The 60,948-nt window shown below is 45.0% G+C and overlaps 5 protein-coding genes across 6 annotated transcripts in view; all 5 read left to right on the top strand.

Annotated features, from left to right (window-relative positions):
* The first annotated feature begins 1,404 nt into the window (after positions 1–1,404).
* LOC310768992 (phospholipase A2 inhibitor and Ly6/PLAUR domain-containing protein-like) lies at positions 1,405–39,643 on the top strand. Of its 2 annotated transcripts, none has more exons than XM_083628005.1 (5): positions 1,405–1,501; positions 33,097–33,198; positions 34,193–34,342; positions 35,960–36,109; positions 37,301–39,643. In XM_083628005.1, the coding sequence occupies exons 1-5, from the start codon at positions 1,414–1,416 to the stop codon at positions 37,513–37,515; spliced, it is 705 nt and encodes a 234-aa protein (XP_083484131.1). In that variant the 5' UTR covers positions 1,405–1,413; the 3' UTR covers positions 37,516–39,643. The 2 variants fall into 2 exon arrangements, with proteins under 2 accessions (XP_083484131.1, XP_083484130.1); XM_083628004.1 differs by lacking the exon at positions 1,405–1,501 and adding an exon at positions 30,881–30,969.
* LOC310769127 (phospholipase A2 inhibitor and Ly6/PLAUR domain-containing protein-like) lies at positions 15,500–23,839 on the top strand. Its single transcript, XM_083628249.1, has 5 exons — positions 15,500–15,620; positions 18,864–18,965; positions 20,141–20,290; positions 21,020–21,157; positions 23,056–23,839. The coding sequence occupies exons 1-5, from the start codon at positions 15,533–15,535 to the stop codon at positions 23,196–23,198; spliced, it is 621 nt and encodes a 206-aa protein (XP_083484375.1). The 5' UTR covers positions 15,500–15,532; the 3' UTR covers positions 23,199–23,839.
* Positions 39,644–45,035: 5,392 nt separating the features above from the next.
* LOC310768105 (phospholipase A2 inhibitor and Ly6/PLAUR domain-containing protein-like) lies at positions 45,036–50,512 on the top strand (the record flags this gene model as incomplete). Its single annotated transcript, XM_083625815.1, has 4 exons — positions 45,036–45,390; positions 47,752–47,853; positions 48,790–48,939; positions 50,355–50,512. Exons 1-4 carry the CDS (start codon positions 45,255–45,257, stop codon positions 50,510–50,512), a joined length of 546 nt encoding a protein of 181 aa, XP_083481941.1. The 5' UTR covers positions 45,036–45,254.
* A 3,530-nt stretch (positions 50,513–54,042) lies between these two features.
* On the top strand, positions 54,043–58,133 carry LOC310769048 (phospholipase A2 inhibitor NAI-like). The gene is made up of 6 exons (XM_083628115.1): positions 54,043–54,156; positions 55,245–55,296; positions 56,429–56,548; positions 56,755–56,904; positions 57,459–57,599; positions 57,792–58,133. The coding sequence occupies exons 2-6, from the start codon at positions 55,248–55,250 to the stop codon at positions 57,935–57,937; spliced, it is 606 nt and encodes a 201-aa protein (XP_083484241.1). The 5' UTR covers positions 54,043–54,156; positions 55,245–55,247; the 3' UTR covers positions 57,938–58,133.
* Positions 58,134–59,339: 1,206 nt separating this feature from the next.
* LOC310769290 (phospholipase A2 inhibitor gamma subunit B-like) overlaps positions 59,340–60,948 on the top strand; it is a 7,225-nt gene continuing 5,616 nt past the window's right edge. Inside the window, exon 1 of the mRNA XM_083628299.1 lies at positions 59,340–59,396. Coding sequence (XP_083484425.1) covers positions 59,348–59,396 — 49 coding nt within the window. The 5' untranslated portion in view covers positions 59,340–59,347. The remainder of the gene's footprint in view (positions 59,397–60,948) is intronic.

Here is a 60,948-nt window from a genome sequence, read left to right as displayed (position 1 = left end):
TCCTGAACCTTCCAGAGAAGAGGAAGACAGTATAGATTTACAACAGTTGTTTGAGGAAGGTTACGGTTCAGAGGCAGACGAGAGGCAAAGTTGGGAAATAATGGAAGAGGAGGAGGGGGAAGTAGAGCCGGAGCAGCTGGCTGACACGTTATCACTAGAAAGCATTCCAAATCCACCTTCTCCCAGAACCCGGCAAGCACTGAAAGTAGGAGAGCAAAAGGCTCAGAGGAAATGGCCCTAAGCGGGCACCGTAAGGTGGTGGTGTTGTTGACGATTGAGGAGAGAAGTGGGGTGGAGATTACTCAGAGCAACACCATTACTCCAAGAGGCTGCATTTCTAAGCCTCTTTCTGTGAACATTGAATAAAAAACATTGGTAAGAACTATCCCTGTCCTATCTATTCCTGGCAGCCTACCATGGGGAGTGGGGGTGGGGATCGGATTCCATGACACCTGACACCACCCCCTGACTCCTCTCGATATCCTGACATCATGCGTGTGTCATCGCCTGCCCCCAATCTTCAGAGCAATTTGGCCCCTCTGACACACACACAAACCAACAACAATCTTCAGGAGCAGAGCTAAGAGCGCCATCACTCTCAAGGGGATGAGACACCTTCTACCATATAGTCCTTCTATACAGTCCCACTATGTTGCTGCTGGATAGGATCCTCACCAGATGAGGCTTGAGAGAGAAGTGTTCCTCAAACTTTTTGAACTTGAGCTGGGGTAGCGAATTTGTCACCCTCCAAGTGTTGCTGGACTGCAGTTCAGTGCCAGCCAGCATGGCTATTGGTTAGGGTTGATGGAAACTGCATCCATATCAACATCCAGAGGGCCACAGGCTCACCATCCTTGAGTTTTGAGGCTCCTCTCTGAACTTTCCCTGTTTTCTGGAGCTGGCTGTACTAATCTCAGAACACAGCAGGCAATAAATGATAATATGGCAGGGTGAGGAAGACCTGGAGCCAGATCTGCACTCATCCATGAAACTCCTTGGGTGATGTACTTTGGGCTACACACTATTTCTCAGCTGAACCTACCTCACAGGGTTGTTGTTAGAATAAAAGAGTGTTCCTCCCTGCCTGCCTGCTTGAGGGTCCATAGAGGAGGGGGGAATAAATGGAATAAGTAATAATATGTAAGGTACATGCCAAACATTCCTAAAGTTAGAAATGCATCAAGTTGGCATCAGTTTTGCCAAATTTGTCGTCAGAATCCACCGTTCATTCCAGGAAGTCCTGGCACAATAAGAGAGGCATCTCCGCCCATTTTCTTTATGGGTATTTACACTACACAACACTCCTTTTACTGTGGTTCATTGGAGCAACTCCCTAAAAGATGTTACAGCAGACCCATCTATAAAATGTCCTTTGCACATACATCTGTGCGCAAGAAGCACTCAAACTCAGCAATGATCTTAGCCCTACCTTTTGACAGCATGGTGCCTCTCCTTGTGCTCTGCCTTCTTTCGCCACTCTTAGTTGCCTCTGTGGATCCACGTAAGTTATTTATCATTGATCACATCCATTTTCCTACTATGCTGTTAGGGACAGAATGGAAGACCAGCACTATGGAATGACATATCAACTGGGCCATCATTTGATGCTAATCTAGGGGGGTTAAAAACTTTGCAGAGAACTTTCTTACCACAGGAGGATCTGCCAGCTTGAGAACGAGGAGGGGACAGAGGGTGAAGAGGGTGAAGAAAGAAAGGGAAACTTTCCCCATCCTTTGGACCCCCTGGGAGACTGCTGTACCTTGAAGTGGGTGTGGAAAGGGAAGCTGAATGGGACACAGCTGTGGGAAGCCTGAGGAAGTACCATTGACCTTGGGCTTGCCCATGAAAAGCAAGTCTATAGTGAGAGACTAGATCAATGGCCGCTGTTCTGATTGTGAGACTTTTGTGGGTGAGCTGAGAGTGTGTTTGGTCCCTGGGTGAGAACCCGGAGGCTGAGAATGAAAGGAATTGCTATCCAACCTTCCATTTCCACCACGTATGATAAAAGGTACCTTCTACTTCTTTACATTTCCAACACATATTTGATCTTGTTCAATAAATCTTTGCTAATTTAACCGGGGTTAGATACCATGATACATCATTTTCATATGGTTTTCTTTCAATGAGGTACATGCCATAAATTTCAGATCTCTCTTCCAGATCATTTCCCAGTCTATCATTTGTATATTGTGTGCCACATCTTTTGCCCATTTTATCATGGCAGATTTGACCTGTTCCTCTTTGGTATTCCATTCCAAGAGCAGATTATACATTTTTGACAGTAATTTGGTATGGTCTTCTATTATCTCTCTCTGAAATCTTGACACTTCATAGCTTAATCCTTTCTTTTTATCATTTTTAAAGGTTTCATTTAACTGAAAATATTGTAACCAATCTGTAACCATTTCTCTGACTTTTACAAACTCCTTTAATTTTAACTGATTATATGTTGACCAATTTGTCCTCAGATTATTTTTTTGGAGAGATATTGCTTCTAGCGTGGAGAGCCACCTTGGTGTTTTGTTTTGTTTTATGTTCTGATAGATCTTTATATTTCTCCCAAACTTAAAAAACTGAATTTCTTCTTATATGATTCCAAAATCTTTTATGTAATTTTGCTTTATGGTACCATATATACGCATCCCAGCCAAATCTATTGTCATGGCCTTCTAAATCTACCAAATCTGTATCTTTTATTTTTATCCAATCCTGGATCCAGCAGATGCAAGATGCTTCATAATATAATCTTAAATCCGGTAGAGAGAAACCTCCTCTATCTTTGATGTCTGTTAGTAGTCTATATTTTATTCTTGGTTTCTTCCCTTTACAGATAAATTTTGAAGTATCTTTTTACCATTCTTTGAAGCAGCTCTCATTCATTGCTTCTCACCGGGATTGATTGGAATAAAAACAACATTTTTGGCAATACATTCATCTCAGTCACTGAAATTCTTCCTAACAATGACAAATTCATTCTTCCCCAAATTTCTAAATTCCTTTTTATTTCTTTTCCAAATTTTCTCATAATTGTCTTTAAATATCTTAATATTCTTGTCTATCAACTATATTGCCAAATATTTAACTTTCGTATGTATATTTATCTCTGTCATCTGCCCCCTTATTTTTTCTGAGGTATTTCACCTCCCCCATTGTCCTACTTGTCCTCTAAAGGGGGGGGGGAGGCTCCTCCAATCACAGAGCCACAGCAGAACTTCTCCCATTATATTTGTTATGTCTTCACTCTGATATAATTTTGTTTAGCCTTTTTTTTTCTTCTTCCAGCCATAAAGTGTCAGCAAGGAACTGAAGGTTCTGAGGTTTCAGACTGTGGCAGTGGTTTGAATGCCTGCGTGGTCATCAAGGACGAGAGCACAATGTTTGGTAAGGAAGATGTTGGCCTTGCCTGGTGGCATTCTCCACTCTGTGCCACAATCTATCCAATGGAGTCTGGTGCCCATTAGGACTGGTATGGAAGAAGGCCAATGATGGGCAGAGCGAAATCATTCTACTTTCGTCCCCATCTCCTGCTCCCAGCTGAGTTCTACAAGGGACAACTCTGAGACTAAGAAGGAGTTGGAAGCTGGTAGCAGACCCTCCAAGTTTCCCTATTTTGCAGGGACAGTCCCGGATTTACAGAAGCTGCTCCGGTTTCTGATTTGATCCTGGAATGTCCTGCATTTCCTTAGGATGCCCCTATTTTCACTGAATAAATGTTGGAGGGTATGGAGTTATCCGACCTCTGAACCAAGGAGATAAGTAACCATGCAACCTTTAGAAGACATCTGAAGACCGCCCTGCATAGGGAAGTTTGTAAATGTTTTATTATGTTTTTATGTATGTTGGAAGCCACCTAGAGTGGCTGGGGCAACCCAGTCAGATGGGTAGGGTATAATAATAATAATAATAATAATAGAAAAGGAAGTATCCCATACCAGGACTTTCTCCTCTACCACTGCCCACCAAGAGTGGGCAAACAATAAATGTAAATTTTAGCTTTATAGGCTAGGTTCCGCTCACAAACACCCATCTCTCTCTCCCTCTTTCATCCAGTCAAGGAAAACAAGAATCATTGTCAGATTTCAAATACATATACCAGCCAGGGAAACACACTCAAGGTGGATGTAAAATGAAGTTGGTAAGGGGTGTGGATTGGGCCGTTTCTGAATGGTCAGAAACAGAAAGAGGTTGCTTTTCATCCACAGAACTGAGGTTCTTCACAATTGATCTGGAACTTCCAAAGCTTAATTCAGCAAGATGGAGGCGCTTGTACTCTAGCAAGCCATATTCCCTTGGGAGAACTTGGAACAGATGGAAAGGCAAGGCAGAGCGGAGACCACAGAGTTCGGCAGAGAATGAAGGATTCTGGGGAATGAGCTCTCCTGACATGTTGTTTGTCTTTTTCCTTTTCTGGTATACAGGGGTCAAGTTTACTACAACATTCTATACATGTGGGAAAAATGATTCTTGTGCCAATGCTTTTACCATCACCATAGGAGACGGGAAACATTTACGCTCCAGCTCCGCTTGCTGTACTGAAGATGGGTGCAACAAAAACTTAGATTGGGGAAGTAAGTCATCACCTGCCCCTCTCTGATATCAGAATTGCAAACCTGGACCTCTCCAGAAGTCCTTTTTATAGTGTGTTCAGGGTGATTTGTGCTCATGGTGCTATTGGGCCAGTCACACACAATTCCATTCTCAATACTGTTTGCGTGTGCAGAGGTATTGGGGTGGTCATACTGCTTCATTTCCAATCAGTGCACAACCCATTTCTTCCTGCTGAAAGCCCATCACCTTTCATGCCACAAATGTCCTGGTTTATTTTCATCCCACTTCTGTTGCTCCACAACCCCTCCAGTCAGTAATAATGCAGTAGGAAACACCACAGGACACATGAAACCAGGAGAAATCCATCACTAATGCAATGTTATAGTTTGAAGAACATGTTGCACAAATGAACTGCAATAAAAGACCCATCTGGAGGGGCCCTTGGTTTCAGAATGATGAAAACATTCACAATTTGCTTTTGAAACTTGGCATGAACAGGGTGGAGTGGAGGAAGTTTTAGTCCCTCCACACCTTTCATCCTAACACAAGGCAAGAAAGGTGTCAAACCTGTGTCTCTAAACCTCATTCTTTCATTCCGACAAAGAATATGCTAACAAAGACCTGGGAGTGGGGAGGACTCAGTGGGTGGTTGTGTGAATGCATCAGGAAGGCTGTGGCTGCTGTGTCTGTGTGAAGCAGGCTTGTCAATGATCCAGCGGGGCTCTTCGGAGATTCTTATGTAAAAACTTTCCATATATGACAATTTGCTTCTTCCTTCTTTGCTTCCTAGTTCTTCCAACTACTTGGACTGAGAATGGGTACACTTGTCCAACTGGATGTTATGCTCAGACGGAGGAGAAATGCAAGGGTGGACAGGTCTCATGCACGGATGGTCAAATGAGTTGCATCAGTGCAACAGGAAGCTCTGGTAACCCTGAAGGGAATTAGGAAGGGAGGAGGAGGGTCAGGCTTGGCCTGGTTGTGAGTCAGAAGGCAGGATGATGGGGGCTGGGTGAGGGCAGACTGAAATGGAAGGGGTCATGCTCCATTTGCTGTACTAGAGCAGCTGCCACTGACATCTGCTGACGATCCCCATATTTACCTGCAGGTGCCAAGAAGTTCGTCCTGCATGGTTGTGGAACAAGCAATATGTGCGGTGTAGAGAACTATGAAGTGACAATTGCAGGAATCCCCTACAAAGTAGATAAAATATCATGTGTCGATGCCGAAAAGCCAGCACCAGCTGCAACTAATTAACCAGCCAGAAGTTTTGCATCAGCAGAAACCAGTCACAACTCCTAAAGCAAGAACAAAATCTAGTGCAAACCATATCTTGGGAAAGAACTCCTTCCTTCTCTTGCTACCCATGATCTCCAGCATTCCCTTTATGAAGTTTCTCTCTTGAGCTCTCTTTCAATGCCAGCCACTTCGAAGGATTCATGCCATGAGCATTTCGGCACTGAAATGGACAGATCTGTCAAATTACAGTGCTATTAAGTTTCTCAATTTTTTAACCCTAAATTCAGTTCTCGACATTTCTATGGCAATTAGCTTCTTTAAAAAACTATTGAAAATCTGCTCACATTTTAGCATGGATTTACCCTAATAAACACAACGTTTACATGCAGTTTGAACAATAGACACAGAATGTTATTATCACTAATATATGCACTTTCCTCACATAAATACTTTTTTGTATACACTGTTTGGCTTATGAACTACATTGCAAAATTATGAGAAACGTGAAATTTTAAGGCTGAGTTTTAGTTTGCATATTGGTCTGGAAAGTGCAAATGAGTTAGTTTCTCATTAATATGCATACAAAATTGAATTTCTTCCTCATCCTGACTTGAGTACCACAATACCTCCCCCACCTCCTCCAAAGTGTGTTTTTGAATTTCCAGGCTGTTTTGTGAATGAAGGATTGCAGGCCCAATAAAGAATATTGAGTCCAAAAATGGTTTTGTTTGTTTCTTCTGGATGGTTATCAGCAATAATTTACTTCAGTGAAGGTCCCAGCCAGAGGCTCCTTGCATGGCTGGGTGGGGTGCTAAAAGAGGTCCTTGTGTTTCTTCATAATATACTTTTAATTGTATTGATTTAAAAAGTGATTCAACCATTCTGGGGCAGAAAAACAAATACAAAATAAAACAACTCATTAGCTATGTCTGAAATTATTGTATACAGTGATACCTCAGGTTAAGAACTTAATTTGTTCTGGAGGTCCGTTCTTAACCTGAAACTGTTCTTAACCTGAAGCACCACTTTAAGTAATGGGGCCTCCTGCCGCCGCCACGGGATTTCTGTTCTCAACCTGAAGCAAAGGTCTTAACCCAAGGTACTATTTCTGGGTTAGCGGAGCCTGTAACCTGAAGCGTCTGCAACCTGAAGTGTCCGTAACCCGAGGTACCACTGTATATAAAAAGAGAGGAATCTCATTTAAAAAGAGTTAGAAAACCTAAACTCAAAATCAGAAGTAGAAAATCTTTAATAAAAAATATTTTTTAAAAGAAGAAGAAGAAGAAATAGAAGAAGAAGAAGAGGAGGAGGAGTAGGAGGAGTAGGAGGAAGTGGGGTGGTTAGAGGGATCAGTGAAGATTTGTATGTTACCTTTTCCAGTTTGCATTGCTCTAAAGTTTTTGCAGTACTAGAAGTCATAGAATCATAGAGTTGGAAGAGACCACAAGGGCCATCGAGTCCAACCCCCTGCCAAGCAGGAAACACCATCAGAGCACTCCTGACATATGGTTGTCAAGCCTCTGCTTAAAGACCTCCAAAGAAGGAGACTCCACCACACTCCTTGGCAGCAAATTCCACTGTCGAACAGCTCTTACTGTCAGGAAGTTCTTCCTAATGTTTAGGTGGAATCTTCTTTCTTGTAGTTTGGATCCATTGCTCCGTGTCCGCTTCTCTGGAGCAGCAGAAAACAACCTTTCTCCCTCCTCTATGTGACATCCTTTTATATATTTGAACATGGCTATCATATCACCCCTTAACCTCCTCTTCTCCAGGCTAAACATGCCCAGCTCTCTTAGCCGTTCCTCATAAGGCATCGTTTCCAGGCCTTTGACCATTTTGGTTGCCCTCCTCTGGACACGTTCCAGTTTGTCAGTGTCTTTCTTGAACTGTGGTGCCCAGAACTGGACACAGTACTCCAGGTGAGGTCTGACCAGAGCAGAATACAGTGGCACTATTACTTCCCTTGATCTAGATGCTATACTCCTATTGATGCAGCCCAGAATGCTTATCAAAAAAAGTTTGAAGAGGGTAAAAAGAAAGAAATATTGGAAGAAGTGATTTAAAAACCTGGAAAAGATTCAGAGGTGTTAGTGAACCAAGAAACTGAATGAAAGATTAAAATGTTAAGGTAGATTTTTTTTAAAAAAAATGCAAACAAATGAGGAAAAGTTTGTGGTCAACCAAGACTCCTAGATCCTTTTCACATGTACTGCTCTCAAGCCAGGTGCCACCCATCTTGTATTTGTGCCTCTCATTTTTTTTGCCCAAGTGCAATACTTTACATTTCTCCCTATTAAAATTCATCTTGTTTGTTTTGGCCCAGTTCTCTAATCTGTCAAGGTTGTTTTGAAGTGTGATCCTGTCCTCTGGGGTGTTAGCCACCCCTCCCAGTTTGGTGTCATCTGCAAATTTGATCAGGATGCCCTTGAGTCCATCATCCAAGTCGTTGATAAAGATGTTGAATAAGACCAGGCCCAAAACAGAACCCTGTGGCACCCCACTAGTCACTCTTCTCCAGGATGAAGAGGAACTATTGATGAGCACCCTTTGGGTTCGGTCAGTCAGCCAGTTACAAATCCACTGAGTGGTAGCATAGTCAAGACCGCATTTTACCAGCTTCTTTACAAGAATATCCTGGGGCACCTTGTCAAATGCCTTGCTGAAATCAAGGTAGGCTACATCCACTGCGTTCCCTTCATCTACCAGGGTTGTAATTCTGTCAGAAATCCATGCTGACTATTGGTGATCACAGCATTCCTTTCTAGGTGCTCACAGACTGTTTGCTTAATGATCTGCTCCAGAATCTTCCCTGGTATTGATGTCAGACTGACTGGGCGGTAATTATTTGGGTCCTCTCTTTTCCCCTTTTTGAAAATAGGGACAACATTTGCCCTCCTCCAGTCTGCCGGGACTTCGCCTGTTCTCCAGAAATTCTCAAAGATGACTGCCAGTGGTTCTGAGATCACATCTGCCAGTTCTTTTAATACTCTTGGATGCAGTTCATCTGGCCCTGGAGACTTGAATACATCTAAACTAGCCAAGTATTCTTGTACTATCTCCTTAGTTATTCTGGGCTGTGTTTCCTCTACTGAATCATTTGCTCCAAATTCTTCAGGTCGGGCAAAGTCTTTCTTGAACTGTTGGAAGAGACAAAGAAGGCATTGAGGAGTTCAGCCCTTTCTGTGTCCCCTGTTTGCATTTCACCATCTTCTCCTCTGAGTGACCCCACTGTTTCTTTGTTCTTCCTTTTGCTACGAACATACCCATAAAAGCCTTTTTTGTTGCTTTTAACCTCTCTAGCAAGCCTGAGTTCATTCTGTGCTTTAGCTTTTCTAAAGTGGGTTAGGCTAGCATAGAAACACACAAACCTCTTTCTTCCTGCTGACACCATTCACCAATCTCATTATCATTCCCTCTACATTAACCCCCCAAGCTTCCTTTCCTTACCCCACAGTTATTAACCTCCAACCCCCATTTCTTCATGCAAAACTAGGATTCTGATGGCACACTGGAAATCTTCTAATGTGATCCTGCAACTATGATCACCTTACGTTTCAGGTTTTTTTTAAAAAATGTAAAAAATGCACTGAGAGACTGGGGGACATGACTTGTTAATAATAATAATAATAATAATAATAATAATAATAATAATAATAGCAGCAGTAGCAACGACTTCTTCTTCTTCTTCTTCTTCTTCTTCTTCTTCTTCTCCTTCTCCTTCTCCTTCTCCTTCTCCTTCTCCTTCTTTCTCCTTCTTCTTCATTTCTACCCTGCCCACTTGGCTGGGTTTCCCTAGCCACTCTGGATGGCTATCAACAAAATATTAAAAACATAGTAAAACAACAAAAATTAAAAACTTCCCTAAACAGGACTCCTTTCAGATGTCTTCCAAAAGTCAGATAGTTCTTTATTTCCTTGACATCTGGTGGAAGGGCATTCCACAAGGCAGGCACCACTACTGAGAAGGCCCTCTGCCTGGTTCCCTGCAAGCTCACTTCTTGCAGTGAGGGAATCACCAGAAGGCCCTCAGCGCTGGACCTCAGTGTCCTGGCTGGATGATGGGGGTGGAGACGCTCCTTCAGGTATACTGGGCCAAAGGTGGTTTAGTGCTTTAAAGGTCAGCACCAACACTTTGAATTGTGCTCAGAAACATACTGGAAGCCAATGTAGGTCTTTCAGGCCCAGTGTTATGTGGTCTCATTGGCCACTCCCAGTCACCAGGCTAGCTGCCACATTCTGGATTAGTTGTAGTTTCCAAGTCACCTTCAAAGGTAGCCCCACGTAGAGCACATTGCAGTAGTACAAGCAGGAGAGAACTAGAGCATGCACCACTCTGGCAATACAGTCTGGGACATGTAGGATCTCAGCCTGCATACCAGATGGAGCTGGTAGACAGCTGCCCTGGACACAGAATTAACCTGCGCCTCCATGGACAGCTGTGAGTCTGAAATGACTCCCAGGCTGCACACATTGTTCTTCAGGGACACAGTTACCCCATTCAGAAGCAGGGAGACCCCCCCCACCAGCCTGCCCCCTATCCCCCAGAAACAGTACTTCTGCCTTGTCAGGATTCAACCTCAATCTGTTATATGCCATCCATCCTCCAACCACCTCCATACATTCACACATGACATTCATCGCCTTCACTTGTTTCGATTTGAAAAAGAGGTAGAGCTGGGTATCATCCGCATACTGATGAACAGTCAGCACAACCCCCCGATGATCTCTCCCAGCAGCTTCATATAGGTATTAAAAAGCATGGAGTAGAGGACAGAACAGAACCCTGAGGCACCCCACAATTGAGAGCCCAGGGGTCTGAACACTCATCCCTCAACACCACTTTCTGGACATGGCCCAGGAGGAAGGAATGGAACCATTGTATAACAATGACCCAGCTCCCAGCACCTTTAAATGGTTCAGAAGGATGTCATGGTTGATGGTATCAAAGGCCGCTGAGAGATCCAGCTGAACTAGGAAACAGCTTTCACCTTTGTCCCTAGCCCGCTAGAGATCATAGACCAGCACAACCAAGGCAGTTTCAGTCTCATGATGGGGCCTGAATCCCAGTTGGAATGGATCCAAATGGTCCGCATCCTCCAGGCATACCTGGAGTTGTTCCGCAACCAAACGCTCACTCCCCTTGCCCAAGAATGGAAGATTTGAGACTGGGCAATAGTTGGCCATATTGGCCGGGACCAAAGATGTTTTTTAAAGAAATGGTTTAATAACCACCTCTTTCAGTGGTTCTGGGAAGGCTCCCTCATAGAGGGAAGCATTCACCACCCCACAGAGCTCATTGCCCAGCCCTTCCCGGCTGACTTTTATGAGCCAGGATGGGTAAGGATCAAGGAGACAGATGGTTGGTTTCACTCGTCCAAGCAACCTGTCCACATCCTTGGAGGTAACAGATTGGAATTGATCCCATGCAACTGACCAGACAGGACTCTGGTACTCTTCTCCCCCGGCCCTGCTCCCATGGTGGAGTCTATCTCTTTCCGAATCTGAGAGACTTTATCTGCAAAAAAGTTGCAAAATCATTGCAGGAGATCTTGGGATCCTTACTAGGCCCCAATAGCAAAAGTGGTTCTGTTAGATTACGAACCACCTGAAAGAGTTTCCTGCTGCTGTCTTCTGCAGATGCAATAGAGGCAGTGAAGAAGGTCCTCTTCACTGTCGCTGTCACCACTTGATAGGCTTGACATTGAGCTCTAACCCATTTCTGGTTCGATTCAGAATGAGTTTTCCGCCACCAGCACTCTAGTCGTCTCAACGAATGTTTCATTGCCCTCAGCTCTGCAGAAAACCACGGGGCTGTCCAGGCTCCATACATTTGGAGAGGGTGCTTCGGAGCCAGACAGTTCATAGCCCTGGTTAACTCTGCATTCCAGTGGGTCACCAGGGAATCAGCTGAAAGGCCATCAACTTGGGAATAATAATAATAATAATAATAATAATAATAATAATAATAATAATAATATTTATACCCCGCTCATCCCCCATCACCACTTTCTGGACACAGCCCAGGAGGAAGGAGTGGAACACTGTATAACAGTGCCCCCAGCTCCTCTAGATAGTCCAGAAGGATGTTATGATTGATGGCATCAAATGCCACCGAGAGATCCAACCCCTGCCACTCCCTGGAAACCATTTGGATCCATTAAGTGATGGGGTGGGGCCAAGCTTGCTATAGCTATGAGAGGAGCAATGAGAGATACTCTTGGGGTGTCATATTCTGCACTTCCTCCACTGAAGGTTTTAGGTGCAAATATGTGTGAATAAACCATATTTCTAAGACGTTGCAGACTCTGCTGTGTCCTGATTTTCTAATGGAAAAACACAAATCTTGGGTGAGTGCCAGGAACCCCCTAGAAACTTGTTACCACACAGCAGAAACTGAAGTACAAGTTGATTGGGATGTCTTCCCTGTCCCTATTCTCAAGCTTCTTAGCTGCTGCACCAGAGGGACTGCAACCCCATCCAGAACAACAATCATCTGACTCTCATGCATAGAGCTAGTCAGGGGACTGCAAGTGGGGTGTGGGCTTCAGTAGGTGCCCAGTGAGGCCAACGTCAGAGGCTGACTTTGCCAAAGGCTACAACCCTGTTTGCATTTGCAACAAAGCCAGGGGACTGTGATATGGTCAACAATGGCAGTTTTATTGCCAGGCAGTAAATCCAGCACTTCTGTTTTGGGAGTCAATCTCTGAACATAGGGGAATGGCCTGAATTCATGCCAGTTGAACAGTAACAGCAAGATCCAAGGACATAGTGCAGCTCAGCTTTCTGCAGCAGAAGTAAGGAGGTCTGCATCAGGGTTGGAAAACAATTGCCCATGAGTTGGGCGATCAACAAATCCTTTGTCAAAGGAGAGACTCTCTCAGACACAGGCCGCTGTCTTCATCCCTTTCTCAATGGTGCCAGTCCAAGCCACTCCTGAACCACTATGATGCCAAACACCCATTGTCTCCCCCAAAGAATTCAGGGGGCTATAGTTTAAGAGGGCAGAGAATTGTTTGGAGACTCCCTTTTCTCGACACAGAGCTACAGTTCTCCACCCCTCTCCTCAGGGAACACAGAAATTGGAGCTCTGGGTTGGGATTTGGTGTCTCCTAACAACTCTCAGCACCTTTAACCACTCCCAGAAATGTTTGGGGGAAGCGTACTGTGTGGACATGGGTTTAGGGCTCATCCACATATCTGCTTGTTCCCTGCCTAGAAAACATGGGTCCAAGTGGTCTGAGCGGTTGTCCCCTTACCTCACTCCTTTTGCATGGAAAACCTGCTCTTTAGTGCTCAATCAGAACAAACATCCATCTGGGGGGAAAAGCCCAATTGCCATTTGCTCCAATTGTGTGCTAAAGAGCTGCTTCCCATCGGGAAAGCTGAGGGACCAGGGGAAGTGTGAATAAGCCCTTAGTTTCATCTAGGGCTTGGTAACACATGTCACACTAAGGGGAAAACAGAGACAGCAGCCCATGAAAGACCCAACGAACTTCCTGGTTTGGCTGCCAAACAGGAAGTGGGTAGATATGTCACGTAACTGAGCAGTTGACCCACAAAATGGCTGGTGGAGATTTTTTTGTTTGCTTATGGCATTTATATTTATGGCCTTTAGCCAAAACAGTGGACTACAGTGGTACCTCGGGTTAAGAACTTAATTTGTTCTGGGGGTCCGTTCTTAACCTGAAACTGTTCTTAACCTGAGGCACCACTTTAGCTAATGGGGCCTCCTGCTGCCGCTGTGCCGCCAGAGCACGATTTCTGTTCTCATCCTGAAGCAAAGTTCTTAACCCGAGGTACTATTTCTGGGTTAGCGGAGTCTGTAACCTGAAGTGTCTGTAACCTGAAGCGTCTGTAACCTGAGGTACCACTGTATAAAAATCTTGACTAAGATGGTTCCTGCATTCAGGCTACACACCCTAAAAAGACATATCACATGTGGAAAAAGCAATGGCAAGGAGGAGTGAAAAGGAAGCCCAAGAACACGTTCTTCAAGTCACAGCCTGTCAGGTGTCAGGGAACCTGATCCACCCACAGTAGGCTGCAAGGAATAGATGAGACAGGGAAAGTTCTTACCAAAACATTTTATTCAATATTCACAGAGGGAGGCTTAGAAATGTAGCTTCTTGGAGTAATGGTGTTGCTCCAAGAAAATCTCCCCCCCCTTCTCTCAACTTCCTCAACTGTCAGCAGCAGCACCCACCTTATGTTGGCCGCGTAGGGGCATTTGTCTCCAAGCCCTTTGCTCCCCTACTTTCAAGGCCTGCCAGGTTCTGGGAGAAGGGGGGTCTGGAATGCTTTCTAGTGACAACTATCTGAAGAAGTGTGCATGCACACAAAAGCTTATACCAAGAACAAACTTAGTTGGTCTCTAAGCTGCTACTGGACAATTTTTTTTATTTTTTATATATATTTTTACTACGTCAAACCAACACGGCTACCTACCTGAATCTAGTGACAACGTGTCAGCCAACTGCTCCGGCTCTGCCTCCTCCTTGTCTCCCATAATTTCCCACTTTGCCTTTCATCTGCCTCACTATTCCTCTGTCCAGTCCCTGACCCAGCCAATGTCACTCATGGTTCTGCCTGTCTTTTGCTTCAGTAAAAAGCAATCCCACCCCAAAACGACTCCACACATACACACAAACACACACACACACCAGGGACCCCAAATCCTAGGGCCCCCACTCTTCTGGGCCCTCCATATTTTTGGGAGGTGACCCCCCATATTCCAAACAATCAGGGGACAGAGGAGAATGAGCATGGAGCCAAGTGTGGGGTGGCAAAACGTGTCACCCTCCAGGTGTTGTTGAACTGGAGTTCCTGTCAGTTCCAGCCAGCATGGCTAATGGTTAGGGATGATGGAAGCTGCATCCATATCAAAATCCAGAGGGCCACAGGCTCGCCATCCTTGAGTTTTGAGGCTCCTCTCTGAACTTCCCCTGTTTTCTGGAGCTGGCTACACTAATTTCAGAACATAGCAGGCAATAAATGATAATATGGCAGGGTGAGGAAGACGTGGGTCCAGATCTCCACTCATCTATGAAACTCCTTGAGTGATGCACTTTGGGCTACCCCAGGGGTTGGCAACCCAAGGCCCATGGGCCACAAGTGGCCCACAGAGGTCATTTAACCGGCCCTTGAGCTGCCTCCAAACCAAGCTGCCCGCTTGGTGAGTCCCTGCGCGCTGCGCTAAACTGGCACAGCGTAGCACAGGGACTCACTTCTGCGGCACTGGAAATCGCATCTGCGCAGATACAGACAGCGAAAATCGTGATCAGGCCCATGGAGGGATCTCCGCTGGAGTGAACTGGCCCATGCGAGGTAAACCATGCCAACCCCTGGGCTACACACTATCTCTCAGCTGAACCTACCTCACAGGGTTGTTGTTAGAATAAAAGAGCACTCCTGCCTTCCTGCCTGCTTGAGGATCCATAGAGGAGTGAGGGAATAAATGGAATAAGTAATAATATGTAAGGTACATGCCAAACATTCCTAAAGCTAGAAATGCATCAGTTGGCATCAGTTTTGCCAAATTTGTTGTCAGAATCCACCGTTCGTTCCAGGAAGTCCTTGCACAATAAGAGAAGCATCTCCACCCATTTTCTTTATGGGTATTTACACTACACAACACTCCTTTTACTGTGGTTCATTGGAGCAACTCCCTAAAAGATGTCACAGCAGACCCATCTATAAAACGTCCTTTGCCCATACATCTGGGCACAAGAAGCACTCAAGCTCAGCAATGATCTTAGCCCTACCTTACGACACCATGGTGCCTCTCCTTGTGCTCTGCCTTCTTTCGCCACTCTTAGTTGCCTCTGCGGATACATGTAAGTTATTTATCATTGATCACATCCATTTTCCTACTATGCTGTTAGGGACAGAATGGAAGACCAGTACTATGGAATGGCATATCAACTGGGCCATCGTTTGAGGGTTAAAAAGTTTGCACAGATTGTTCCTGCCACAGGCTGATCTTTAGCAAAAGGAAGAGCTGAGGTGCATGCAAGAGCTAGTGTCCCCCCCCCCCAATTTGGACTTCCACGCTAGCTTTTGAGTGGATGCCTTTGGTGATGGGGAATCATAGAATCATAGACTGGGAGTAATCTGCTGTACATTCTAAAGGTGTTGGCTGAAATATACAGTATTTAGCTAAGTGCTACTCGGAGTATGTATATTGCAATGGATGAGCCTAAGTCATGTCCACTAACTTCCAAAGGTCTATTCATAGTAGGTAAAAAGGGTAATGGTAAAGGACCTCTGGAAGGTTAAGTCCAGTAGGACTAGCATTGGGAGGCATATTTTGCATGGGATTTATTTGTTTGTTTGTTTGTTTGTTTGTTGCATCGCCCTATACCCTCAGGTGTCAGGGCATTTCACAGGATAAAATCAGAATATAAAGCTACAGAACACACACACACACACACACACACAAATAACCCAGGTAGCTATGTTGCCTGCCATGTAACTAGCAAAATGCTATTGCCTTGGTCGTGTTCTACTGCTGATTGATCTTCTCTTGGCTTTCTTGACAAAATCTCAATGTGCCGTGGGCGGTGGTGGGACTGGGGCCATTGATGGCATGGGGTGGGGTGGGAAGGGGAATGTGCCCCTCTTAATGACACAGAAGATTGGTGTTTGTTAGTACACCATCTCTATACAGCACTCAAATGCCAGTTGTGCACCCCATTGGTGTTTGTTAGTACACCATCTCTATACAGCACTCAAATGCCAGTTGTGCACCCCAGCATGCACAGGATCTGCCATGTAAAGTTTTTTCTTTTTCTTTTTCTTTTTCCAAATATCATTCATCGGATGTGTTTTCCTACTATGTGGTCAGGGACAAAATTGGAATCACATACCTACCATGCCATTGTTTAATGCCAATCTTGGCGGGTTAAAAACTTTGCAGAGAACTTTCTTACCACAGGAGGATCTCTTGGCAAAAAGAAGAGCCGAGCTGTATGGCAGCTTGAGAACAAGGAGGGGACAGAGGGTGAAGAAAGAGCTGTGAGCGCAGGGGGAAACTTCCCCCAGCCTTTGGACCCCCTGGGAGACTTAATACATCTGCTGTACCTTGAAGTGGTTGTGGAAAGGGCAGCTGAATGGGACACAGCTGTGGGAAGCCTGAGGAAGTACCATTGACCTTGGGCTTGCCCATGAAAAGCAAGTCTATAGTGAGAGACTAGATCGATGGCCGCTGTTCTGATTGCGAGACTTTTGTGGGTGAGCTGAGAGTGTGTTTGGACCCTGGGTGAGAACCGAGAGGCTGAGAATGAAAGGAATTGTTGAATTATTTGAAGAGCAACTGTAATCAACAAATTAAGCTAGTAGGTAGGACTACAATAAGTTTTGTAAGGAGAAATATGCGAAGTGTTACAAAGTAGAAAAAGAGATATTGGTTATGAGTTTGAAATGTAATAGGGAAAATAAGAAATGCATACTAAGAGATTAGATTGGAAAATTTTCAGACAGGACTGATGGAAGTCAAAAAAATTGAATAAGATGTAAAAGTATGTTTAATTACTGTTGAAAATGATATGTTAAAAAACTAATAAAATTTATATATATAAAAAAGAGATCGAAAGGAATTGCTACTGATTTATATATATATATTAGTAATGTTATATTAATGTAACGTTTTTATATGTAACGGTGTATTTTTGTAATGTTTTCTTTAAGTTGTCTGTTGTGGCTTCGGCTTTTTATACACCTCATAGCAGGGGGCCACCCAACCTGAATAAAATATTGGGGAGGGGCAGGTAATCCCCGCCCTGCATGATCAATCACATGACATGGTGCGCACACAGCATTTGAATGGCAATGCCCATCTTCTTGGGGGGGGGGCCTCCCCCGACATATTTTATGGGGGGAGGGCAAAGGGACCTTGCCCCCTAGGAATTGGCTCCTTTGCCTTTAGAGATAATTTTAATATATTAAGCAGCATAGAAATTAAGTAATCTATCAATCAATAATCAATTAAGGGCTAGATTCTGTATTTGGTGGGACACGGGTGGCGCTGTGAGAAGGTCGGCAGTTCGAATCCCCGTGATAGGGTGAGCTCCCGTTGCTTGGTTCCTGCTCCTGCCAACCTAGCAGTTCGAAAGCACGAAGTGCAAGTAGATAAATAGGTACCACTCCAGTGGGAAGGTAAACGGCATTTCCGTGCACTGCTCTGGTTTGCCAGAAGTGGCTTAGTCATGCTGGCCACATGACCCCGAAGCTGTATGCCGGCTCCCTCGGCGAATAAAGCGAGATGAGCCCCGCAACCCCAGAGTCGTCTGTGACTGGACCTAACAGTCAGGGGTTCCTTTACCTTTAACTCTGTGTTTGGTAGAAAAACACAGGAATAGCCTGCAGGATCAGGCCAGTAGCCCATATTGTCCACAATCCTGTTCTCAGCCAGATGCCTATGGGAATCCCATAACTAAGACCTGCAACAGCACTCTCTTCACTTGTGATTCCCAGAAACGGGCTTCCAGAGGCATTGCTGCCTTCGCGGTAGACAGAAAGCATAGCTGTCACACTGAGTCACCATTGAGAATCTTCTCCTATCTGAATTTCTTTAATCCTCTTTTAAAGTTGGAGGCCATCGCTGTCTCCTATGGGAGGAAGAAGGAACGGAAATAGACTGTTCAAAGTTGACATAATTCCCTGCTTTCTTCCCCCTATTCACCCAAGATGGCATTTTGATTAGCTAGAAAACACATGTGCATTAAAATTTGTAAATTATGACAACCTTCATGTAAAGCACATGACATTCCCCAAATAATAATGGGAACTGTAGTTGGTTCAGGGTGCTGGGAATTGTTGTTCTGTGAGGGGCAAATTACAGTTCCCGGGATTGGGTGTGTGTGTGTTGTGTGTTTTAAATAAACTTTAAATGTATGGTGTGTACACAGCCAAGTTCTTATCCAGCAGGACACATTTCACACTGTGATGTGCACTCTAGGAAAAACTTTACCCAGAGTCAGCATTACGCACTGAATGGGACACGGGCCTTCTCCATTTTGTCCAATGCACGAGGGTTCTTCAGTCCCATAGTTGAATGATGCCCTTCTCTCTTCTTCCAGCTGTCTTGAAGTGTGTACAAGGAGCAGAAGTTTCTAACGCTTCGGACTGTGCCAGTGGTTTGGATGCCTGCGTGCTCATCAGGGACCAGAGCACAATGCTTGGTAAGGGAGGTGTTGGCCTTGCCTGGTGGCATCCTCCATGCTGTGCCACAATCTATCCAATGGAGGCTGGTGCCCATTAGGACTGGTATGGAAGAAGGCCAATGATGGGCAGAGCCAAATCATTCTACTTTCGTCCCCATCTCCTGCTCCCAGTTGAGTTCTGCAAGGGACAACCCTGAGACTAAGGAGGAGTTGGATGCTGATAGCAGACCCTCCAAATTTCCCTATATTCCAGGGACAGTCCTAGATTTACAGAAGCTACCACGGTTTCTGATTTGATCCTGGAATGTCCTGCATTTCCTTGTGCCGTCCCTATTTTCATCAGATAAATGTTGGAGGGTATGGAGTTATCCGACCCCCAAACCAAGGAGATAAGTAACTATACAGCCTTTAGAAGACATCTGAAGGCAACTCTGTATACGGAAGGTTTTTTTAAAATGTTTATTTATGTTTCTATATATGTTGGAAGCTGCCCAGAGTGGCTGGGGCAACCCAGTCAGATGGGCACGGTATAAATAGTATAATCATCACCATCATCATCATCATTATCATCATCATAGAACAGGAAGTACCCCATTCACTTAATGGACCAGCCCGGACTTTCTCCTCTACCACTAACCACCTCCTGAGATTTCTGGCAGTGTTCCAGAGCAGAATTCCCTTTTAAACTGAGGGCCACATTCTGTTTTGAGGGCCACACACCAGAACTGGGCAGGGTCATTAGCAAAAGTGGGCAAAGTAAGAAATGTAAATTTTAGCTTGATAGGCTAGGTTCTGCCCACAAACACCCATCTCTCTATCTTCCACTCGGTCAAGGAAAACAGAAATCATTATCAGATTTCAATGACATATACCAGCCAGGCAAACACACTCAAGGAGGATGTAAAACAAAGTTGGTAAGGGGTGTGGATTGGGCCAGTTCTGAAGGGTCAGATACAGAAAGAGGTTCCCTTTGGTCCACAGACCTGAGGTTCTTCACCATTGATCTGGAACGTCCAGAGTTTCTTCAGCAAGATGGAGGCTCTACTCCACTGAACCATATTCCTTTGGGAGAACTTGGAAAGGATGGAAGGGCAAGGCAGAGCAGAGACCACAGAGTTTGGCAGAGAATGAAGGATTCTGGGGAATGAGCTCTCCTGACCTGTTGTTTGTCTTTCTCTTCTTCCGGTAAACAGGCACCGAGTTTGACACAACAACCTATTCATGTGGAAAAAGTGATTCTTGTGCCAATGCTTATAACATCACCATAGGAAAAGAGAAACATTTGCGCTCCAGCTCTGCTTGCTGTACTGAAGATGGGTGCAACACAAAGTTAAATTGGACCTGTATGTCATAACCTACCCCTCTATGATATCAGAATTGCAGAAATGAGCCACTCCAGGAGTTCTTTTTATGGTGCATTCAGAATGATTTGTGCCCATGATGCTACTGGGGCAGTCACACACTATTCCATTCTCAATACCGTTTGTATGTGCATGGTCATACTGCTTAATTTCTAATCAGTGCATACCCCATTACTTCTAGCTGAAATCCCATAGTTTTTCATACCACAAATGTCCTGGTTTATTTTCATCCCACAGTAGAATGCAATAGAACTGGAGAAGCATCACAGAAGAAATGAAACCAGGAGAAATCCATCACTAATGCAGTGTTATAGTTTGAAGAACATGGTGCACAAATGAACCCGCAATAAAAGTCTGGAGGGGCCCTTGGTTTCAGAATGATGAAAACATTCTCAATTTGCTTTTGAAACTTGGCAGGAACAGGGTGGAGTGGAGGAAGTTTTGGTACCTTCACACCTTTCATCCTAACACAAGACAGGAAAGGTGTCAAACCTGTGTGTCTAGAACTCATTCTTTCATTCTGACAAAGAATATGCTAACAAACAGCTGAGGGGAGGACTCAGTGGGTGGTTGTGTGAATGCATCAGGAAGGCTGTGGCTGCTGTGTCTGTGTGAAGCAGGCTTGTCGATGATCCAGCGGGGCTCTTTGGAGATTCTTATGTAAAAACGTTCCATATATGATCATTTGCTTCTTTCTTCTTTGCTTCCTAGCTCTTCAAGCTCCTTGGACTGAGAATGGGCTCACTTGCACAAAAGGATGTTATGCTCAGACGGAGGAAGAGTGCACGGATGGACCAGTCTTATGCACAGATGGTCAAAGGAATTGCATCACTGTAGAAGGAAGCTCTGGTAACCCTGAAGGGACTAAGCAAAGGAGGAGGGATTCCGTGGGATGGGGAGAGCAGGTGGGAGGGGAATGCTGCCTCTGGAGGATCTAGAGGTGTACCAACCATCAGGCAAGATGAGATAACTATCTCAGGCGGCTGAGCAAGAGACTTGCAGCCCTGACTCTTGGGGAACAATCTCCCAGGATGTTCTCTGGTGCAAGCATCATTGAAATGAACAAGTACTGTGCCAGAGGATGGTGGGATTGCACCCATGATAAGGTGCTAATGGCATGTGTGCATCATCCTTTGGAGCAGTAAAGTGTCGAGTGTGGGATTGAGTCAGGGCCCATTCACATAAGTCCTTCTCATTTGAGTAGAACTCGGGACCATCCAATCAAGCTAAATGTTGGAACATTTCAGATGGGCAAAAGAAAATACTTTGTCACCCAGTGCATAGTTGAATGATGGGAATTGGTCCTATAAGATGTAGTGATGATGGCCATCACACTGGATGGCCTTCAAAAAGTACTAGATAGATTCAGCATAACGATTAGCCACAAGGGCTTTCTTTTACAACCAGTGTTGAAGAAATATCACTCTGAATACTATTGACTGATATGCAGAGTTAGCTCACAGCTTGGAGGCTTTCAACTTCTGAATTATTGTTAGGAGAGGAGGCTTACCTTGATGCAGTCACACAGAGAGGCACTTGGTATCAGAGAATAAGTAGCTGGTATATTACTGGAAATGCATGCTTGGATAGGAAAGAGGTTTCTTTTTCTCCCTAGCACAGCTGGGACTCCATGGCTGCCATGTTGTGAACATAAAATAAGGTGTTGATGGTTGTGACAACCAAATATGTCACCTTGAGCTGCTAGGAGTAAAGGTGGGATACCTTTTTCAGATGGAGGATTAATTCTTTTTAAAAAACAACAACAACAACAAATGTAAAAATAAATTGTGGATGTGTTGACTGACCCAGGCTCTTTTGAAAGGAAGGGTGCTATAAATATTTAACAATTAAATAAATTTGCTTCCCAGACGTCAGGTGCCCATGATGAGTGGAGCAGAATCAGAAGTGGGTGGAGCAAAACATTATTATTTCCCCCCCATTTCACATGCACAACATGCAGCCATCTTTCTCCTCCATCCAGGCAAGCAAGTGTTCAAGCCCCAAAGGAGGGTGATAAGTAGGCTGGTTATGGATGTGGTCTGGGGGGACAGGCTGCACCCCAGAAGGAGTTATAGCTCAGGGAGAATCACAGGCTCAGATAGAAACCCCTGAAATAAAAAAAATTGAGAATTTGCCAAGTGTCCCCAAGTTGAACCACTTTCGCCCATATCTGTTTTTCTCATCTGCCTCTTCCTCTCCTCCAGCCCAGGGCCAGGTTAAGAATGGATGGATCCCAATTGTTGCAAAATTATTTCCACTGTGGCTGAGGAACAGACACTCGTGGTCTTAGAGGTCTGAGCCCCAGGTTCTTTCTTTGGCAGGCCTCAGATTTCCCGGCCTTTCCCTGTGTTTTCTTTCCGTTTGCTATAAAGGTGGCTGGGTGTTCTGCAAAACACACTGGGCACCATGGGACCCCAGGCAACTACTATATAGAAATACAAATTCTGAAAATATAAGGTTCTACAATCAATTAGCATAGAACCAACCATAGGCAGAGCCCATGGCAGGCAGAGTAACTAGTCCTAGTTTTGTAGCCATCTTTCTCCCTGTTCCGATCTACAAGAGGCAATGCCCCTAAGGAAAAGGAAGCTGATGGTGAAGGTCATCCGTTGGACTGGTTGTGAGTCAGAAGGCAGGCCGGTGGGGGCTGGGTGAGGGCAGATTGACACTGAAAGGGCCATGCCCCATTTGTTTTCCTAGAGCAGCTACCACTGACACCTGCTGATGATCCCCATATTTACCTGCAGGTGCCAAGACGTTCGTCCTGCATGGTTGTGGAACAAGCAATATGTGCGGTGTAGAAAACTATGCATTGACAATTGGAGGAATCCCCTACAATATCAAAAAAATAACATGTGTCCCTGCTGCAGAAAAAGCAGACACTGCGTAATCCTTAACGAGCCAGAAATTCCGCATCAGCCACAACTTGGAAACCAGCCACAACTCCTAAAGCAACAACGATACCTAGTGCCAGCCATATCCTGTTGAAGAGTTTCTTCCTCCTCCTGCTACCCATGATCTCCAGCATTCCCTTTATGAAGTTTCTCTCCTGAGCTCTCTTTCCATACCAGCCACCTTGAAGGTTTCATGCCATGAGCATTTCGGCACTGGAATGGACAAATCTGTCAAATTTCAGTGCTTTTAAGTTTCTCATTTAAAAAATAAAATGAAAATCTGCCGACATTTAGCATGAATTTACCCTATTAAACACAACTTTTGCAGGCAGTTGGAACAATATACATAGTATGTTATTATCCATAATATATACACTTTACTCTCATAAATGCATTTTCGTATACGCTGTTTGGTTGAAGAACTACACTGCAAAATTCTGAGAAATGTGAAATTTGAAGGCTAGGTGGGTTTTAGTTTGCATATTGGTCTGGAAAGTGCAAATGAGTTAGTTTCTCATTAATATGCATACAAAATTGAATTTCTTCCTCATCCTGATTTGAGTACCACAATACCTCCCGCACCTCCTCCAAAGTGTGTTTTTGAAGCTCCAGGCTGTTTTCTGAATGAAATATTGCAGGGCCAATAAAGAATATTGAGTCCAAAAATGGTTTTGTTTGTTTCTTCTGGATGGCTGTCAACTTGGGTTTAACAAAGAGAAGGTGCCAGTCAGAGGTTCTTCTGTGGCTGAGTGGGGTGGCACAGGTGAGCCTACAAAAGAGATCCTTGTGTTTCTTCCTAAGGTACCTTTCTTCATATTGATTCAAAAAGTGATGTGGCCTTTCTGGGGCAGAGGAACACTCCTTAGCTGTGTCCAAGATTATTGCATGTATAAAAGAGATGAACCTCAGTTAAAACAAATGAAGAAACTAAAACCCTAAATCAGAATCAAGTCCCACTACCATTTCAGTCATGCCTATGCTCCTAGACGCATCTCCATTTTGTCAAGCAAGAGGCATGAGCAGAACTCAAGGACATAAACCAGAGAGTGGAGCCCAGCTAGTGAACTGTAGCAGATTCAGACGTGTCGGGTCCCTTCATAGTGGGGATTGCCATGCCTCTTCTGAGCTTCTAGAACCTTCCAAGCTGCTAAGCTTCTGTTTAGCACAGGAGCGAAGAACGTTCTTATTTTGTAGGGTTGCCTTGTTTTGAAGAATGAAAAAGAGGACACTATGACAGTTATGATGGCCGTTCAGAGCAAATAACTGCAATTCGTCTCAGATTTTACCACTGAAAAGGAGGACGTGTCCTGGAAAAAGAGGAGACATGGTAACCCTAGCTTGAAGGAGCTGGTGGTCTGAGGAACAACAAAAGGAGGCATTGACAGTGGGAAGGGCTGCTTCCCAGTGACAGAGCATCTCAGAGTGCCACAATTCCAAGAACGGTTTAACAACAAACCCATTGCAATAGTCAGAGAAGGACCAATTTTGAAGGCTGCCCTTTTTTTTTAATTTATGTGTTGTTTTGGAATATACTGTTATGAACTTCCCAGAATCTCTACATCCAGTGAAGGGTTCAACTTTGAGCAAACCCATGGATTCCTTTAAATATTTTTTTCTTAAAAGTGTGTGCGTTGTCTCTATTTTCAGAGCATAGAGTCTTTTCTACAGATCAGTTACATTCAATGCGAGATATTGATGTTGTTTATAGTATAAGGTTGGCGGAGAAGAGAGGGGGGGCAGAGGGGAACCATGCCGAAACCTTTCACACTGCTAAGGGAAAATAACAAATGAACAGTTAAATAACCTACCCTAATGATGCTGAGACTAAAACCTCACACATATACTAAGTAAAATAACTTTTGGTTTGTATCCCCTGCCCCCAGAATCTACTGTTACGAAGGGGGAGGTGGGCAGACTCCCCATAATCTCTACATCCAGTGAAGGGTCAGAGTTTGAGCAAACTCACAGATTCCTGGACTTAGCAAGGGCTGGGAATAACACCAGAGAATTTCCTCATGAGGCCAGCCTGGTGATGGTGGGTCATTGAAGGAACAATGGTGCTGATGGACAGCCATTAGCTCTCATCAACCAGGTAGAAGGCCCTGGGGAGCAGGGGGACATGATGTCACTGTGGGAAAGGAGGGTGTCCCTTGAGTCTACACAGACGTTTATTGGTAAGGCGTTCTTGAACAAGAAGGAGGAAGTATGCAGAACTCCATGCATGTTGGCTGGGAGAGGTTGCACCACGACATGGAGGGCCATGACTGGCTGCTGCTTTGGAGCCAAGCTTGCTATAGCTATGAGAGGAGCAATGAGAGGTATCCCCTCCACTGAAGGCTTTAGGTGTAAATATGTGTGAATAAAGACTCTAAGTTCTAAGTTCTATGCAGACTACACTGTGTCTTGATGTTCCAGTGGAAATACAGACCCTAGATGAGCACTTGGAACCATCGAGAACATGGGCAGGCAAACTAAGGCCCGGGGGCCAGATCCAGCCCAATCGCCTTCTAAATCCGGCCCGCGGATGGTCTGGGAATCAGCATGTTTTTACATGAGTAGAATGTGTGCTTTTATTTAAAATTCATCTCTGGGTTATTTGTGGGGCATAGGAATTCGTTCCTTTCCCCCCAAAAAATATAGTCCAGCCCCCCACAAGGTCTGAGGGACAGTGGACTGCCCCCCTGCTGAAAAAGTTTACTGACCCCTGATCTAGAATATTGTTACCACTTGACAGAGATTGGGATACAAGTTGAACGGGATGTTTCCCTGTCCCTGTCCTCAAGTGCTTTGGCTGCTCCTTCAGAGGGAGTGCAACCCCACCCAGAATGACAATAACCTGACCACCATGCATAGAGCTAGTCATGGGTCCGCAACAGGGGTGTGGGCTTCAGTAGGTGCCTGGTAATGCCGACCTCAGATGCTGATCATGCCAAGGGCTCCAACACTGTTTGCATTTGCAACAAAGCCAGGGAGCTGCCATATGGGCAATCATGGCAGTTTTACTGCTAGGCAGTAAACCCAGCACTTCTGTTTTATGAGTTGAACTCTGGACCTAGGGGAAAGATCTTAATTCATGGCAGCTCAGCAGCGAGATCCAGGGACACGCTACAGCTCAGGTCTCTGCAACTGGAGAAAGAGTCTGCATCAGAGTCAGAGAAGGACCTTTGAGAAAGATCAACCATGAGTTGAGTGACCCATAAATTTGAGACTCTTTCAGGCAAAAGCCATTGGCCTCAGCCCTCTCTCAACTGTGCCAGTCCAAGACATCCCCGAAGCAAAGCCCAAAATAGATGGGGGTCCACCTTTTGGGGTAGGGTTGTGGAGCTTCAGGCATTGGGGAAGAATGTGGCCCTCAAAGTCTCCCTCTCTGGCCCTTGAACTCTTCCCAAGCCACACCCATCTCTGGTACTGCTTCGCACTCCAAGAGTTTTTGCTGGGGGGGAGGGTTGGAGAGGAGATTTTCATTCAGTGCTGCTAATAACTGTTTCTCATCTGACTGGAGAGCAGAGAAGGCTTTGCCAGCATGTGTAGAAGCCAGCCTATTGTGCAAAGGTAAAAATGCTATTGGTTGCATTACTGTCCACTTCTGCTTTGGCACCACCCACCACTGTCATGTGACCCTCAGCAGGTTGCAAAGATGGGTATTTGGCCCTTGGTTAAAAAAGCATCCCTACCCTGCTCTTGGGCCGGCTTTAAAAATCTTGCTGCATGATTCATACACCAGTTCCTGCCTTTTTATGCATTCATGAAGGTGTTTGTCCTGCTTCACAGAGGACAGCCCTCTTCACAGGGAGCTCTGGGAACTGCCGACATAGGCCTGGCAGAACAGAAACATTTTCCGCTAATGTTTAACAACATTATAGATCTAATTGTTGTTGTTTAGTCGTTTAGTCGTGTCCGACTCTTTGTGACCCCATGGACCGGAGCACGCCAGGCACTCCTGTCTTCCACTGCCTCCCGCAGTTTGGTCAGACTCATGTTTGTGGCTTTGAGAACACTGTCCAACCATCTCGTCCTCTGTCGTCCCCTTCTCCTTGCACCCTCCATCTTTCCCAACATCAGGGTCTTTTCCAGGGAGTCTTCTCTTCTCATGAGGTGGCCAAAGTATTGGAGCCTCAGCTTCACGATCTGTCCTTCCAGTGACCACTCAGGGCTGATTTCCTTAAGAATGGATAGGTTTGATCTTCTTGCAGTCCATGGGACTCTCAAGAGTCTCCTCCAGCACCATAATTCAAAAGCATCAATTCTTCGGTGATCAGACTTCTTTATGGTCCAGCTCTCACTTCCATACATCACTACTGGGGAAACCATGGTTTTAACTATATGGACCTTTGTTGGCAAGGTGATGTCTCTGCTATACTATAATAGTATAGATCTAAACTATAGATCTATACCATAATAGTATAGATCTAAACCAGCACTGGGGATTCAGCGTTGAGGTCCACATTCCCTTCTGGTTGACATTCTAAAGGCTACTTGCCACTGGTGGGCAAAGCCAGAAGCAAAAACAAATGGAGCAATGAATGCATAGAGTATCAGAAACAAGCAAGATGAATTGGAGCTCTTAATAACGCTTTAGTTGAGATTCATGCCTTGCAGACAGTTTGACTAGTTTAGCCTCTGTGATTCTTACAGGGGGATAGTTTCTATATGCACTCACTCACCCCTCCCTATCCTGCATGCAGGAAGCAAGAGTCATTCTTAGAGGACACTTTCCCAAGCAAGCAAAAACACCCTGGGAGGATGTGAAACAGCAAGAGGGCAGGGTGTGGCCAGAGGGACAAAGGGTGTGAGCCAGAAGGGGATTTCACCTGGGGAGAGACCCAAGGGTCAGATAGAAAGGCCAGTGTCTGGATGCATAGATATAATAAAACATGAAAAGTGTTTTCCTTACCGCAGTTAAGAGTTAATTGAAGGAGCTTGATAAGGAAGGCTTGCTGGCTGCTGTATCCGTTAGCAGACTTGGTTATATCTTAACTCGCATGCAGTAAATTTGCCTCTTGCTATGTCACGCTCCTACCAGCCACATGAGAAACTTTCCATTGCTCTCTCTGCCCAGGGTTCTTTGAGATTATGGCTACTGTGCACCATTTCAGGAAGCGAACATGTCAGCATTTCCAAGAAGTCAGGGAAGTGGTGCCTTGACCTCTGTTTCCTTCTCTGGCTCAGTGCATAATCATATGATGGATCCATTTCCTTCCTTCCTTCTCAACTCCTCAGGGCCAGCTCTGCTTCCTCATCACCCTCCAATGAGTTAGATGGAAACCCTAGCTCAGCTGGTAGAGCATGAGACTCTTAGTCTCAGGTTTGTGGGTTCTAATCCCACATTGGGCAAAAGGATTCTTACATTGCAAGGACTTGGATGAGATGGCCCTCGTGGTCCCTTCCAATAATGTGATACTATCTGCTGAGAATTGCCTGCTTCACTCTGGGGACCCTTAATTTTTGCTATCTTTGACCTATAGAGACTTAGGTTCTGTAGCCCATGATCCCAGGTACCAGCTTTCACCATGTAAACCTATGAAGACTCTGCAGTCATCACCACCTTTCCCACAAGAGATGGCGGACTCAGCTTCCTTGGAGGTTTTTAAGCAGAGGTTGGATGGCCATCTGTCATGGATACTTTAGCTGAGATTCCTGCATTGCAGGGGGTTGGACTAGATGACCCTTGGGTCCCTTCCAACTCTTAAGATTCTATGATTCTATGATCATCCAAGCTGTGATGGCCTGGGACTCAGGCTCAGACTCGGAGCCAGAGGAGTCTCAGTCCACACCGGATCTTTTGCCCCAGGCGGCATCTGAACCTAGTCTGGGGTCTGATTCTGAAGAGCCCCAGTCTGCACAGGTTCCCCTGCAACAAGCACCAGCTGGGCTGAGTCAGGGGCCTGAGCCTGCCCTGGCTCCAGATGCGGGGATTACCTCGTTTCCTTCAGCTGGGCAATCACTTACAGCTGCTCCACTACCAGTTGGGTCAGGAGAGGCTGAGGCAGCCTCTGGGCCTAGTAACCCACCGACATCTCCCAAGCTGCAGAGACTGAGGTCTGAGAGAAGGAGAGACCTGAGTACTCTCAGGAGGAGTGCTCGCCTTCGGGCGAGACAGGGAGGTGAGTCACCAGGGGATCAGGACCGGCTGTTACACCAACAGAGATAAAAGCCTGGTGGACCCCGCCCCAGGTTGTGGGAGCAATGTTGCTGTTTGCCAGAAATCCTGTGCCTGACTGACTCCTTGCAGAACCCTTGGATTCGGGACCGTACCTGGACTGCGGTTACTCGGGTTACCCCTGGGCCCAGCGCACAAGCCCCTTCTCTCTAGGCCACCTATAAGGGAGGTGTGCAGGATGGCAGCATGAGAACAGGCTTTTTCCAGTGGTGGCTTCCTGACTGTAGAATACCTTTCCAGGGAAACACACCAGGAACCATCATTGCCAGGTCTTGGATGTTTATGACCTACAGGGACTGGACTGAAGAGGAAGAGGAATGGTGGAGATCATGTACACCCCCCTTCTCTTGTAGCTTCCAGAGAAGAGAGAGACAGTATTGAATTACAGCAGAACTCTGAGGGAGATAACAGATCAGAGACAGGCGAGCAGCTGAGTTACGAGGTGTTAGGAGAAGAAGGAGGGGAGGTGTGCAGCCAGCTGACACGTCTTTAGACAGCATAGATGAGCCGCAGTCCTCAAGAACTTGACATTTGTTAAGAATGTAAGAGCAACAGACAAAGAGACATTTGACCACGGGGGCCACTGTAGGGTCAGATGCTGTTGGGAGAGAAGTAAGGGAGAGGAGCCAAAGTGAGCAATTCCATCATTGAGTGATGTCTGGATTCTTTGTCTCTCACCGTAAGGACTGAATAAAATCATAAGAAAAACCTTTCACGTTTCCTCCTTCCTGAAGTCACTGGGGGAGGGAGAGAATTCCTCAAGCCTGACAATGACCTAAAAATGCTACCTTTGTGGCAGTGGTGGCTAATCTGTGGCTCTCCTGATGTGGGACTATAACTCCCATCATCTCTGACCAGTGGCCACGTTGGCTGGAGCTGAAGGGAATTGGAGTCTAACCAGATCTGGAGAGCAACACTGGCTACCGCTGAGTTTTCCTAGCCTATCCATAGCAGAGAAGATATACAAATTAGCAAATGTTTGGGACAAGTCAATGTTTCAAATGCAGATACTTTGATTTTGCATAGCAAGCAAGAACCAACAGTATGGTGGGATTAGGAAGACCTGGGTTCAGATCTCCACTCAACCATGGAACTGCCAGGGTGATGTACATTGGGCTACACACTACCTCTCAGCCTAACCTACCTTGCAGGGTTGTTGTTAGAATGAAAGAGCGGTCATGCCTGTCTGCTTGAGAATCCATAGAGGAGCAGGGGAATAAATAGAATGAGTCATAATATGTAAGATGTATGTGAAACAGGTAGGAATGCATCACGTTTGCCATCAGATTTGTTGTCTGAATCTACCGATTGTTCCAGGAAGTCCTCGAACCCCAGGGAGATACTGCCCAACACTGTAAGAGGGACACCTGCACCCAGTTGCTTTGCAGGTATTTACACAGCACAGCAATCCTTTTACTGCAGTTCATTGGAGCAAGTCATTCAATGTTGACATGGGAACCCCATCTATAAAATGCCCCGTGCACATATATCTGGGCGCAAAAAGCACTCAAGCTCAGCAATGATCTTAGCCCTACCTTACGGTACCATGTTGCCTCTCCTTGTGCTCTGCCTTCTTTCACCACTCTTAGTTGCCTCTGCGGATCCACGTAAGTTATTTATCATTGATCACATCCATTTTCCTACTATGCTGTTAGGGACAGAATGAAAGACCTGTACTATGGAATGACATATCAACTGGGCCATCGTTTGATGCTAATCTAGGGGGGTTAAAAACTTTGCTCAAAGTGTTCTTGCCACAGACTGATCTTTTATCAGTCCCCACATTTGGACTCCCATGCTAGCTTTTGAGTGGATGCATTTGGTGATGGGGAATCACAGAATCATAGACTGGTAGTAATCTGTTAAGCCTGCTGTAAGTTCTAAAGGTAGGTTGGCTGAAATATACAGTATTTAGCTAAGTTCTACTGTGTGTGTGTGTGTGTGTGTAGTGCAATGGATGAGCCTAAGTCATGTCCACTAACTTCAAAAGATCTACTCTTAGTAGGTAAAAGGGGTAATGGAAAAGGACCCCTGGACAGTTAAGTCCAGTAGGACTAGCATTGGGAGGCATATTTTGCGTGGCTCTATCTATTACCTACCTACCTACCTATCTATCTATCTATCTATCTATCTATCTATCTATCTATCTATCTATCTTCTATCTATCATCTATCTATCATCTATCTATCTGTCTATCTATCTATCTATCTATCTATCTATCATCATCTATCATCTATCTATCTATCATCTATCTATCTATCCAGTGCTTTTTTCCTGGGTGGATGCAGGGATACGCGTACCCCTAAACATTTTGTGAATCTTTGTAGTTTTGTCCATTTACTGTATTTATTTTCCCCGATTTGAACTATAAAATGGTGATTTTCTTGAGTCAAAATGAGAGTACCTAAACCTTTTTTAAAAAGAAAAAAGCACTCTACCTACCTAACTACCTACCTATCTATTGCCACCGGTGTCAGCATTTCTTCTGCACCAGTGGTGGAGGAGGCAGGGCAGGTGGGGCACCTGTGAAGCTGCTGCCTTGGGGACTTCTGCCGCCTGAGGCAATTGCCTCAGTTTGCCTAATGGCAGAGCCAGTTCCATGCTGGTGCACTGCTGGGGTTGGAGCTGCACAGCCACAGCACCCAATTAAGACAATTAACAACTAGTTTAGGTCTGAGAAAAGAAGTGCTTCTTCTTGCACAACAACTCATAAGCACCTCTTAAAATTTACTGCCACAAGGTTTGATGGTGGTACCGCCTTAGATGGAATGAAAACAGAATTAGATCAATCCCTGAAGGAGAGACTCCTCAGCGGCTCTGAGTCATGTGAGCTAAAATTTAAATGCTAAATGTAACCTTCTGATTTCGGAGGCACCATACCTCTGAAAGCCAAGTGCGAAAGACAAACATCTAGGAGAAGGGTGATGTCTTCCTGCCCTGTGTGTAACCTTCCTGGACCAGGGCATCCACAGAACAGCGAGGGGCAAGGCTGTCCCTCCCATGCTTGAAAAAGAAGAGGAAAAAGAGTATATGTCTAGCGTAGGGTTGCCATATTTCAAAAAGTGAAAATCTGGATACAAAAGTTGTTGAGCCTTTTCTGGCTTTTAAGGAAATTCCGGACGTGTGGCAACCCTAGTCTAGCATTTCAAGAACCAAGAATATTAGGCAAGAAGTACAGTCATTCTCTCTCTCTCTCTCTCTCTCTTGGAGGGAGGGTGTGAGAAACTGTTGTGCTCCCCTGCTTTCAGTGTTTTCTTTCCTCTACATACCCATGAATAATTCTTGTGGGCACCCATGTTTCTGAAGGCCTGTAGTAGATCACTGGTGAAAAGATGGCATTTTGGCTGGATAAACACCTTATTTTATAAAAGTTTCTATTAAAATTTGTACATTATAAGGCCACACATGTAAATCACCTTGGTTCCGCCAGAGAATCACGGGAACTGCAATTCGTCTAGGGTTCTGGGTACTGTTGTTCTGTGAGGGGTGAAGTACAGTTCCCAGGTTTTTGGGCGGAGGTCAAGTGCTTTAAGTACACTTTAAATGCATGGTGTGTACGCAGTCAGTGTCTGAATGAGGACACATTTCACATTGTGGTGTGTACTCTTGGGAATATGCTGCCCGCAGCCAGCATTACGCACTGAATGGGACATAGGCTTTCCCCCATTTTGTTCAATGCCTGAGGGTGCTTCAGTCCCATAGTTGTATGATGTCCTTCTCTCATCTTCCAGCAGCCTTGAAGTGTATACAAGGCGATAATGCTACCCAAGCTCCAACAGATTGTACAAGTGATTCAGACGCCTGTGTGACCATCAAGAACGAGAACGCACTGACTGGTAAGGAAGTGTTGGGAGAAGGAGAGGGGCAGGGAAGCCTGACAACTATTTGGCATCATGTGGTTCCTCCTGGAGGCTTTGAGAATGATCAGGAATCAGCATGACAATTGACAGGGTCGATGGCTTGCCCAGTGGTGTGCCGTGGGTTGCTGGCACCTGGGGCAGGCAAGCAGCCGATGCCTCATTGGAGCCAAATGGGGCCGTGCGACACCACTTGCCTGCCCACACAACTCAGCTCTTGGTGGGCGACTGCCCTGATGCTTGTGAAGCAGAGTGCTGTGCCGTACTGTGCTAGCCTCCCTCCACCTACACCCAGTCCCTGAGGACTGGGCTGCTTTGCTGTCTTCGCTTAGGCAAGGTGGGGATCCCTGAGGAAGCCAGGGCCTGTCTGCAGAATTTTGCACCTTGGGCCACTGCCTCTCTGGTCCCCCCACGCTATGCCACTGGTCTTGCCTCTAGTAGGGGTGCTATTTAGGGAGGTTGTTATGCCTAAGGTGGTTTTTGGTTCCACCTGCTGGATGATAATGATGGCTCAGGCCTGTGTATTATACATGCATGCCAATGGCACAAATCCCTTTACTTAAAAATACACTGCAATGCACCTAGTAAGAAGTAATGACTGGTTGCGTTGACAGAAATATAAGAAGCTGTTTTACACTGAGGCAGACCTCTGGTCTATCCAGTTCAGTGGTGTCTGTACTGACCGACAGAGGCTCTCTAAAGTTTCAAACAGGACGCCTTTTCCCCAGCTCTACCTTGAGATGGTGTGATTCAACCTGGGACCTTGGTCACCAAAAGCAGATGCTCCTATGTTTCTATGATTATGCTGAGTTCTGGTCTGATCTACAGGCTCTTATATTCTGGGAAGCCATATTCCTTGGAAGAACTTGGAACCAAGGTGGAAGGACAAGGCAGAGTGGAGACAATATAGAAGAATTCTGGGGAATGGGGTCTCTTGACCTGTTGTTTGTCTTTTCCCTCTTCCGGTAAACAGGGGTCACGTTTACTACAACATTCTATACATGTGGGCGAAATGATTCTTGTGCCAATGCTTTCACCGTCACCATAGGAGATAATGCATATCTGCGATACACCTCGGCTTGCTGTACCACAGCTGACTGCAATGCAAACTTGAAATGGGGAGGTAAGTCATCAGCTGCCTCCTCTCTGACAACAGAATTGCAAATCAGGGTCCCTCCAGATGTCATTTTCCTGGTGCACCCAGGTTGATTTCTACTCATGATGCTATTGGGGTGGTCTCAATCATTTCAATCCATGTTTGTGTGTGCAAATGTTTTGGGCTAGTCACATGGCTTCATTTCCAATCAGTGCGCATCCCATTACTTCCTGTGGAACCCCCTTAACTTTTCATTTTACAAATGTATTGGTTTATGTTTCCTCCACTTTTGTTGCTCTATAGCCAGCCACACCAGCCAGTGATAATCATGCAATAGAACTGGGGAAGCATCACTGAACAAATGAATGCAGGATAAATCCGCCACTAATGCAGTGTTATTGTTTCAAGAACACACTGCAAAAAGAAATTAGAAATTGTTATAATGAAAGAAAAAAACACTATGTAAAATCATGTAGAAAAGTTTTCTGCTCTATGGTGCCATCTGGTGTCACAGTGTTATAACAAATATAAAACTCTCTTTCCTTACTAATGTAGCTGAGTCCATTCACAATTTGCATTTGAAATTGGTAGGAATAGCATGGAGTGTATGAAGTTTTAGTCCCTCTACCTGTTCTCATCCTAATGTAAGGGAGGGATGAAAGTTATCTCTGGACCTCATTCTTTCTGACAAAGAAAATGTGAGAAGAAAAGTGTTTGTGGGGGAAAGGTCTCTGTAGGTCACTGATGGAGGAAGAGGGGGGCGGAGGGAGCGCACCTCTCCTGGCACCACGATCCTGGTGGTGTGCAATCATGGCTGCCCCCCTGCACTGGGCGCTATGCCCCTGTGGGTAGCGCACCATGCCCCCAGAATGCGTGCCACACCCCCGGGATGCACACCAGTCACGCCCCCACCTGCTCTCCGCCCCCGGTTCCGTAGCATGAAGCTCCGCCACTGCTGTGGGTGCCTGCATGTTGCCAACCACCACTACCCCCTCAATTTGGGAATGGCGTCCATAACAAGCAGGTGTTGATAGCCATGTGTGGCACTCCAGATGTTGCTTAACTGCACCTTCCCTCAGCCCCAGCAAGCATGGCCAATGGGAAAGGATGTTGCAAGTTGGTAGTTTACCAACATCCGGAGGGCCAAAGTTTGCCCACACCTGGCGTAAGAAGAAGGAACTCTGAGTGTGGGACAGGATTGTGTGGGGAGAAGATGACCTCCTAATAATGGTGTTTCTGCGGCCTGCCTGGAAGGGACTAGGGTGGGTTCAGAAAGATGTGGGTCTACGGTGAGCCAGTCCAGGGCTCCCGCTGTTGCATTTACACAACTCCAACCTCCTGCATCCTTTTCCTGCTCCATCACGTGCAAGAGAAGACTGCTGTTTCCCATCTCACTTCTAGCACACACCAGTAGCAGCCATTGTGATGTGATGGATCAGGAAGGGCAGTTGCATGGATGCTTGGCAAAGCTCCATACAGGTAAACAACAGAAATGCCAGCATTAGGAGACTTGCTTCACCCCAACACACTGGCTGCTACCGGTGCGTATGTGAATCAGGCCTTTCAAGGAACCATCAGCCCTCTTCTTAAAATCCTATTTAGAAATTCCCCACACCACTTGCTTCTCTCTTCTTTGCTTCCTAGTTCCTCCAGCTTCTTCGACAAAGAATGGGCTGTTTTGCTCAACTGGATGTTTCACTGAGACACAGGAACCCTGCAAAGGCGGAAAAGTCTCATGCACAGATGCGGAAAATACTTGCATCAGCGTAACAGGGAACTACGGCCCTAAGAAAGGTACTTAGCAGGGGAGGAAGAGGGATTGTGTGGGGTAGAGGGAGCAGGTGGGAGGAGAATGCTGCCTCTGGAGCTTCCAGAGATGGACCAACCATGAGCCAAGATGAGATGGACACCTCAGGTGGCAGAGCGAGAGACCTGCTGCCCTGAACCCCAAGTAACAATCTTCCAGGGTGTTCTCTGATGCAAACATCATTGAAATGAACAAGTGCTGTGCCAGAGCATGCAGGGATTGTATCCATGATAAGGTGCTAATGACGTGTGCATTGTCCTTTGGTGCACTAAAATGTTTTGGGTGAGGGATTGAATCTGGGCTCCTTCACATAAGTCATTTTCAAATGAGTAGAACCTTGAGATGAGATTATCAAGCTAAATGTTGGAACGTTCAGATTGGCCGAATAAGGAAGTCTTGTATGAGTCAGAATTAGGTACATGTAAAGGAATAGAAGACACATTTCTATTGTAGAGCAGCTAAAGGATTTTGGGAGATGATACGCAATGAGATGAAAAAAAAAATTAAGAGGACTCTCCCAAAAAGACCAGAAGCTTTTCTTCTAGCAATATTTGGACCAGATGTACAAAAGAATCAAACGAATTTGTTTCTGTATGTGACCACTGCAGTGAGAGTACTAGATGCTCCAAAATGGTGGGAGGATGCAGTACATATGAAAGAGGAGTGGCAGTTGAAATTGATGGAATATGCTGAATTAGCAATTTTAACTAGTAAAATTAGAGAACAAGACGAGACAGCCTTCAAGGAGGATTGGAAAATGTTTGTAGTTTTTTTAAAAAAATATTGTAAACATGTTAAAATGCTAGCAGGTTTGGAGTAAGCTTAGCAGTAAAAGTTATTCAGATAATAAGGTGGAGGAAAAAAGGCATAGAATAATTACAATATGCAGCAGCAAAAGATAATTTGAAGAAACCAAGGAAGGGTGGAAGGGAAGTTGATTACCAAGGGAATGTATATTGGAAAATGTTTGACTAGTTGTATTTTATTTTTCAAAATTTATAAATAAAATTTATAAACAAACAAATAAGCATTCTTCGCCTAGTGCATAGTTAAATGATGGGATTCGGTCTTATAAGACGTAGTGATGATGGCCACCATCTTGGATGGCTTTCAAAAAGTATTGGACAGATTCGTGGAGGATAAGACTGTCAATGACTATTAACCATGTCTACTTGCAGATGCCAAGTCTTTTGTCGTGAAGGGTTGTGGAACAAGAAACGTATGTGAATTTGAGGGCAAAAATGTGCTCATTAATGGAATCAGCTACTCAGTGAAAAAGGCAACCTGTGAGAATGCTAAATCCTCCAGCACCAACCATATCCTGGGGAAGAGTTCCTTCCTCCTCCTCCTACCCAGTATCTCCAGCATTCTCTTTATGAAGTTTCTCTCCTGAGCTCTCTTTACATGCCAGGCAACTTGTAGGATCCATGCCATGTGCTTTTGGGCACCCGAGTAGACAAATCTGTCAAGTTCGGTGCTCTTAAGTTTCTCATTTTAAAAAATCTTAAATTCTTTTCTCCACAATACTACAGCAATCTGCATTTTTTTTTAAAAAAAGCTATTGAAAATCCATCCACATTTTAGCATGAATTTCTCCTAATAAACACAATTTGTAATTGCAGTTTAACCAGTATAGAGTTTTGCTAGCATTTCTCCCTAATATAATGCATTTGTATACAGTGGTACCTCGGGTTAAGAACTTAATTCGTTCCGGAGGTCTGTTCTTAACCTGAAACTGTTCTTAACCTGAGGTACTACTTTAGCTAATGGGGCCTCCCACTGCCGCGGCACAATTTCTGTTCTCATCCTGAAGCAAAGTTCTTAACCCGAGGTACTATTTCTGGGTTAGCGGAGTCTGTAACCTGAAGCGTCTGTAACCTGAGGTACCACTGTATATGATATTATCACCAAAATATGCACTTTTGGCACTTTCTCCACATAAATGCATTTTTGTATACACCATTTGGTTTATGAACTACATTACAAAATTCTGAGAAATGTGAAATTTGAAGGCTGAGTTTTAGTTTGCGTATTGATCTGGGAAGTGCAAATGAGTAAGTTTCTCATTAATATGTAGACAAAATTGAATTCCTTCCTCATCCCAACTTGGGGACCGCAATGCCTCCCCATCCTCCTCCAGGTTTTTTTTTCCAGGGTTCCCGTCTGTTTTCTGAATGAAAGATTGCAGGCCCAATAAAGAATAATCAGGGACTTCCAGCTTGTCGCCACCAAGATGGCTGAAATTCCATCGCATCCGCTTGCACTGGTAATTAGAGGCTGAGATGGGAGTAATCAGCCTCCCAACCCCCTCAGGTTCGGGGGGGGCAGTCTCATCCACAGTTCGTCCAACACCTGGCCCCAAATTCGGAAGGAATGAGGGGCCGGGAGGCGCTGGATGCATAGCATAGTGCGTTTCTTGGCAGCTCTCCAAAGCTGTCTCTGTGAGCGACAAACCTCCATTTCGTAAGATGAAAAATTGGATTTAAATTATGGACATGCTCTGAGTGAGGAGGGGGGAAATATTCTGCTAATTGCCAGCCATTGAAGTGCTAAAAAAGGATTTGATCGGAAGAAGGACTATTATTTGCGTGGAGGTATGATGGAACGGAAAGGAGGGTTGTGAGCCTTATTGATTTCATTATGCTTTGTTTTACTATGTTACTCTGCAAAATCACTTCTGGTTTGGCTACTTGATTAACTATGAAGCAAGTGAGATTGAAAAGTTTGGTATTTATTGATATAAAGTGGATTTAACAATCATCAACTGTGTGGAGACAACAATTATTTTAAACAAAAAAACTAAGGATTTTGACTTTTGGCTTGTTGGAAAAAGATTTCCTGGTTTGATTTACGATATTGGCATAGAAGCAACATCTCATTAACAGCTGGAGAGATGCCAAAGAACTTGGGATGACTGCCCGGGATTTATGACGCAGTCTTAATAGGCCGCCATTATGGATGGAAGTGCAGACCAGTTTGTTGTTAAAGTGTATAGTCATGGGGGAGGTGAGTCTTCAATATTCTATGTTTGTATTTTTAACTAAAACCCTTCCTTCCCTGGAAATGCTAACGTTTGAATGACAACTGGTTTGGGAAAAGTATAGGGCAGATGCCTTGATTGGATTTTATCTGGACAGAATAGACTGGACATCTGCATTTGCATGTAATGGGAGGATTCTTGGACTGATTTGGCAGAAATACCAGCCTGTGAAGAGATGCCGTGAACCTATATGGGGGAATCCTGGATATAAAACCACACAGAAACGTATTGTTTGATTTATCTCGCTTGTTGGAAGAACTCAGAGGCTGTGGAAAATAATGAGGATTAACATCAAATGACTTATGGGAATCATTGGAAATGAATATGAGAAGCAGTAGAAGTATGAGATGATCAGATCCCCTCCGACCTCAGAGCATGGTGAAGTCACCCCCGAAAAATTAATAATTTGGCATAATATTTGGATTGTTTAATTATTGAATAATTTGTATAATTTGGAATATATGATGTGATTTGATTGGAATGCTAAAATGGAAAATTTAATAAATATTAGTTTTTTAAAAAATAAATAAAGAATATTCAGTCCAAAAACGGTTCTATTTGTTTCTTCCAGACGGCAGTCAATAAGAGTTTAAGGAAGGCTTTAGCACTAAGGGGAGGTCCCAGTCAAGGGTTCTTGCATGGCTGGGTGGGGTGGCACGGGTGAGTCTACAGAGGAGATTGTTGTGTTACTTCCTAATGTGACTTTCTTCGTATTGATTCAAAAAGTGATTACGCCAGTCTGGGGCAAAGCAACACTCCTTATGTGTGTCCAAGATTATTCTATATATAAAAGAGATGAACCTCAATTAAAACAAATGAAGAAACTAAAACCCCAAATCAGAAGCAAGTCCCACTACCATTTCAACCATGCCTAGGCTCCTATCCACATCTCCATTTTGTCAAGCAAGAGGCATGAGCACAACTCAAGTACATAAACTGGAGCGTGCAGCCCAGCTGGTGAACAGCAGCAGATTCAGAAGTATCCGGTCCCTTCATAGTAGGCACCAGTGAGAGCAGTGAATGTCCTGGCTGAGTGCATGGAGGTGGCTGGAGGATGGATGGTGGTCAAGGGATTGAGGTTGAACCTGGACAAGATAGAAGCACTGTGTGTGAGAGTGTTTATGGGAGGAGCTAAGGGCTCCAAGTTTGGAGTCAAAAGAGACAGAGCAGCTGGGGGAGAGAAAATAAGCAGGACTCTAACTTTCTCACTTTTAAAACCTGCCAAGATTTTGAGGCCTGCAAGGTGATAACTGGGCAATCCATAAACTCAGAAACCTGCAAAGCACCAATCAGCTTTTGCAAAATGCTGCGCCTTTGCCTTCCATGTTTGAATTTATACCATGTGGGCAAAAATGGATCACCAGACCTCATGGGGACCTCATGGGGACATCAGCTGATTCATCATTTGGCAGTACACCCACCCACTCATCAATAAAGTTGGCCCATTCTCCTTATCTAGTTTCCCAACCCTGCTATAAATTCAAGTGGAGAGAGAGAGAGAAACACCAGCTCAGTAACTATAGACAGGGATGGGGACCCTTTGCTGCCCCCGCTTGATTTTGCTGAACTACACCTCCCACAATTCCTTACTGTTTCAAGCTGGCTGGGGCTGATAGCAACCGGATTTCAGCAAGACTTGGATGGCCAGCTCTGCTGTGGACTGATAAGCAGAAGTTGGAAGAGCAAACTGCTGATCTCATAATCATGTCAGATAATAGGTGTTTTCCCTGGCCAGATTTCCCTGGACGTTTAGCCGATTTCTGCCTGGACAGTTTCCGACAGCAGCCTGCCAGCTGTGTCAGGGAAATTCTGGACATATGGCAACCCTAACAGCCGTCATGTTCTCACCTTCAAAACCTGGGGGGGTGGGCGGGGCTGATTGTGTACAGTGGGAACAGGATTGCAACTCTATCTCCTCCCCGGACTTTTGGGTGTTAAGCTGGGTGCATACAAATAGAGGTTTCTCTAGTTCTCATGAGTGATCAGAAGCAGACCTTTCTAATATGCAGTCATATGTACATAGAATTAGGGATGCGGGTGGCGCTGTGGGTAAAACCTCAGTGCCTAGGACTTGCTGATCGTAAGGTCGGCGGTTCAAATCCCCGCGGCGGGGTGAGCTCCCGTCGTTCGGTCCCAGCTCCTGCCTACCTAGCAGTTCGAAAGCACCCTTAAGTGCAAGTAGATAAATAGGTACCGCTTTATAGCGGGAAGGTAAACAGCGTTTCCGTGTGCTGCGCTGGTGCTGGCTCGCCAGCTGCAGCTTCATCACGCTGGCCACGTGACCCAGAAGTGTCTTCGGACAGCGCTGGCTCCTGGCCTCTTAAGCGAGATGAGCGCGCAACCCTAGAGTCAGACACGACTGGCCCGTATGGGCAGGGGTACCTTTACCTTTACCTTTTTATGTACATAGAGCCTGTTCTGATCATTGGCTGAACATGTTGATGCTGCAGGCAGGGTTAATGATTTGCCTTGAGAGCATATTTAAACTTCTTTTGTTGTCTACCGGCATTATGCTAGCCATTCTTCCCATTTTTTAAATTATAATTTTCAGGTTTATATATTTCAATAATTTTACAGTCATTTTAACATTTTAAAACTTGGCTTTCTTACTCCCACTCTCTGTGATTCCCTAAATTTATTTTTAATATTTTCTGCATATCCAAATTAACTTAATTTGTTCAAATACACAAAAAAATAAAAAATTGTCCAGTAGCACCTTAGAGACCAACTAAGTTAGTTCTTGGTATAAGCTTTCATGCGCATGCACACTTCTTCAGATGAAAGCTTACTGGACAATTTGTTTATTTTTAATATATTTTGACTGCGTCAGACCAGCACAGCTGCCTACCTTAATTTGTTCATTTATTCATCTACTTTAACTATACACTTTTATGAAATTGCAGGTTATTACATTAATCCTGCCAGTGTCCTGATCTGTTTACAAATTGTTTGTAAATATTCAATAAACCGTTTCCATTCTTTTATAAAAAGTTTGTTATCTTGTTTTCTTATTTTTCTGGTAAGTTTCACCATTTTTGCATATTCCATAAGTTTTTGTATCCATTCTTCTTTTGCTGGGAATTCTTATTCTTTCCATTTGGGGCAAGCAACATTCTTACTGCTGTAGTAGCATACATGAATAAGTTTCTGTACAGTTTGGGTAGTTCTGTCCCTATAATTCCTTTTTTTTGACAGTGACCATTCTTAAGTCGGGAATAGAGTAGTTGCTTTGGAAGATGATAATCAGGCATCCGAACAACACAACCAGTCCAGTTGATGCTGAAGAATCATCGCTTTGACACTGGTGATCTTTGCTTCTTCCTATACAGTGGCATTAATTTGCCTGTCTTCCCAAGTTATCCGTTAAATCTTTTGGAGACACTGTTGATGGAATCTTTCAAGGAGTTGGAGGTGGCATTTATCAGTGGTCCGTGTTTCGCAAGCGTACAGCTAGCAGGAGTGATCCCACTTCCCTTCTCTCGGTGTGTGTGAATATGCTCACAGCTATGACACATTGAAGCTGAACATTGGCAGGTTGGATGCCTGAGCCCCCTTCTAATTCCTGGATCCAGCACAGATTCAATTCCTGGAACAACCTGACGAGCTTCCGGCTTGAGGTCATGGCCTTCTAAGTATGGGCTCCTAAAGTAAGAAATGAAGTGGCTCTGTGCCAGGCGACAAATGGTTGCGTCCCCCTCCTTTGACTTGCTGGTAGTTAGAAAGACAAAGAGCAGAGAGAGTTGTGTGAGAGCTAGAAGCTGGAAGCAAAGTTGCAGGCTGGGAAGCCAGAGAAACAGAGCCATGCCTGGTTTCTGCTTAAATCTAAGGCTGTGGCAATGGGAGAAGCAAGACTCTCTTGGCATGTTAGTGCTATGAATCCCTCCATCGTAGGCTCAGGTTGTATATATGTGCAAAAAACCCCCACCGTCTCTGCTGCCCATTATTCCAAAGGAAACATGAACCCTGGATAAACGCCAAGAACCACAGGAATCTTGAACCGCTAGGAGATTGGGGTGGCATCATAGGTGTCCACTCCCTGGGGACCTGGTTGCCCAACCCCCAAAAAAATTCCCCATGAAGGGTCTGGGCACCCACAAATTTTGGTGTTGCATGGCACCCACAGCCCTAGGCACCCATGCTTGCGGGGGCAAGCCAACACTCCTGGGTGGCATGCAACACTGGGAACCAGAGTAGGGGAGAATTCTCTTGTGCTTAGTTTCTGCTTGTGGGTTTCCCACAGGTGTTGGTGTGATCCCTGTGAGAACAGGATGCTGGACTAGGTGGGTTATTGGTCTAGTCCCACAGGGTTCTTATGTTCTTAATGCACAACACAAAAGGTACAGAGCATTTTTGCCTAAAGCAAATTCAAAGCAAAGTTGGGTGGTTGCTCCTTTGGTGAAATGTTTGAGGATTGTGACAGAATCCCAAAGGGGAATGACTGGAGGATGGGTAACTATCTTTATCTAAAATCTGAAAATGGATCTGAGATGAGGTGTTTCTTCCCTGTTTCTGTGCTTGCCCTCAGTGCCATGGCTAGGGGCCAGGCCAAATGGCTTGCAGTGTCCTGGATGCTTCTCGCAGGATCCAAGGTGCCACCCCACAGGGACATTAAACTGCCACGGCTGGGAGCGCAAGTGTGTCTACTATGATGTGTCCGCACAACAGGGTAAGGCCGCATTCAGACAGCTCTGTATTCCATTTTCCTGATGTTTGGTTACCTGATAACTTTCATGTTTTATGCAATCTTTCACACAATTTCGCTTCTGGAAATCTAGCAGAACCGAGTGGAATTTTAGCACCCATTTTCATGACAATTGCTGGCTAATCTGTGGCTCTCCTGATGTGGGACTATAACTCCCACCATCTCTTACCAGTGGCCACTCTGGCTGGAGCTGAGTGGAATAGGAGTCCAACCAGATCTGGAGAGCAACACATTGGCTACCGCTGAGTTTTCCTAGCCTGCCCATAGCAAAGAAGATATACAAATTAGCAAATGCTTGGAACAAGTCAATGTTTCAAATGCGGATACTTTGATTTTTGCATAGCAAGCAAGAACTAACAATATGGTGAGACTAGGAAGGCCTGGGTTCAGATCGCCACTCAACCATGAAACTCCCCGGGTGATGTACATTGGGCTACACACTATCTCTCAGTCTAATCTGCCTTGCAGGCTTGTTAGAATAAAAGAGTGGTCTTGCCTTGCCTGGCTCCATAGAGGTATTTGCTCAAATCCAAACGCAACACGTGGCTAATATGTTAGGAGTCATTTTGCAAAGAAACAGAAAAAGATGCTTGTAACTTTAAGAATTGTTTCTTTAGTTCACGGTGTGGTTTTCTGATCTGATAGGGTACAGCTGGTTATGAGTATAAAGGGAGATGGATTGCAATTTGTTTTTGCCTGCAAAGAGGACACTCACACACTTTGTGTTTGTGCTTGTAAGCTTGTAAATAAAACTCTGTTTGAGTATTTTTACACTTCATGGTCTCTGTCATCTGCTGCCAAGAGATACAGCTCCAACATAATAATGTATTATCATTAGTTCGATCATACTACAAAATATACAAATCATAAGCATGCACACATAATTTATGCATAGTTATGCAAACGTTCTTAGACAAGAAATAATAAGCGTAATAAATTGCTGTCAGGGAACACCGCGACGAAGGCAGGATTCCTTTCAATAGCAATATTGTAGTGGTAGGTGCTCCAATGTAGGGAAAATATATTCAAATCGCTTTGGAATGCAGCAATAAACAGCAAACAATACAGGAACAGAACAGTGTTTCAAGGATAAGTCAACTGTTTAAAGTCAGTGTTTCCATAGAGGAGCGGGAGAATAAATGGAATGAGTCATAATATGTAAGGTGTGTGACAAACTGGTAGAAATGCATCACGTTTGCCATCAGATTTGTTGTCTGTATCCAACGATTGTTCCAGAAAGTCCTTGAACCCCAGGTAGATATTGCACAATACAACAAGAGGGGCATCTCCACCCATTTGCCTTACAGGTATTTACACAGCACAGCAATCCTTTTCCTGCAGTTCATTGGAGTAAGTCATTCAATGTTGACATAGGAGCCCCATCTATAAAATGCCCTGTGCACATAAATCTGGGTGCAAGAAGCACTCAAGCTCAGCATTGTTCCTGGCCCTACCTTACGACACCATGGTGCCTCTCCTTGTGCGCTGCCTTCTTTCGTCACTCTTGGTTGCCTCTGTGGATCCATGTAAGTTATTTATCATTGATCACATCCATTTTCCTACTATGCTGTTAGGGACAGAATGAAAGACCAGTACTTTGGAATGACACATCTGTTGGAAAAACACTCGGGAAGGCCACCACCTTCCCAAGACACCGGGGCATCTCTCCGGTGGTCACTCTCTGGCTGTAAATCTTCCTCAGTCCAGAGAGACCGGTGATAAGCGACCCCTCCCTCCTGAGAGGAGCACGCTCGTCTTCTGGCATCTCATAGCAGAAGAAAGAGTCAATTAGTAGCTCTAAAACTACTTTATTTACAGTCTATATACAAAGAATCCACCAGCATGTCTGTGCTCTCTCAGCACCAGTACAGAACAGCATCTCACACAGAAGTGAAACTAACTTCCAACAGAACTCCAACAGTACTGAGACTTCCTGTCTCACACTCTCAGACATTCACATGATATAAACAGCCTAGCGCTACTTGCTGAGCAGCACGGGTATATAAAATCCTAACAATATCAACTGTGCCATCATCTGATGCTAATCTAGGGGGGTTAAAAACTTTGCACAGAATGTTCTTGCCATCTTTTAGCAAAAGGAAGAGCTGAGGTGCACACAAGAGCTAGTGTTTTTTCTCCATTTAGATTTCCACGCTAGCTTTTGAGTGGATGCCTTTGGTGATGGGGAATCATAGAATCATAGACTGGTAGTAATCTGCTGTAAGTTCTAAAGGTGTTGGCTGAAATATACAGTATTCAGCTAAGTGCTACTCAAGAGTATATATTGCAAATGGATGAGCCTAAGTCATGTCCGCTAACTTCCAAAGGTCTACTCTTAGTAGGTAAAAAGGGTAATGGAAAATGCCACTGTCTCCGCTTCTCCCCTGCTCAGCTGCCTTGGCTGCGGGTGGAGAAGCATTGCTAGCACCGACGCCTAATTCAGGTATGATATTGCTGAAATGGCTAAAGTTATTGCATGCTTGCAAGATCATTCGTGGTGGAGAAGGCAGGGCAGGTGAGGCACCTGTGAAGCTGCCGCCTTTGGAACTTCTGCTGCCTGAAGCAGCCATCTCAGTTTGCTTAATGGCAGAGCCAGTTCCATGCTGGTGCGCTGGTGGGGTTGGAGTTGAAAAGCCATCAGTCCAGCACCCAATTAACACAATTAGCAATTTGTTTAGGCCTGATGAAAGAAATGCTTCCTCTTGCACAACAACCCATAAGCACCTTCTGAAATTCACCGCTACAAGGCTTGGTGGTAATACTGCCTTAGAAGGAATGAAAGTAGAATTAGATCAATCCCTGGAGGAGAGGCTCCTCAGTGGCTTTGAGCCATGTGAGCTAAAATTTAGATGCTAAATGTAACCTCCTAGTTTCAGAGGCACCATACATCTGAAGGCCAAGTGCGCAAGGCAAACATCTAGGAGAAGGGTGATGTCTTCCTGCCCTGTGTATGACCTTCCTGGACCAGGGCATCCACTGGACAGTGAGCCCTGTATTCCCAGCTTTGCTTGAAAAGGAAAAGGAAAAGGGTATGTGTCTAGTGTAGGGTTGCCATATTTCAAAAAGTGAAAATCTGGACAAAATGTTATTGAGCTTTTATTGGAAATTCATAAAATCGAGACTTCTGACATCGGTGTCATATGTCCAGATTTTCCTGGACATTTTAGCGATTTCCACCCAGACACTGCTTCCAACTGCAGTATTCTGGCTATGTCTGTGAAATTCTGGACATATGGCAAAGTTAGGGTAGTATTTCAACAACCAAGAATATTAGGGAAGAAGTACAGTCTCTCTCTCTCTCTCTCTCTCTCTCTCTCTCTCTCTCTCTCTCTCTCTCTCTCTCTCAGAAATGTTGTGCTCCCCAGCTTTAAGTGTGTCCCCCCCTTACCTACCCATGAATAATTATTTTGGGCACCCATGTTTCTGAAGGCATGTAGTAGATAACTGGAAGGTGAAAACTGGGCAAGATGGCATTTTGGCTTGAAAAGCACCTTACTTTTTAGAAACACTTCTATTAAAATTTGTTAATTATAACAACAGCACACATGTAAAGCACCTTGCTTCCGCCAAAGAATAACAGGAGCCGTAGTTTGTCAAGGGTGCTGAGTACAGTTGTACTATGAGGGGTGAGCTACAGTTCTCAGGATTTTGGGTGGAAGCTAAGTGCTTTAAGTACACTTTAAATGCATGGTGTGTATGCAGCCAAGGTCAGAACCAGGAGGACACATTTCACATTGTGCTGTGTACTCTTGGGAATATGCTGCCCACAGCCAGCATTACGCACTGAATGGGACATCCTGTTTCTATGGCTTTTCCCCATTTTGTTCAATGCCTGAGGGTGCTTCAGTCCCATAGTTGTATGATGTCCTTCTCTCGTCTTCCAGCAGCCTTGAAATGTATACAAGGCTATGATGCTACCCAAGCTCCAATACAATGTCCCAGTGATTTCGACACCTGTATGACCATCAAGGATGAGTACACACTGACAGGTAAGGAAGCGTTGGAAGAAGGAGAGGGTCATGGAAACCTGACAAGTATCTGGCATCATGTGGTTCCTCTTGGAGGCTTTGAGAATGATCAGGAATCAGCATGACAATTGACAGGGTCGATGGCTTGCCCAGTGGTGTGCCGAGGGTTGCTGGCACCCGGGGCAGGCAAGCAGCCAATGCCTCCATAGCACACACACCCCTCATCGGGACCAAGTGGGGCTGTGTTACACCACCTACCTGCCCACACAACTTCGTGGGCGTACCCCTCTGATGCTTGTGAAGAAGAGTGCCATGCTGTACTGTGGTGGCCTCCCTCCACCCACACTCAGTCCGTGAGGGACTGGGCTGCTTTGCTGTCTTCGCCTAGGCAAGGTGGGGATCCCCACAGAAGCCGGAGCCTGTCTGCAGAATTTTGCACCCGGGGCCACTGCCTCCCTGGTCCTCCCACGCTATGCCACTGGTCTTGCATCTGGTACTTGTGCTATTTAGGGAGCCTGTAGCACCCCCTCCTGTGTTTCCGACCTCAGGGCAGTTATGTCTAAGGTGGTTTTTGGTTCAGGCTGCTGGATGGTAATGATGGCACAGGGCTGTGTATGCCAGTGGCACAAATCCCTTTACTTAAAAATACACTACAACACACCTAGCAAAGTTGCAAACAAGAAGCCTTTCCCCCAGCTCTACCTTGAGATGGTGGGATTGAATCTGGGACCTTGGTCACCAAAAGCAGATGCTCCTATGTTTCTATGATTATACTGTGTTCTGGTCTGATCTACAGGCTCTTATACTCTGGGAGGCCATATTCCCTTGGGAGAACTTGGAACCAAGGTGGAAGGGCAAGGCAGAGCAGAGACAATAGAGTTAGGCAGAGAATGAAGAGTTCTGGGGGATGGGGTCTCTTGACCTGCTGTTTGTCTTTTTTTATCTTCCGGTAAACAGACCCAAAGTTTAATGCAACATTCTATACATGTGGGAGAAATTCTTATTGTGCCCATGCTTTTACCATCACCATAGCCGATGGGAAACATTTGCGCCACACCTCGGCTTGCTGTACCACAGATGGCTGCAATGCAAACTTAAAATGGGGAGGTAAGTCATCATCTGCCCCCTCTCTGACAACAGAATTGCAAATCTGGGTCCCTCCAGATGTCATTTTCTTGGTGCACCCAGGTTGATTTCTGCTCAGGGTGCTATTGGGGCGGTTTCAATCATGTTTGCGTGTGCAAAGGTTTGGGGCTAGTCACATGGCTTCATTTCCAATCAGTGCGCATCCCATTATTTCCTGTGGAGCCCCCTTAACTTTTCATTCTACAAATATATTGGTTTATGTTTCCCCCGCTTTTGTTGCTCTATAGCCAGCCCCTCCAGCCAGTGATAACGATGCAGCAGAACCAGAGAAGCATCACTGAACAAATGAAAGCAGGATAAATCCGCCACAAATGCAGTGTTATTGTTTCAAGAACACGTTGCAAAAAGAAATTAGAAATTGTTATAACAAAAGGAAAAAACTCTATGTAAAATTGCGTAGAAAAGTTTTCTGCTCTATGGTGCCATCTGGTGTCACAGCATTATAACAAATGTAAAATGTTCTTTCTTTACTAATCTAGCTGAGTCCATTCACAATTTGCATTTGAAATTGGTAGGAATAGCATGGAGTGTATGAAGTTTTAGTCCCTCTACCTGTTCTCTTCCTAACGTAAGGCAGCGACGGAAGTTGTCTCTGGACCTCATTCTTTCTGACAAAGAAAATGTTAAAAGAAAACAACATCAAAATAAAGTGCTTGTGGGGGAATGGGCTCAGTTGGTGCCTGAATGTTGCCAACCACCACTGCCCCCTCAGTTTGGGAATGCCGTCCATAACAAGCAGGTGTTATTAGACAGGTGTGGGGAACCAGTGACACTCCAGGTGTTGCTTAACTGCACCTTCCCTCTGCCCCAAGAAGCATGGCCAGCGGGCAAGGATGTTGCGAGTTGGTAGTTTACCAACATCTGGAGGGCCAAAGTTTTCACACACCTGGCATGAGAAAAAGAAATTCTGAGTGTGGGACAGGATGGGGGGGGCGCGAAGCTGACCTCCTAACACTGGCGTTGCTGGGCCCTGCTTGGAAGAGATGAAGGTGGGTTTAGAAAGATGTGGGTCTACTGGTGAGCCAGTCCAAAGCTTCCACTGTTGCATTCACACAACTCCAACCTCCTGCATCCTTTTCCTGCTCCATCATGTGCAAGTACTCCATGTACTGCTGTTTCCCATCTCACTTCTAGCACACACCAGTAGCAGCCACTGTGATGTGATGGATCAGGCAGGGCAGTTGCATGGGTGCTTGGTGGACCTCCATACAGGTAAACGGCAGAAATGCCAGCTTTAGGAGGGTTGCTTCACCCCAACACACTGGCTGCTACCGGTGCATGTGTGAATCAGGCCTGTCAAAGTACCATCAGGCCTCTTCTTAGATTCCTATTTAGAAATCCGCAAACCACTTGCTTCTTTCTTATTTGCTTCCTAGTTCCTCCAGCTTCTTCAAGAAAGAATGGGCTCATTTGCCCAATTGGATGTTTTGATGCGACAGAGGAAACCTGCATAGGTGGAAAAGTCTCATGCACAGATGCAGAAAATACTTGCATCAGTGTAACAGGGACCTACGGCCCTAAGGAAGGTACTTAGCAGGGGAAGAAGAGGGATTGTGTGGGGTAGAGGGAGCAGGTGGGAGGAGAATTCTGCCTCTGGAGCATCCAGAGATGGACCAACCATGAGCCAAGATGAGATGGACACCTCAGGTGGCAGAGCGAGAGACCTGCTGCCCTGAACCCCAAGTAACAACCTTCCAGGGTGTTCTCTGATGCAAGCATTGTTGAAATGTACAAGAGCTATGCCAGAGCATGAAGGGATTGTATCCATGATAAGGTGCTAATGACTTGTGTGCATTGTCCTTTGGTGCACTAAAATGTCTTGGGTGAGGGATTGAATTTGGGCTCCTTCACATAAATCATTTTCAAGTGAGTAGAACCTTGAGATCATCTGATCAAGCTAAATGTTGGAATGTTCAGATTGGCCAAATAAGGAAGTCTTGTATGAGTCAGAATTAGGTACATGTAAAGGAATATGTGATGGACTTGTAGAGCAGCTAAAGGATTTTAGGAGATGATATGTAATGAGATGAAAAAAAATATTTAAGAGGACTCTCCCAAAAAGACGAGAAGCTTTTCTTCTAGTGATAGTTGGAAGAGATGTACCAAAGAATCAAAGACAAGACAGCTTTCAAGGAGGATTGGAAAATATTTATAAAATATTGTAAACATGTTAAAATGCTAGCAGGTTTGGAGTAAGCTAACCAGTAAAAGTTTTTTTGAGAATAAGGTAGAGGAAAGAATGTATAGAGTAATTATAATATGCAGCAGCAAAATATAATTTGAAGAAACCAAGGAAGGGTGGAAGGGAAGTTGATTACCAAGGGAATGTATATTGGAAAATGTTTGACTAGTTGTATTTTATTTTTCAAAATTTATAAATAAAATTTATAAACAAACAAATAAGCATTCTTCGCCTAGTACATAGGTAAATGATGGGATTCAGTCTTATAAGACGTAGTGATGATGGCCACCATCTTGGATTGCTTTCAAAAAGTATTGGACAGATTCATGGAGGATAAAACTGTCAATGACTATTAACCATGTCTACTTGCAGATTCCAAGTCTTTCGTCGTGAAGGGTTGTGGAACAAGCAACGTGGGTGAACTCTATAGCCTAATCGGGTTCCTTAACGGAACCTGCTACAAAATGCGAACCGCAATATGGAAGCCTGCTAAATCCTCCAGCACCAACCATATCCTGGGGAAGAGTTCCTTCCTCCTCCTGCTACCCTGTATCTCCAGCATTCTTTTTATGAAGTTTCTCTCCTGAGTTTTATTCCCATGCCAGCCAACTTGTAGGATCCATGCTGTGAGCTTTTGGGCACCGGGATGGACAAATCTGTCAAGATCAGTGCTCTTAAGTTTCTCATTTTTTAAAAAAATCTTAAATTCAATTCTCCACAATACTAGACCAATCTGCATTTTTTAAATAAAAAAACTGTTGAAAATCCATCCACATTTTAGAATGAATTTCTCCTAAGAAACACAATTTGTAATTGCAGTTTGACTAGAGTAGAGTTTTGTTAGCATTCCCCCCTAAAAAAATGCATTTGTACATATGTTATTATCACCAAAATATGCACTTTTGGCACTTTCCCTACATAAATGCATTTTTGTATACACTGTTTGGTTTATGAACTACATCGCAAAATTCTGAGAAATGGGAAATTTGAAGGCTGAGTTTTAGTTTGCGTATTGATATGGGAAGTGCAAATGAGTTAGTTTCTCATTAATATGCAGACAAAATTGAATTTCTTCCTCAACCCAACTTGGGGACCAAACCACAATTCGCCCCATCCTCCTCCAGGTTTCTTTTCAAGGTTCCTGACTGTTTTCTGAATGAAAGATTGCAGGCCCAATAAAGGATATTCAGTCCAAAAATGGTTCTATTTGTTGTAATTTTCAAAGCCCTAGCAGAGGAATTTGGCACTCTCCAGGTGCCCGGCTTTGATTCCATGTTGACCTCCCCGTCAGCGACTCCCGGCAAGACAAGGCGAGGTCTCTATCGGCCGATCCTCCTCACGAACGTGAGAAGAACACAACCATCCCTCCTCCCTCACTCCCTGCCATCCCCAGGGAGGGGAGAGAGACAGACAGAAATGTATTTACATGCCTTTATTTCTGTCTTTCCAGCAGTGCAGAAAAGAACATGTCTGCACTCCTCAGCAGCCACAGCAGAGAGAGAATAACTCCACCCATGTACTTCCAGTACAGGGTCATGTGACACTCTGAGCTAACATCCGGTGCTCAGTGCACATAATAGACTGTCCCTGGTTCCCACGGTACAGTCCCATAACATCAACATCCTGTTTGGCTTTCCAGCCATCTGGAGCACTCAGCAGCATTGCTCCTTTTTCGTAACACTATTTGCTTCTCCCAGATGACTCTCCCAGAGTTTAAGGAAGGCTTTAGCACTAAGGGGAGGTCCCAGTCAGAGGCTTCTTGCATGGCTGGGTGGGGTGGCGCAGGTGAGGCTACAGAGGAGATAGTTGTGTTTCTTCCTAATGTAACTTCGTATTGATTCAAAAAGTGATTTCGTCAGTCTGGGGAAAAGCAACACTCCTTAGGTTTGTCCAAGATTATTGCATATAAAAAAAGAGATGAACCTCAATTAAAACAAATGAAGAAACTAAAGCCCAAAATCAGAAGCAAGTCCCACTACCATTCCAGCCATGCCTATGCTCCTAGCCGTATCTCCATTTTGTCAAGCGAGAAGCCTGAGCACAGCTCAAGGACATAAACCAGAGTGTGCAGCCCAGCTGGTGAACAGTAGCAGATTGAGAAGTATTGGGTCCCTTCATAGTAGGTACCAGTGAGAGCAGTGAATGTCCTGGCTGAGTGCATGGAGGTGGTTGGAGGATGGATGGTGGTCAAGGGATTGAGGTTGAACCCGGACAAGACAGTAGTAGTAGTAGAAGAAGAAGTTTTTGTGTGTGTGTGTGTGTGTTTGTGTGTGTTTTTATGGGAGGAGTTAAGGACTCCAAGTCTGGAGTCAAAAGAGACAGAGCAGCTGGGGGACAGAAAATAAGTGGGACTCCAACTTTCTCACTTTTAAAACCTGCCAAGATTTTGAGGCCTGCAAGGTGATAACTGGGTGATCCATAAACTCAGAAACCTGCAAAGCACCAATCAGCTTTTGCAAAATGCTGTGCCTTTGCCTTCCATGCTTGAATTCATACCATGTGGGCAAAAATGGATCACCTGACCTCATGGGGACATCAGCTGATTTTTTGTTGAGCAGCACACACACCCTGCCATCAAAGTTGGCCCATTCTCCTGATCAAGTTTCCCAACCCTGCAATAAATTCAAGTGGAGAGAGAGAAACATCAGCTCTGTAACTATAGACAGGGATGGAGACCCTATGCTGCCCCCTCTTGATTTTGCTGGACTACACCTCCCACAATTCCTTACTGTTTCAAGCTGGCTGGGGCTGATAGCAACCGGATTTCGGCAAGACTTGGATGGCCAGCTCTACTGTGGACTGATAAGCAGAAGCTGGAAGAGCAAACTGCTGATCTCATAATCATGTCAGACGATAGGTGTTCTAAGCCTCCACAGTTGCTGGGTTTATGCACCTGAAAACTCTAAGAAGCCTCAGCAATGATTCTTGCTCTTCTGCCTACTGAGCATGTCACTTAAGCTTCTACGAGTCGAAGAGGCTGAGTGGACACCTATGGGGTAATGCGATCATGCAAGTAACTCGGTCCCAAGCTCTTAAGGGCTTTATATATATATATGAAGGCTGTGGTCACACAGCTGTTTATTCCATTTCCCCAACGTTTCCCTAATTGTTGATTTCCCCATTATATCTGTATTAGTTTTCTGCAAGTGGCTTTTATATCATAAAAGCCACTTGCAGAAAACTAATGGAATATAGTACATATTTGGAACTCATTTCCATGTTATTTGATTCCGGAAAAAATAACAGTTTGCAGCTCACTTAATCTGGAAATTCATGGGAGTAAAGTCATGAAATTTGGGGTGGTTAGATCAGCATACAGTCCTTTCCTGCTATTTCCATGGGGGTCTCATGAGGGAGCAGAAGCATACATGTGTGGAAAGGGTGGGGAATCAACAACAACGTCCAATGATGTTTGTTGCTGTGTCATGCCCATTGCTGTGAAAGAAATTTAGCATGATGTTCCAGGACATAGGAGCCAACTCCTAGGCCCCCCACAATAAAACATTTGAGAGTCTGTCCCCCCCCCCAAGTTGAAGGGCATTCCCATTCAAATGATGTGTGTGCACTGAGTCATGTGATTGATTATGTGGGGCGGGGCCCACACAATATTTTATTCAAGTTGGCACCCCTGGTCCGGAATATTGGTCAACAAGCCACAGTTCCGCAACACAACAGGTATTGCAGTATGAAATGAACATTAGGAAACAGGACAGAAGAACTAGCATTATATTCAGGAAAGCAAACACACCTTAAGAGTAATACCTTTAATTTGGCCCCATAACACATGGACAATCAGAGAGGACTTTTGGGTAGATGTGTAATATGATGATAGGGTCTCGCTCCTATCAGCGGTTGTGCTGTCACGTTCTATACTCGCTACAGTTTTCCGACCAAGCGCAAGGAAAGTCCCACATGCCCATGCCCAGCAAGCACATATTTGTTGCTGGTCACTCTCCCCCATTTATCATTGGAGGCCAGCTGGACCACAAGCCAAATCCCCCCACAGCTAGACGAGAATAGAGATCCCTGATGTAGCTGCCATCTGAGCTCGAGTTTCCCTTTCTCTTTTGCATGTGTTCCCAAGGCCATGCAGACACCTCTGATCGTCTACATCTTCCTTCTCCTGCCTGTTACAGGTAGGTCAGTAGGACTTAGCTCCTTAGGCCAGGGGTAGCCAGTGTAATGCACTGTTGGATCCCAGCTCCCATGAGCCCCAGCCCATTGATGAAGGATGATGGGAGTTGAAGTTCAACAGTATCTGGAGGCCATAATGTTGGGTACTCTTGCTGCCTTACATCATGTTAGATTATTGCCTATCTAATCTGATCTTGTTTACTCCTGCCTTTGCCAGTTTGGCATCCTGCAAATCATTTGGACAATAGCTCCCAACAGATGGGAGTTGTAGTACAAACTGTGGGGTAACCAGCCTCATATAAGCAGCATGCTTATGTCTAGTTAATGCATGAAGGGGTTAATGTCATACAGTAAAGTGGTCTTAGTTAGGCCACTCCCTCTCACATTGGGAAGAAGGCAATCAAAGGCCTGTGTTTACTTCAATCTACCAGAGAAGTTCAATGAGTGAAGAGGTCTTGAGCTGGATGCTACAGCTCAGGCCACATGGCTCTTACAAGCCATTGTTGTGTTTGTATACCTATAATTTAGGAACTTTCACTACTGTAACTAAGTCAGGTTTTACTGCCTGTGCAACATTTTCTGAATGCTGTATGGAAAAGCAGATGAGTATGAACTTTGGAGGGTTTGTAAGTAAACCATTTTAACTTACCAAATGTATGGTATTTTTTCTATGCTAGGGGAAGAGGTGAACTTTGGAAGGACCTTTGAAGGACACATCTTAAGGATCTAAAAACCTTTATTTCCATGCTAATTTGCTACAAATTTTGTGATTTTATAGCTCTACTGGGGTTCGCTCACCAAACAGCACTTGGCTGGATCTTGGCATCCAGGGAATTCTCCTCCTCCATTTTGTGGTTTGCTATGCCATTTTGTGGTTTACCCAGGGTGCCAAAACCAGATCCTCCAACTGTCCCTGTTTTTTAGGGACAGACTCAGATTTACAGAAGCCACCCAAAGTTTCTGATTTGATCCCGAAATGTCTCGCTTCCCTTAGGACATCCCTATTTTCATTGGAGAAATGTTGGGGGGGGGGTATACAAAATGTCTTGGGCCAGCCCTGAATAAAGCTCACTTGCTACTACCTGACTGGAACTCAGCTCTTTATTTAATTCTGCCGTTTCCTTTCCCTTCCAGGAGTTTGCTTGAACTGTGAACGCTGCAGCAGCAGCAACAGTGACTCGTGCATTGGGACGCCCTATACCTGCCCACTATCTGAAGATGCCTGCCTTATCTTCACCTCGGAGAACATCGTTGGTGGGTGATTGTTTGGCCCTTTGCCAATGTCTGGGACCTGGCCACAGGCAAAAATGGGTAGTGCCTCTCTCTCTGTGTGTGTGCATTTAAAAAGCAAATCAGGATATGCATGTCAAAAATAAATGAGTAAGTAAACAAAAATTAATGTACTCAGATTGACATTGCTGTTGATTTCCTTTTTGCCTTTCCTCCATGAAAAACCCCAGGAAATGACCGATGGTTCTCCACGTTCAAAGGCTGCACCAAGAAAAAGTTCTGCCCTCCAACGCCCATGGGCTTCACTTTCCCGAACCAGCGCAAACGGAGAGCTGCCAAGTGTTGCCACAAAGATCTCTGCAATGCTGGATCAGTGACACGTAAGCACCTTGGCAGGACTTTTCCAAGCTCTTCCTCTTCGATGGGGTGATTCGTGTCACCAAACTGTACCCCAACATTGCTCCAAGGGGCACTGGTTGCTCCTGGGAAACATTGCCATGGAGAATTGCAGTAATGGCAATGCAATGGCAGTAATGACCTCTTGGCGTGTTAGTGCTATGAAACCCTCCATCATAGGCTCAGGTTGTATATATGTGCAAAAAAACAACAACCCATATACCATAAAGGCGGCACTGTCTCTGCTGCCTATTATTCCAAAGGAAACATGAACCCTGGGTGAGAGCACTGGAATCTTGCACCACTGGGAGATTGGTGTGGCATCATAGGTGCCAGGGCCCTGCGGCCCTGGGTGCCCGAGGGCTCACAGAATTCCCTATGAAGGGGGAACAAAGTTGGGTGGTTGCTCCTTTGGTGAAATGTTTGAGGATTATGACAGAAGCCCAAAGGGGAATGACTGGAGGATGGGTAACTATCTAAAATCTGAAAATGGATCTGAGATGAGGTGTTTCTTCCCTGTTTCTGTGCTTGCTCTCAGTGCCACGACTGGGGGCCAGGCCAAATGGCCTACAGTGTCCTGGATGCTTCTCGCAGAATCCAAGGTGCCGCCCCACGGAAACATTAAACTGCCACGGCTGGGAGCGCAAATGTGTCTACTATGATGTATCCGTACAACAGGGTAAGGCCGCATTCAGACAACTCTTTATTCCATTTTCCTCACGTTTGATTATCTGATAACTTTCACGTTTTATGCAATCTTTCACACGATTTCACTTTGGGAAATCTAGCAGAACCAAGTGGAATTTTAGTGCCCATTTCCATGTCAATTGCTCAGCTTAAACCAAATCAACATTCTTCTCAATTCCTGCAGGTGATGAGATATACACTTATGCCAAACGTGGCTGTGGGACCAAACACGCCTGTGTGAGCGGGCCACGTACTCTCGGGATACCTGGATTGTACGTAGAAATTTGGAAGAACGCCATGTGCACTCCAGCTGTCAAATACATGCACTAGCAAGTTGCTAGGCCCTCAGAACATAAATATGTTTTGAAACATCTCTTCAGCTTCCTGGAAGATAAGACGAGGTTAAAAAGAAATGAATCCAGGCATCATTATTAACAGGCAATCTCCATTTCCACTAATCCTATGCAATTTTATACCTTGAATATTTTTCTTTGCCAGTGAATAAAATCATGTCAAGAGTGAAGAAGTTTCTGTTTCTTTGAAGTTCCTGGGATGGCTCTAAATCACTGCATGCTCCTTTTTCATGGTTAACAGTAGCCTGTGTTTTGGAACTCACTGCAACAGGCACTTTTGTGCAAGCCAGAAATTCCCATCATTTCTACATTGCCATTCTGTAAGTCAGGCATGGGGAATCTTCGCCCCAGATCTGAACTGCCATGTGCAGCAGTTTCGCTCGCAAGGCCATGTTCTTCAAACCACACCCATCTGCTCCACACCTGATGTTATATGTGATGTCAGGTGTGTGGAAGGTGCAGATGTGGCTGGGTTGGCTGTGTGACCAAGTACCCCAAGGGAAGCTATATAGTGCAGCCAGTCCCTGCAGAAAGTAAGGTTGAAGTCATTACCCATCAGGAGGGGATGCTCACATGGGACCACAAGACCCCCAAAGGGTTCCCTACACCTGTCCTAAGTTTATTCATGCTTATTGATACTCTTCCTGGCTTTCAAAAATTATTGCGCTTTGCAAAATGGTATGTATCCCCTTTTAATCACCCAGTCTTATGCGAGCAAGAGACAGCAGGGAGATAAGTCACAGTCTTGCTATAAAGTCAGTGTTGGGCTAGTAACTGGTACAGCCAGCCAGAAAAAGGACATTCGTTTAGTTATGTCATTTGCCATGAACACGTTAATGAGTTGCTTGATAACAGTGCTCCCTGGGCAGCTCAGAGAATCAGCAAAGCATGAAAGCACATGATTCAGCTTTAAAGCAATGAAGACACAGATTTAAATGTAATTAAAATGATGGGTCTTTAAAGTTCTGGGGGAATTAATAAAGCTAGCTCAGTGGTAGATCACCTACTTGGCATGTAGATAGTATCAGAGTGTCCAACGCTTTCACCCCATGGATGCAGTGAATGCCTGGAACAAACATCATTTGGAAACCAGCCCATTGGCCCCAGCCCCAGAAGCCTGAGAAGTGACCATTCATTTGCCTTTGCATGTCGTTATGGCCACCAAGCCCAGAACAGGTGCTGGTTTCACCTGGTGATTTATCTCCTATGGAGTCTGATGGAGCAGGAACTGTTCCACACAGCCCATTCTCCTTGCATACCCCACCTTCCAACCCTGTCCAACCCTGGAGCTATAAATCCCCATCAGCCAGGTTAAGCCAGTCACCCCTCATGCAACTGCCATCTCAGCTCCACACTTTCTCTCCCTGCTTTGCGGGGTCCCAAGACCATGCAGACACCTCTGATCTCCTACTTCTTCTCCATCCTGTTTGCCGCAGGTAAGGGCACAAAGAATCGCGATGGCTATGGGTTGCATCCAATTAAGTTCTACTTAAAGTTGTTGTTGTTGTTTAGTCGTTTAGTCGTGTCCGACTCTTCGTGACCTCATGGACCAGAGCACGCCAGGCACTCCTGTCTTTCACTGCCTCCCACAGTTTGGTCAAACTCATGTTTGTATCTTCGAGAACACTGTCCAACCATCTCGTCCTCTGTCATCCCCTTCTCCTTGTGCCCTCCATCTTTCCCAGTATCAGGGTCTTTTCCAGGGAGTCTTCTCTTCTCATGAGGTGGCCAAAGCACTGGAGCCTCAGCTTCATGATCTGTCCTTCCAGTGAGCTCTCAGGGCTGATTTCCTTAAGAATGGATAGGTTTGATCTTCTTGCAGTCCATGGGACTCTCAAGAGTCTCCTCCAGCACCATAATTCAAAAGCATCAATTCTTCGGTGATCAGACTTCTTTATGGTCCAGCTCTCACTTCCATACATCACTACTGGGGAAACCATGGTTTTAACTATATGGACCTTTGTTGGCAAGGTGATGTCTCTGCTTTTTAAAGTCTACTTAAAGTAGACCCATTGAAATGAAGGGAGCTGAGCTAGATATGCCCACTCATTTCAGAATCAGAATAAAGTGAGAGTAAGGAAAAAGCTAATCTAAATTAAAGAGAGAGAGAGAACAAAACAAAACAAAACAAAGCACCACACAGAGTGCTTTCTGAAAGGCAGCTCTACACTCTTGGCTCACACAGAAAGTTGTGAACCCTCCCAGCTCTCACCTGGGAGCTTTCCTTTCTTCTCCCAGCCTCTCAGGAGATCTTCCTTTCCCTGCCTCTCACTCAGGGTCCTTCCAGTGGGTTGTTGGTGTTGTTGTAATTTATACCCCTCTCCTCCTCCAGAAGGAGCCCAGGACAGCAAACGCATCCAAAACAAAACATGCATTTTTATTTTCATTTTAAGATGAATTGCCAATGGATTATTGCCACTTGTTATTGTGAAAATTAACACCAGATTTGCCCAGTTCCACCTATCTCCTCCAATATTTGTTTGCCAAAACAGACGCAGTGCTTGACTGTAGTAATATTAAAAATTAAAATGATCAATGAAGCAGTTAAGAACAATCTAAATGTTTTAAAATAATTGAAATCAACTGTAAAAGTGATGGAAATGTGCAACTGACAGCCACATTTCCCTTTTGCTTGTCCACTGCATTAATGAGTCACCCACCCCACCTTTTGCCATGCTGCTTTTTCGCAAAGAGTGGGAGATGCTGGAAGCAACAGGAGAAGAAATAAAAAAGAAGAAGAAGCAAAAGAATTTGAGGAAGGGTGGTCTGCAGCAGAGAAGCATTTGAAGCCTGGGCTCGTTTGTCTTCCCCAGCAATAAATATGCCCAAATTGCTTCCCCACCACACCCACGACTCATTCCAGTGTCTCTTTGTTGGGCAAAAGATTCCTGCATTGCAGGAGATTGGACTAGATGATCCCTGGATCCTGGGGTCCCTTCCAGTGGCGTAGCGTGGGGGGTGCAGGGGGGGCCGGCCGCACCGGGCGCA

This window comes from Podarcis filfolensis, assembly GCF_964270895.1.
Source record: "Podarcis filfolensis genome assembly, chromosome: 8".
NCBI lineage: Eukaryota > Metazoa > Chordata > Lepidosauria > Squamata > Lacertidae > Podarcis > Podarcis filfolensis.
The sequence above is the reverse complement of the archived record's forward strand: the minus strand, read 5'-3'. Positions and strand labels throughout refer to the sequence as shown.

Bases quoted from the DNA above. Each gene is read 5' to 3' on its own strand.
- LOC310768992 (XM_083628005.1), top strand. From the start codon at position 1,414: ATGATCTTAGCCCTACCTTTTGACAGCATGGTGCCTCTCCTTGTGCTC. The intron at 33,199-34,192 runs GTAAGGAAGTGT...TCCGGTAAACAG, and splicing joins GAACGAGAACGCACTGACTG to GGGTCACGTTTACTACAACA. The intron at 36,110-37,300 runs GTACTTAGCAGG...GTCTACTTGCAG, and splicing joins GAACTACGGCCCTAAGAAAG to ATGCCAAGTCTTTTGTCGTG.
- LOC310769127 (XM_083628249.1), top strand. From the start codon at position 15,533: ATGATCTTAGCCCTACCTTACGACACCATGGTGCCTCTCCTTGTGCTC. The intron at 20,291-21,019 runs GTATGTCATAAC...TTTGCTTCCTAG, and splicing joins CACAAAGTTAAATTGGACCT to CTCTTCAAGCTCCTTGGACT. The intron at 21,158-23,055 runs GTAACCCTGAAG...ATTTACCTGCAG, and splicing joins CACTGTAGAAGGAAGCTCTG to GTGCCAAGACGTTCGTCCTG.
- LOC310769048 (XM_083628115.1), top strand. From the start codon at position 55,248: ATGCAGACACCTCTGATCGTCTACATCTTCCTTCTCCTGCCTGTTACA. The intron at 55,297-56,428 runs GTAGGTCAGTAG...TTTCCCTTCCAG, and splicing joins CCTTCTCCTGCCTGTTACAG to GAGTTTGCTTGAACTGTGAA. The intron at 56,905-57,458 runs GTAAGCACCTTG...GCTTGCTCTCAG, and splicing joins CAATGCTGGATCAGTGACAC to TGCCACGACTGGGGGCCAGG.